The sequence below is a fragment of the Phyllopteryx taeniolatus genome, chromosome 12 (genome assembly GCF_024500385.1).
Source record: "Phyllopteryx taeniolatus isolate TA_2022b chromosome 12, UOR_Ptae_1.2, whole genome shotgun sequence".
In the NCBI taxonomy this organism is placed as follows: Eukaryota; Metazoa; Chordata; class Actinopteri; order Syngnathiformes; family Syngnathidae; genus Phyllopteryx; species Phyllopteryx taeniolatus.
In genome coordinates this window covers 13,603,060-13,673,194 of record NC_084513.1, presented here as the reverse complement: position 1 = coordinate 13,673,194, position 70,135 = coordinate 13,603,060, and the positions used below count along the sequence as shown (strand labels likewise).

The window sequence follows — 70,135 nt, the reverse complement described above, 5'->3', positions numbered from 1 at the left end:
GCAACAAAGGGCCTGGAAGCTAAGACGGCGTGTTTGGAACATTACACCAAAGTTTTGCCTCGGCTTTATCTGCAAAACCAGGCCTGATTAACTGTGAGCAAACGGCGGTGGCATTTACCCCACCCGTAACCTTTAAATAGGGCTTCGGAAAACCTCTGCTCCAGAAAAGAGGAGCTTTTGGCTGGAGAAATGCACGGTGTCACGCTGCAGTGCTGGAACAGAAGGGGATGTGTGTTTGTGGCCGAGCCGAGAGCAGTCGCGAAAAGGCGGATTGCACATTTGCGGATCAGAACTGAAGACATGAAAAGCTAGAGGATAATCAGCGGAAATGTACTGTCCGAGACAAATACGTGTGACTAATTTATTACAGCAGCAAGGGTGGTCATTCTTTTCACAGCTTTGGCCATAGAATATTTACTTACTAACTAACCCCTTTCACACGGTTTCGCAAATATGACAAACACTGAAATATAGTATTCCCTGGCTACTGTTCACTCATTTTGACCAAAATTAATTTCACAACTACCCTCACGTGTTGCATCAGCTACAGTGTATGCGGAAGATCACATGACCAAACCCGGAAAACAATTTAGTGGACTCCCCGTGGATGACCTACAGTTGAGGACATGATGGGTTGAACAAGTTTTAGTTCAAACCATCATGTGTTCAACCCTTAGTCATTACCGAAAAGCACGTTCCAGCAGCGCTCTGAGTTTCCGAACAGTCTGGAGTGTAGCAGAGCGTGCCCTGAGTTCATTTCCGAACGCACCCATAGCTGAAGCAACGCGCGAGGGTAGCTGTGACGTTAATTGCGGTCCACAACAGGGGGATATGGCCCAACGTGGCGGCTCTGTTAGATGGATGAAAATTGATGAATTAATCTGTTTTAATGCTTATGTCACGAATACAATATTAATCAGAATACTGTGTTTACACTAGTGGGAGCACATACAACGTTATGATTGTCAAAAAATAAATGTAGCTTTAGTTCGCCTATAAACAGAAATGAAAGTGGTGTCGTTTTTCCAAATCATCCACTTTGAAACTTCCTGTCCAACATTTGCATTTTCAGGCTGTCAAAGGTTCATGTAGAGAAATGGGCTAAGCGTTTTCTTTTCTTTTCTCCCCCCCCCCCCCCCCCCCCCCAAAAAAAAATCGCTCCGTGTAAATGACCCCTGAGGTTTGCAAGGATAACAATTGGTGCAACTCTTTCAGGGGACCAAAAATGCATTCAGATTGTGCCTGGTGGCTAGAGTGCATCCCAAAAATGTTCAAGTTTGATTGTTAGCCCATTTATCATTATTCTCTTTGGCAATCACAGTAGCAGTGCTTCCCAGAGGAATTAGGGCAGAACTGCAGAAGACAAATAATTTACTAGCACTTTGCCTCACTGAGCAGCCTTGTCAGCCTGCCAGGAAGCATCCATTGTAAAACCATACATCTTTGCTTCTCCAGGCACCACAATAACTCACTACATTCAATAAATACATGGAAATGATGTACTTATTGTTGTTATTACTTTTCACACACTGAAATTTATATTCGGTGTATTACCATTAGTTATGTCAGGTTCTGTCGTGATTGCTGCGGACAATATAGCAAGCATGATTATGCCAAACCATCGTCACCATTCAATTTTCATGCAGATCCGGGTAACGATGCAGTTCGGCGGATGCATTTTCATTTTTTGCAGTTTGATTATGGCGAATGAATGGGATAGCCCATCCCAGAATATAAATGTAACCACCCGTCCATTTGGAAATTTTAACTCATCCTTCATGAACCTGGATGAGCAAATGTTTAAATCAACAAAAATAGTGTTGCCTGTTATATCATGTTATAAACCTATATCTTTTTTATGGGTAAATTACTGAAATGTCCTTGTATGTGGGAAAGGAGAGCCACAATCGCTGATGCCCTTTTCAGCTGTTGGAGCACCCTCGCCACATCTGTCACCCGGACACTCGCATGCAGACTTGCCCACGTTACGTACCAGCTCACCAGGCCTTGCCGCTTAATGACACATCCATGTATATAGACACTTTTAATTGCTTTAAATGTCTTTTGATAAGTTGAAATGTGTTTTAAGTTTCAATGTTTAAAGTGTGTCTGAGGGCTAAAACTATCAAAAATGATGTTTTTGTATGGTTGCCTATCGTGGATTCTTCCTTCGGGGTGTTCAATACCACTTTTATTTAAACTGATACCAGTGCAAGTATTCACTCTTGCGTACTCACCGAACCGATTACTGATACCGCCCGTGCATTTGATACAGAACATTTCAATTAACACGATGACAGATAATTGAAAAGATGGACCGCCTCAGTGTAGCGCCAACTACTGGTGAGAAGGACTTATGCAATGTCAGATTTGTTTTTGTCTCGTATCGGCAAGCTTCACGAGTACCCGATACCTTGAAATAAGGCCCCGGAATCGGCCTGAAAACGATACCTGGTATCGGTACTTGCCCATCCCTATTTTTCCTATTGGGGTTGGTTCTGGAGCATCTCCTGCCATCAGCAGAAGTTCACTGTGCTGCATCGCACAAATCAGTCTTTTCACCTTTTCTGACAGTTTGCCCTGGTCGAGGTTTTTGCTTTCCTGAGTAGCCATTGGAGTTTCAAATATATTTAGATGAAATAATAACTGAGAGAGTATCAGCAGTAATGATGTGTCGTGCAAACTAGCACCAGCCCCCTTCACATATCGAAATTGTGCTCTTTAACTGGCTCCATTTTTTTAAAGCGAGTCAGTCGATAATATCCCAAGTTGGCAGCCTTTCCTGCAACGACACCCTCTCCGAGCAGAAAGTAAATTAAATGGGGAGCGAGAGCAGCGTGCCGCGGCAGGATTGCGGGGCCCGAGGCGGCCCCTGATGCTCCAGGGGAGCCGGCGTCCACATTGCCCTGCGACGTGGGCCACAGTGGCTACGGCGGCTGACAGCCGCACGCCCTCGGCGGACGCTCTCGGACCGCTGCCACCATATTCTCGGGGCATCTACATTATTCAAAGATGAATGCATTGTCAATTTTCTGTCTCTAAACACTAGATATGTGCGCCGCTTCACTCTTTCGGCAGCCAAAGGTGAACTCGCCTCCGCCCGCTGCAAGACACTCTCCAAATGAAATCAAATGTTTTCCTCTGTGGTGCAGAATTATTTAACCCTGCAAGATGCTGCTGTGCTCTCAGCTTTTATGCTGTAAAGACAAAAGCTTCGTGGAGGAACAATACAGATAGTTGAATGTGACTATTTTTATTCGAAGGGGGTGGTTTGGAGCACCAAAATGGCCACATGGTGGGTGCGGACTCAGAGAGTGGACTTGGACGATTCTGATACAATGGAAAAAATCGTGAAACGTGGTTCCAATAGGAATGGGACCTTTGACTGCATTTCAGATTGACTGGAGAAAATTGAATAATGAATTACATTTTATATTTTTGTTATATTTGACGCGCCACGGTGGGCAACTGCTTACCCCATACATTTCACAGTGCTTAGGTTGGGGGTTCAAATTCAGGTTCCGGCCTTCCTGTGTGGAGTTTGCATGTTCTGTTTACGCGGGTTTTCTCTGGGTACTCTGGTTTAGATTTGAATTAAACAACTGTAGTATTCTGTGTGTGCGTTTAAGAGGCGTGGCCTAGTGATTGATATTGGAAGATGGACTAGGGTTTGCCCCAACAAAAATCACTGTGCAGCGCCTTAGCCTTTCCGTATACTCTTGCCTCGCTCTGGCCATCACCAGCAAGCACTGTTTTTTTGTTTTGTTTTGTTTTTTCTTCCTCTTCTGTAATTTGAGATCTTTGACAAAAACGTCACTCCTTTAGCCACACCTGCTACCTTTATTACCTCTTTCTTCTTAACAATAGTATAGACGATAGATTTTCCAAACAATCTGTGCAGCGCTATCAAAAACACGAGCATCATTCTCATGTTTAGCTATTTCTCTCTCTCTCTCTCTCTCTCTCTCTCTCAATGTTCTAAACTCCTGTTTTGATGCCAGCATTGTATTGACCCAACGCCTCTGCAGTTTGCAACCAAATACTGCAGTCCATTTTTCCTCATTCGCTCCAACACGTTTACCCACAAAATTGACCAAATTAGTAACAATTGCTTCAGTGATTGATTGATTTATTCTCCACATCCCGTAATACTGTGTCTATAGCCATCGAAAAGTAGTCTCCTCTTGAAAGTTTGTTTGGCTGGCGCTATCCACCTTTTCCCACTGTAATGAGCTATCAGATTAACATGCATTTGCGGGCCATGAGGTACAAATGCACAATCTGATGAGATCTAAGACTACATTCACACTGCAGGTCAATTCCGATTTTTTTATTTTTCCCCCCATATGTCACATGCATGGTTTTTTTTGTTCGGTTTTTTTTTCATGTCAATGTGAACAGTACAGTTCAGATTTTTGTCGAATCCGACCCAGGCCTCTTTCGTATGTGGATATAAATCTGATCTGATGCAACTGCAGTCTGGATCCCCAGGTCGCGCTCATCCGCCCTACATGTCATCGAAAGCCGACAAACATCACAATTGTTCCACAAAGCAGACGCGCACAAAAACCAACGGCGCACAAAGGATCAGAAAACAGTCGGTGGTGAAAAGATTATTTCCAACTGATAAATATATGGGGCCACTAGTCAGTTCAAGCACAAAATCCTTGAAATGGCCACAAAAATGTGTCAGCAATGAGACCTACACAAGGGGACGTGTTTACTTCCGTAAACACACTGCGCCATGTGACATTGCATTTTGTGTGCATGCGTGTCACTTCATTAAAAGTCGCGTTTGTTTAGGTAATGTGAACAACTACTTGAAAAGCTCTGAATTGGGCATCATACCCTGCAGAGTGAACGTTGCTTAATAGCCATATCATAATAAATTTCAATTAAAAATACACAACTCAAAAATGTAAAGAAAAACCAAAACGCATCCAGAATTAATCCTTAATTAGTGATGTTTACTGATCTGAATTTTGGTTGGATTCTGAATCACATAGCCAAGACGTTTACCTAAAGAGAAATATGAATCAAGTTGAAATATGATTTTTTTTATTTTGTATTTTGTGTGCGTGTCTTTTATAGGACATATATTGTTTTTCCCCTAGATATCCCATAAAGTAAGATGCAGTGTTTACATTAACTGAAAAAGTTCCCTCAACTTCCTTCCTTGGATGAATTGTGAACTTTTAGATTGAAGTGTGAAAATATTGTTATTCATTCAGCAATCGTCCTCGTATCGTAAAGTTGCAGCCTACTTTATTGAAATAATGTGTCTGGGATTACAAATGAAAACGGCCCGGGATCATTCTTTATCCAGGAGACAGATTAAATTCCAAAGCCTGTTACTGTAATAGGCACACTTGTAGCTTGCCATGAATTAGAGCTCTAATTATATTAGGTACTATTTTAAACAAAATAACACATTTCTTATGATCCATAGGTGTAATTTATAGCAAAGCCAAATTCATTTTCCTGGGCAATCAATTTTGCGGTGTAGCAGAAGACTAATGTCATTATGGAAAGCGCTGAGAGCCGAGTATTGCACTGAGCACAGGAGGGGTTTTCCAAAGATAAATGAAGATGCAATTTATTCACTTATAATTTCACACAGAAGATGCCGTGAAGGAAATCTGTATGAGCATCACAAGAAGAGTGGAGGTGCTAATCTTCGGCAATGGCATCCAGCGGAGATTTTGTAGTGCGGGCGTAGATAATGTTAGGAGTGAGTTCATGCTTCCTCCCATCACTGAGTTATCTTTCACGAGGGAGGAGCGGAGGAACATCCTGCTCGGGCCCTCCTAAATCACAGCCGCAGGAGTGAGTCATTTATTTCACTTACAATTATATCTATCAGCCGCACGTAAGAGCTGCCGTCAATCCTCACACATCAGGTTCGCGGACAGCGGGCGCCGTCACTTCAAGTTTCTCAGCAAGTTACTCTTTAGCTGCTCACGATTTACTCTGTGGGGGTATGATACAGCAAGCCTCTGTGTTTTACGTTTTCAAGATTTGAAAAGAGATCAAACTAGAGTGAATGCTGGAATGTTTTTTTTGTTTGTTTGTTTTTTTTTTTTTAAATATAAAATCAGGCACAAACGTGTGTTATGAGACGATCGAAAGGAAAAGAGAAAACAATGTAATGATGACGAAAGTAACACACTTCTCTGTCCGGGCTGCTCAGTACAAAACGGCTGAAGCGGCGATGAGAAAGTGAGTCAATTTCACTACAGGGTGATTGAAAAGTACGCAACTCCCTAATTTAAAATACTTTTAATTTATTCATATGTTGTCATATTTTCTGATTTTATTTTATTTATTTATTTATTTTGTGTGTGTATCAATGGGCAGCCAGAAGTCCTGACTTAACACCCTGTGACTTTTTTTCTGTGGGGTTGGTTAAAGGAGCAAGTCTATTCTACCAAACCAACGACTTTGGAAAACTTAAAGGGCGAATACGAGAAGTTATGTCTTCCATCCCACAAGTCTTCCTTGTGAAATCACGTAATGCGGTTCCCAGGCGGCTTGAGAAACTGGTGGCTAATGCTGGTGCCCATGTTGAATTTTAAATAAAACTCCACGCAATACACTTTCTTCTCATGTTAATTTCTTGTAAGAATTATAGTTCAGAAATAAATTACAAGTACTTAAAAATAGAGAGTTACTTTTCAATCACCCTGTATATCGACTATAAAAATTGAACTTCATATTAGTTCTATTAATGTTATGCTGTTAGAAATGCATATTGGTCAAGCTCCCATACTTTTTAAATGTACTTATTTTGATATATCAACTGTAAGCAAACAATGTACATGCAAATATCAAAATATGAGAGCTTGCTGACAGGGTGGACATTTTTGGCTAATGTTAGCATTTAATGAACACCTGGTGAACCTTCACTGACCAACATGATTGAGCCATCAAGCTGACCATGTACTGTTTAACAAAAAGATTTCACATTTCTGAAAGGTTTTTAGATGAATTGATATTTCACCGTGACGGAGTGGACGGGTTAAGCTTGACCAAATCCAACTAAGAGAATTTTGGCTCATAAGTGTAAGTATTTGTTCTGCAGAAATCCACTGTTTCAGCCTCCATTGAAGATGTAACGTCACTGGATACCTCCGACGGTTTCTTAAAGGACCAGTGACCATATAATGACAGGGTGGACAGCAATTTCAGACACATGCAAAAATGCTATATTTTAATGTAACGAGAATATACTTGATAAAAAGGACTTTTTATGAAATTAAATTGCTTGTTGTGGACAAGAAAACTATATGGAACAAAAACCTTTAGTGTCAGTCGATCACTTATTCCAAACACTGTATTAGTATATCAGTGGGTGGGACATGCCAAAATCATGTCGATCCATTGGGAAAACAAATTGCTCAAAACGAAGGCAACACATTTTAAGAAACTTGTCATTGTACTGGCAGATGTTGGCCACTCATAAAAAGACCCATGAGTTTTACTTTTCTACTACGTTTTCATAATGACTCAATGATTCTGATGAGGACACCAAAGGCACTTCATACATGTACACTGTAAGTTCAGGTCCTTCAGCTGTGTTTTTCGTAATGGGAAGAGACACGCCTCCCATGCTGAAGCAGTAATCTCCCTCAGCATGTTGGTAAACTCTAAAAATTGTTCACTTATAATTTTATGAGTCATTTACTTTTTTTTTTTTTTTTTTATGGGTTTCTGCTGTGGCAATGTGCTTAAATGTATAATTACGACAACCTTCGCCTTTGTACGTAGTTTTTTTTTTTTTTTTTTAAACATAACATAAAAACAAAATTGTGTCAGTGGAGTTGCTTTCACAAGTGCTACATGGTGTTCCCAAAAGCAACCTTTTTAAGACATACATCTGTCATTGTGACATTTTCTTCAATAAAAAATCAATGCATTTACCAGCAGTAAGTTGTAAATGAAAGTAACACGTACTTTAGTCATAAAAAGCTGTTTTTGTTAAAAGAATGGCTTTGTTGAGTGAAATACAATAACAATTTATGCATTATATACAACGTTATTGTGCTATTTTAATCTTTATATTTCTAACCCTCTATATGTATTACCCACATGGGAATAGTTTTTGTTTTATGACATCTATATTGTAATATAGAGAATATTGAATTGATCTCGCTGCTGTTGTAGTCAAGTGTCTTCACCTTGCCTTCTTTTTATTGCATGCATTTTTCCAGTCTGACAGCAGTTATGTTTTTTTCAAACCAAAATCTCACATCAGTGTATTTTAGTGAGCCTAACAGCAGTAGATTTAATTTTAGTACTGACAAAACCACAAGTACTCCAAGTCTTTTATTGTGAACGGGTATACAATACATCTTACAAGCCTTTTTTTTTTTAGTATCACATTAAAAAATCCACTGTGGTCCATAGTGTATTTTGCATTTAAATATAATCAATTGAAGTCATCTTCGATTAATCAGAGTATTAAATTGCCTTTGGGGGGGGGAAGGGGGTCACGTCTCGAAGAAAATGAAAATATTCACCATTTCAGCACCTTTACATTAAAAATGAACCGTAATAAATAGGTCACAAGAATATTTTGTCCATCCTTCAGTTCTTGCAGAATTGACTTGTCTTCTTTAAATCTCATGTTGCAGCATCAGTCCTAAGCAAAGTGGACCTCCAGACCACTTCTCGGTTTTGTTGATTAGGGTGGTGGGGGAATCCTTCCATGCGTCCATTTGCAGTCGTAAATGAATTCTTGAGCCACTGCATCCGCACGAATCCCGTTGTGGTTAAGTAGTAGCAGCAAAATCAAAGTCAACACAAAGTCCGTTGAAGATGGGTGGGGGGGAGGGGGGGGGGGGGGGTATTTGTTTTTAAAGTAAGTGCTCCCGCGGCGTGTCCATATTCCACTGAGAGTGCGTTCGGGGGGCGGGGGGGGGGGGGGTGTTACATTCCTCCTCACCTCACAGGATGGAGATGGATGCAGCCGGAAGTATCGCGAGATCTTCCTGCAGACGCCACCCGGATTGAGCGCTCGTCTCACATTCGAATTGTATCTTCTTCTCCTTTTTCTTCTTTTCATTTCACCTTGAGACCATTGCAGTCGATAGAAGAGCAACACAAACGTTAGCCGTCGGTGGTCCTGCACGTGTAGACGCCGGAACAACACTGAGGACCCCTTGTTGGCGTCGAGGCACTGCGCATGCGCGATTTGAGCTCCAATCAGGGTCACAGCACGAGCGCGAGGGCTGAGAAACTAGATCTCAGATAGACAAATATTTATAGGTTTATTCATTTATAGAGGGCGCATTTATACCGTTTTTTTAAAATCATATTTTAATCACAATCTTGGTTTATTGGCGCATTTTACTGCATGCAATACAAATACAACCGTGACAGATCTTCCTTCTTTTTATATAAAAAAAACCCCCAAACAAACAAACAAAGGTTTAAAATGACCTATTGTATCGATACAATACAAATAGAATAGTTCATTTTAAACCTTTGATGGTATAAAACAAATCATATTGGGACTTTCCAAATATATTTCTCAAATGGAAATAATGTGCTTTGCTCGCACATAATGTTAACCAATTATTATGCTGCAGGTTCCCCCCATCGTCTTCATTTTTAGGCTGTTTAAGGAACTATTAAGATGAGCCAATATATTATTCGTGCCTTGCACAAAGCAGAGGAACGATGTACAAAAAATGGACTGCGCTATAAACTAACCTGGTTAAATAATGCACACTGTCAATTTTTAAAATTGCATTTGAAGGATAGGACTATAGTACAGACTTGATTGGCCAAATATTTTATACAGATTTGGAGATGAATTGAATCCCAAATTTGGGGGGGTGGTCAATGTACACGCTGCGTGTTTCTGCACCCCCCCCATTAAAGATTAGCCTGCTCGGTTTGAAGTGTGTTCCTTGGATTCGGAATGCAGATGCTTTGTTGGCGAGGAGGAGGAATCAGCGAGGAGTCTGAAAGCGACGAGTTTATGATTAATGAGCTTTGAAATGGCTCTCCAGGAGCAATAAAGGATGAACTGCTCTCTCTCTCTCTCTCGCATACACACACACGCACATCAGAACACGCACGCGCACGCACTTTCCCTTTCTTGCCCGTCAATACATTGCATATATGTTTTAAAATGCGCCCGTTGCAGCGCGCCGATCAATATGGATGTTGCTCATTCTCCTCTTCGCAATAATCAGGCGGTCAGTGTCGTAGAAATAAAACCCAAATGAAGATGATGCAGTAAGTCCTTCGTACCAATAAAACGTCAATCATCTCCGGGGCCTTTTATGTTTCGCTGAAATGCACTTTACATTGGATACGCTTGTGTCCCATTTATCGATCCGCTTCTCCTTTTTTCGCAAAGTCCAGTGGCGTTCAATTGGCCTCCTGGTAGCCGGCAAACGAAACAATGCATGGGCATTAGATTCATATTCGCAATGAAAACAGACGCTGCGTCGTGTAAATAAAACGGTAAAGTTTGAGCACTTTATTTACAAAATGTCCAACACAATAAAATATAACATTTCAATATCATCGGGGTCTGGTAATTTCATGAGTAACGACGGCAGACAAATGAATAAATACAAAAACCAAAATGACATGCTGGTGTGTACAATATTTGATACTTCGATAGTCTACGATTTGCTTAAGATTCCACACAAGATTAACCATGGACACATAGTGATGCTTATACACTATAAAATGTCCCATTTGTCCCCGATATACAATTAGATTTTTTTTTAATTATTTTTTTTTTGTTCAACAACCCTGTTTTGCCATCAAGTGCACTGATCTGTCCAACCTTACAAAAAAACAAAAAAAAAATACACGTATAAATACTCGCGTATAAACGATAAATAATGTGCAATCGTTAAATAATAAATAGATAAGGGCCCAAAAAACGATTATTCTATAATCATAAGAATAAATAAATACGTTGAGGAGGATGAGATCCTGACCAAAAACAAAACAAACAAAAAAAAGACAAAAACGGGACTAAAAAGTCCTTCTCACTACTGATGAGTTTCTACGTTCATCATCTACAAGTCTTACTTCAAGTCAAATATTCAGTCCCAAATGCGCATTGCACTGGATATATTTATATATTTATAAAAGAAGGAAAAAAAGAAGAAACAATAATTCTCAGACATTCCCCACTTGTTCAATAAACTGAGAGAGAGGGGGGAAAAAATACACAATAATAGGCATATCAATACTGCGATGATAATAATAATAATAATAATAATAATGCACATGACTCGCTCGGAGTTCTGAGGACGGTGAGGTAATAAAACGAGCGCGACGTAATATTGGCACACGCGGACACACACTTGTCCACTTCTATTACAAGTGCGTGAGTTTAGGCGCTTCCTGAATCCTTCCCTGAGTGGCTTGGTGCGAGGTGAGGTCCGTGTAGGTGGGGTGGGGGTCACAGGGTCCGTGGTGGTGGTTCCCCGGGATCTGGGCGGCGCAGCTGTAGTCCACGCTGGTGGACGACGGGTGGGGAAGGTGGCCCAGGTTGAAGACGGGCCCCGACGCTGGCATGGAATCCACAAAGTTCCCTCCCACGTACACGGGGCTGCCCTGCAAGTTGGCGCCGGCGAAGGTGGCGCCGCTCTGCATGCCGTGGTGCTCGTACTCGGCGTTCTGGTAGCGCTTCTGCTGGGGCATGCAGCCGCCCAGCGGGGCCGTGTAGGCGGCCAGGCCGTACATGTTCTGCTGGGGCTTGGAGAAGGGCGGAGGCGAGGGCGCGTCGTAGGCCAGCGAGTTGCCGAGCTGGCCCGAGTAGCCGATGTGATTGGGGCCGCTGAGCGGCGGGCTTCTGTCGGGGGAGTGCCCCAGGGGGGAGTGCGCGATCCCTTTGGACTTTTGGTCCTTTTTGTACTTCATCCTCCTGTTCTGGAACCAGATCTTGATCTGGCGCTCGGTCAGGTTCAGTAGATTGGCCATCTCCACTCTGCGTGGGCGGCAGAGGTAGCGGTTGAAGTGGAACTCCTTCTCCAGCTCCACCAGCTGCGCGCTGGTGTACGCGGTTCGGACCCGCTTGGACGCCGGCCCGGTCGGGCTCTTTTCGTCGCTCACCTCGCCTGCGAACAAAAACCAAGGTCGCGGACTGTGAATTTATGGATGTGTTATCACGTCAGCTCATCATGTATAGCGCACCCCTGGATCCCGAACGCACCGTTGTACACCACTGGGGTTCTTAAGGGCTGGTAGATGGTAGTTCTATATGGCATGCATGAGTAGTATATACCCTACATACCGTATAGCACCGACGACCTCTTATGGTTAATACACAGAAGCAGATGTCGCTCATATATATATATATATATATATATATATATATACAAACAATACATCACATAAAATATATCCCCGAATTTGGATAGTTTAATTATGAGGCACTTCCAAGTATCCTTTGGTTCTCATTTGGTGCTGCATAGAACTGTTGAATCATGGTTGAACCACCAAGAATGTGTGCTAAACGTGTACAAGCAAAAACATCCACATTATGATTGGAGCCTCTATTTTTTTTGTGCGTGCGCGCGCCCAATCCTAATGAGTCGTGGATTATGCAATTAGGAGTCAATGAAAATAAACTCAACTATTGTTCAATTCATTAATAAAAAAAAAAAAAAAAATTGGTGACAGAAAATACTTTCAATAATCTCAACCTTATTAAAAGTGGAGACAATTTGCAAATCTGGCACGGATTTTTTTTTTTTTTTTTTTTTTTTACAGAAACATGAATTAGCCGAACATCATTTGCATGACTGACCACACAAAATGATGCAGCGGGCCGTATCTGGCCCCCGGGCCATGAGTTTGACACATTGAAGTCTCGCCATTATGGTGTAGCATGAGTGTGACAACATGCACAAGCACCTCCATCATACCTGCAGCAGCGGGGCAGTTGTTATTTGTCTTCTGCTTGGCATTCTGCCGGGTCTCCTTCATCCACGGGAAGATCTGCTTGGTCAGGGCGGGCGACGGGTTGCTGCTCCCCGGCGGAGGCTTCTTCTTCTGGGGCGCGGAGCCGTTGGAGCCGGGCGAGGGTGGCTGCTGCTGCTGCTGCTGCTGCTGCTCCCCGACACTCGACACTTGGCTGCTGCTGCTGCTGCTGTTGCTGTTAGCGTTGTTGTTGTTGTTGTTGTTGTTGTTGTTGCTTTGGCTGCTGATTTGGCCCATGCAGTCCCCATTTAAGTCACTCTCTTTGAGGGTCAGTGGCCGGACAGCGGGGGTCTGGATGGGGCACACGGAGCCCTGGTAGTCTGCGTCGATGTTGGCCGCCGGGTAGGACTGGTGGGCGTAGTTGTACGAGTCAGTCTTGGGGTAACCGTAGCCCCCGAAGAGTCCAGAGTTGTCGTAGTATGTTGCTTTCTGCATTTTTGTTTGCTCACTCAAAGACAATCAAGCAGGGAACGTCTCTCCAATGGCATGGGTGGTGTGCTTGTGGATTATTTTATTTTTTTTCTCACGTGATTGGCCTCCCCCACTTTGGCTCCAGTCTGTCACCTATACACCCCAAAATATTTATAAACATAGATTTAGTCATATAAAGTTTTGAAAAACAAATACTTGGCAGTCAATGTGCTGATTTCCTATGATGCAAAGCCAGTTGGGCTCTTTTTTTGTTTTGTTCTGTTGGCCTCACAAAATAGTTAAAGTTTAACTCGGCCTGAAAAAAAAAAGAGCTCTGTGGGGCTCAGAAAGAAGCTGAATCAGCATTTGACACACCAACACACAATGGCCTTTTCACTAATCACAAGCTCTGACAAAGCGCGTCTTGCATTGTTCAACATGGAGAGACGCGCACACTCTCAGCCGCCTTTGGATCACGTGGTCACCGAAATAAGATGCGCTATTACTGTTAATACCAATAAATATAATGTATGTGTGTGTGAGGAGAGGGGGGGGGGTGGGGGGCACAGTTGTGTGTCGTCGGTGTGGGCGTGGTTGGCGCAATTGTATGATCATTTGTCTTGTCTCAACACACCTTGCATAATCGAATACAATTCAACACAAGAAGCCTGTCATTTGCAGCAGTGTCAAATATTGTTGCTCATATTTTGCCCGAATACATTTCAAACCCAGCAGTGCACTTTGACACCACTCATCAGAAAATAACGTTAAATCCGTCATTTGAACGAACATTGTCATTTTAGTGCTATTTGGAAATATGCAGGTGTATCCAATCAAGTCTTTTTCTTCTGCATTTATTAATTTCCTGACTTGCACACAAATGAGTAGGAGTATAAACAGTGTATGCAAATATTGAAATCGACTATTAAAGAGCAAATATTGTGGCGAATTTAGGAGCGTTTGGCGGCTCGTAATCGCCGCACTAAAGTTGCCTCGTAAATATCAAAAGCTGACTGTGGTGTATGTTGGTGGTGGTCCTCGTCGCGCTGCATAACAATTGCACCTGTCACTGTGGACCGCCGAGGCAGAATTTATGAGCGCAAATGTGCGCGTCGGACACGCAAAGCAAAAGCACACACACACACACACACACACACTGACACTCCACTCACAAGTGCAAAACAACTAAGCGTAGGTGGAAGGCAAGGGAAGGAATTTCATAATGGAGCCGAGCTGCTCTTATAAAGCGGGCCCGCTGCGGGCTGTGCAGCACAATTCGTCGGCTGCACACCACCGAGAGGATTTGCGCGCACAAAACCAAACAACCCCCAACCCCCACAAAAAAAAAAAAAAAAAAACAACAACAAACGGGCTCACGCTGAAAATTCGTCGTTTGAGTTGTACATTTTGAAGGCACGTATCTCACTGCGTTTTGTGTGTTACAGCTCCTCGAATTTTGGAGGTCAGTAATTACATTTCCATGCTTCGTGTCTGTTTAGGTCACTGCGGGTTCACTTGAACCCCAAAACAACAGCAACAAAAGGCCGTGTTTGTTGTTGTGTGTGTTACTCACCAAAATCTGCGCAAGTGTCTGCTGTGTCCTTTAAACATTCATCACCGGCCCCAGCTCGACCTGCAAAACACATCATAATATATTTTCTTACTGCAGGAATTACGATTGAATTTAAATAACACATTGTATGTGTATGAATTAATAATAATCAATCGTCTGCGTCTCATAAAACACGTGAATGCAATCAATATTTCAAACAAAAATACAAGATTTCCCCCCCCCCCCCTCTTCTTAATAGAATTTATTTTCCCTATTTAAAAGCCCAGTCTGTCACGTGATGCCTGAAAGACTCGGGGGGGAAAAAGTCCCGCGTGTGCACTTTTAATACAAAGAAGATATTTAGCAGTCATAAGCTGTTTTTTTTTTTTTTTTTTTTTTTTTTTTTTTTAAGTCGACGTTTAATGAACAACGAGGAGCGCTTTTAAAAGCTTGACGTCGAAGCCGAAAGCTGCTCCGTGCACACACGTCGCATCGGCTCCAAGAAAGTCCACGTTTAACCTTATGGGGCTTGAGCATCCAAACGCGGCTCGGACGTGGAATTACTTGTAAAGGCTGGTCGATCTCGGGCTGTTCAAGTGCTTTTGGGCCCCCTGGGCGACTAGTAGCAGACATGCTCGCCTTTTCAAGGCGCAGTGTTCCTCGCCTACGCGCTGCTACGGTAAGTTTGCTGCGCACAATGGGCCCCGACTCCCGTGTAGACACTTATTATCTCGATCAGGACACGATGGAGTCGCAAATTATTTGAAGCCCCCCCAAAAAAATTTGTAATTGTTGTGGTAAAATTGGATATTTGCTTTTAATCTGTGAAATCTAGAGCTACTGTTTTGTAAATTCCAGCCATTAAAGAAACTGAATTGTGTTTGTTTGATTTTTATTTTTTATTTTTATTTTTTTTTAAACGTGATTGAGCTTTGAATTAGGCAAAAACGCTGCGGAGAAGCAATAATGTAATAATGAAAATAAACAAATCGTAATTTTAACTTGTTTTAATTAAAGGCTAAAAATGCTGCAAAAAAATGTTAAAGGTTTCCCTTTGTCCGCGAATCCCAACCAATGACTTGAGGTTTTTTTTTTTTTTTTTTTTTTTTTTTTTTAAACAAAGCCAAGCAGCTCAAACCACATAAATCACGGCAAACGCCATTGTGACGATAAGACAACAAATTAATGTGATTTACGATCCGGGAGTCAAAAAGAAGAAAAGTGCCTTCTACTTTTTCCTTCGCCCTGGCTCGCGTGGAAATGAGCTGAAAAGTGCACCGAGTTCCGTCTCCATCATATTTGGCTTTTCCCTTCCAGAATTAAGAATCTGCCTCCCTTTTTTTTTTTTTGGGGGGGTCGGTCTGCATCCTCCATTGCACGACGACCACTTTAACGAGCGTCCTCCGCCTCCGAGTGGAATAAATCACGCGCTTGCATCAAATTAACCTGCTTAAAGGTTGCTTTTGCGCCATGCAGCTGCTTACCTGGGCGTCAATTCATCATTTACAGTAAAAAGAAAAAAGCGGATAGCGAGCTCACTCTCCGACTCCTTCCCGAATAAATCCTTCAGCTCGCCTTTTGTGTGCAGACAATGCTGTCCTAAACCTGATCTTGCTCTTTTGCAGACATTTCCATACACCAGTGGAGACAGTATTCCCGAAAGAGTGCAAGGACTCGGCTACCAATAAAAAGCCAACATTGGGTATCCTTATTTCTGCACAGCAAGGAGAGGAAAGAGGGGGAGGAAAAAAAAAAAAAAGAAAACCTCGCTGGCAATCAATCACCAAATGAAAAAGCAGGAATTCAAGTGTAAGGCCCCGTGTAGATTTGGGAACTAAACAGTAGAATATTTCGTTTTGGGGAGGAGGGGGGAGCTTTATGATGACAAATAAAGGCACTGCCCTGCGAGATGCAAGCATATTTGTTCACGTGATTGTTCTTCCTCCATCTCACCAATCCATTTGGACAGAAAGGCTGCCGTTTATTTCCTGCGCCCGAATTATTTTGGGCAGGATGAATTTCTTTCACTCCTGCAACGAAGCCAGTCGCAAAACGTGCAAGATTTAAAAAAAAAATAAAAAACAACCTTATTTTACACCCAAAAAAAAAAAAGCACGAATGTGTTATTTATGGCACACAAAATAAATCACATTATCATAGGAAGGCAACACGAAAGGTAAGGCCATTGTTCTCAAGAATGACAGGGAGAAAACAAGTGTGTCTTTCAATAACACAACGAAGGGAGGACAGCGTTTGGGATGCAGGCGAAGGTTTGGAGCGTCGGGCTTTTGTGCTCGCTGTGAAGAAAAAGATTCAGGACTGCTACTGTCGTAGCATATGTTCGCACAGGGTAATAAAAGTGAAAGATTTACAGTTTTCGCCCCCCCCCCCCCTTGCCCCCACACCTTCCTCCCCCCCTCTTTCGCCCTCCCTCACACCCTTTCAGGAATTACTGGGAATGATTTACAAGGATCCAGAAGTGTCAGCCCCGGCCAAGCTTGCACCTCTAAACAAATTTAAAAAAAAAAAACAAAAAAAACATTGCAAATACGTAGTCGATAAAAACAAAACAAATAGTAAAAAAAACATTTGGGGGGGGGGGGGGCATTTTCCAAGTGAATTTTTAAAGGCGCATCCACACTGAGCAGGCATACTGTATCGTACACACCAAACACCGCTATGCATCAAATCATAGTGGGCACACAAGGAAGATGCAGTGAATAATCGGACCTACCCGAGCATCCGCACGTTCGGATGTGTCGCTCCGGACGCTGCTGTGCTGCTTAGAGGCTATTATTGTTTTGTTTTTTTTGCCCTCTCCTTAGGAGGATCTTTTCAGTTTTTCAAGTCTAGATAGAGTCCTCGCGATTAATGACGACGCCGAGCTTCGAGGGGGGCGTTGGGGACCTGCATTAATTATCGGGCCGGTCACGTGATCTCAGAGAGAGGGGGGTGGTGGTGGTAGTGCGGGGGGGGGGGGGGGAATCTTATAGCGAGATGGTGTCAGCGTGGCTTTTTCTGCTAATGCGCCCCAAAAAGACGACGCACTGTGTTGTTGTCAAGAGAAGGAAGGCGGAGGGAAAGAAGCGGAGCGTGAGGCAGCGTCAAAAATGGCCGGATGGTGATCAGCAGCAGCAGCAGCAGCAGCAGCAGCGGCAGCCTTGGCGCATGCTTGTTCTTCCCGGCAGCGGTTGCGGCTGTCATTGGAAGTGGCACGGCGCCTATGGCTGCCATTTATTGGTGCGCGCACATGTAGGTCAGCGCGGCTGCTCACCCCAACATGTGCAGTCCAATCACACCCTTTGCTATTCAATCATATGCGAATATTAATGGGGCGCGCGGCATCCATCCGTCCTCAGCATCCATCGTGATGCGTTCAAGGACATCACTTTGATTTTATTTGAAGGCAGACGAACGCACAAGAGAGCCTGAATTGCATGGTGGATGTGTGTGTATGTTCTTGTTCGAGGCCTTTTGTGTGATATTGATAGGAGCTGCAAGATCTTTTCCGACAAATAATAATAATTGGTGTCATATGAAATCATCTTGAATATGGCATAGTTTATTCATAGATGCATGTTCAATTTGGAGCATTTTCACTGCAGTTTGGGCAGTATTACAAAATGAATGAGTCATCTCCCCGTTTACACTGTTGTGATTTTACAGCAAATAATCACATCCCAATTGAAATAAAATGCATTTTATCAAGCCATATTTAAAAATAAATAAATAAATAAAAAACAGAAAAGTACTGTGTCCTTTACCATGTGGCAGAATTATTGAATAGTCCTCATCGTGAATTATTATTGCTATTTTTGAGGCATTTAGTTTCATTAATATATATATATATATATATATATATATACAATTGTTTTGGGGAGTACAACAAATAGCCTCGCTTCGTGCACTACACTTGGAGGAGGGGGGGGGGGGGGGGGGGGGGAGTGAAATGACGTTCATGCGAATGTCGTTCATCTAAAGTGCATGAGTTTAATTGTAAACTAGTGCTTCCCAGTTCACTTTGACTGGAAGCAAACTTCACTCCTCTCAAACCAAATCAAAATATAATTTGACTTAAAAAACATTTTCACTTCAAGCCAAAGGGTTTTTGTGTCATGTGGCACTTTCTGTCCCCCCCCCCACCCACACACACCCTCCCACCCCCTCAAACAAAAAAATCTTGTTTTAGGTGAGTGAATGTGTTGTTTTGACTGCTTTTGTATTTCGGAAGGAAGCATAAAAGAAGCAAGGGCAAAAATGAAAGGAGGAAGAAAAGAATGAAATAAGGACAATAAGTCCGGATCAGCGTTGAAGTTAAGACTGCGCATAAGAGATGAAACGGGTTCTCATTGTGTAAAATTTGATCTTGCAGCAATTGAGTGGGTTTTATCGTATCTTCTCCAAATGTATGCAATTCGGAATGAATTAACTCGCTTCCTTGTTATGATTTTTTTTTTTGTCCACGTTTAGACGTTTATGCTTGAAAGCAGCCAAAAGGCGCACATTTGTGGAATGTTTTCTAAAAGCGCCCGTGCATGTGGCACCGTGGCGTCAAAATCAAATCCAAATACAAATAATGAATGGTAAATATTGTTTTGTAAGTGAAGCTTACAAACATTTTTAAAAAATTACAAATCATCCATCCATTGCATACTTATTTATTTTCTTTTGGAATGGTTGAATTGATTGAATGAAATCAGACACTTTTCCCTTTCCGACATCATTTAAATGCATAATCAGTAGAAATCTTTATTTGTTTCCAATATACTTCTCACATCCCGATGCACAAATACAAGGTAGAAAGCATGTACAAAAATAAGACCGGTAAAAGACATTGCATGTCGACAATGACGCCTATATCGGAACATCAGATATATATGCTGTGCCTTTTTTTTTGGGTGGGGGGGGATAGAAAGAAGTCCGCTGGAGAAGTCACGCACCGACTCGCTTTGAATGCTTCGAATGCTTGTTTGTGAGGGCGAAAAAGGAGAAAATGCAGCTTGTCCGGCCGGGTCAGGGGTGTCGGGGGTCAGCCCTTGCGGCTGCAGCGTGTCCCCTGAATGAACCTGCCACCAACCTTCGCCCAAAAAACGATCATCTCCACGGGCTGGGAGAGCTTCTGGGCCTTCGCTTGTCTTCAGACAATGGCGGTTAAAAAATGAAATCAAATCTCTCTTTTTTTTTTAAATTATTATTATTATTATTATTATTATTTTAAATAAAACCTGAAACGACACCCCCACTGCTTTTGTGTAACTAAAGAACGCAAAATACATTCTCACATTAAACTAAGACGAAACTTGAGATAAAGCCATGCGCAAACGTATAATTCCAAAAGGTTACTGAAGCAATAGCATTCATGTCATCGTGCGCGCGCCAGCGGTACACGAAAATGTACACTTTTTAAGCAAATAAATAAAATTAAACATTCACCTAAATATCCGCAATATTTCAAACAAATTCGATGTCATGCAGGAAGAATTAAAAAAATAAATTGGCATGCCAGAAAAGGGAAAATATCAACAAAGAAGAATGGCTATTCGTATAAGGAATGCTTGGGAGGAAATACTTAAAAGGAAAAATGCTTCTTATCGTACAAAATAAGTTAAAACAAACGTAACGAAGTAAGAACGAAATGTATGAGTTGCTTTCCTGCTTGCAATTTTTTTTTTCCTTCAAGTGAATTGTGCATTACTGAGAGAGGAGCTTTTTCTTTTTTTTATTTTTTTTTTTATTTTTTGCATGTGTGTCATTTGAACGAATGGCATCCCTGTGCTAAATAAAGCTACTTAAGCCTATAAGACCGCGTGAATCCGCGACAGACGACACTGTTAAATCCACAAAAAGTGGATGTCCTCACAGAGCCCCCCGCCCCCCAATCAAAAAAATAAAATCAAAATCAAAACAAAAAAATGTTTGCTTGAATTGGTGGTGCCTGTTTGCCGGAAGTATGTCGGACCTCTGCGGTAAAATACTGATTTATTTATGTATTTATTATTATTTTAATATCTTAGGCTAAGGTCAATACTGATTTGTTGTTTTTTTTTTGTTAAATAAAAAATAGTAAAAAAAAACCAAAACAAAAAAACGAGTTCACTCCATGCAAAAAGTCCGATGCAAGTGAATTTCTTCTTTGTTTATAAGGAGGTGATGTCAATGTGGTTGTCCTTGTGGAGGCTTTGCAGGTGGCCGGGGCTCGGCACCGACCTGCCCTTAGTGTTCGGCAGTTTGTGGTCCTTCTTCCACTTCATCCTCCTGTTCTGGAACCAAATTTTAATCTGCCTCTCGGACAGGCAAAGCGTGTGTGCGATCTCGATGCGGCGCCTTCTGGTCAGGTAGCGGTTAAAGTGGAACTCCTTCTCCAGCTCCAGAACTTGCTGCCGCGTGTAAGCGGTTCTCGAGCGTTTGGGCTCGGAACCTGTGTAATCCGGGTTCACTGCAAGGGGGGAAAAAAAACAACAACCCAAAAAAAAAGAGCATTATTATTTAGGAAGCGAAATGTGAAAAGTGTTGTTGTTGTTTTGGTTTATTTTTTTCTCCACGCACAAATAAAAGGCAACGCCAGCCAGCCTTGAGCTTTTTAGACGCTCGCCTGTTTCGCGGCCTGTCCCCCCAGCTATCAAATTTACGACTCGTGTAATTGGCAAGGCCTTTCAAAGGCTCCCATAAACATTACACCGCATGATCTCCGAAGTACGGCGGCGCGTCACGCGCGCGTAAAAGGCGAGCTTACCCGTGGTGACGTGCACTTTCTTCATCCAGGGGTAAACTACCGCGGACTGCTTTCCTTGGATGCCGTTCGGGCTCTTTGTGTTCCGCTGTCCACACGTCCTGGCTGCGGCCACGTGGGCCGAGTCGCCCGGCTCTGTCTGTGCGCCGTAGGGGCTCGACCGGCCGGCTGTGTCGTGGACGTGACCCCGCGGCTGCACCGGAGACTCCTGCACTGAGTTGCAGCCGAACGCTTGCTCGGTGTAGTTCTCGCGTGGGTAGATCGCCGGGTGCTGAAAGTCAGTGTCCTGCGAGGGGTTGAAGTAGTCCGAGCCCTGCTCAGGTATGTAGTTATTCTGCGAATATTCCTCGCAGGGAGGAAATTTGGGGTCCACATATTTGGAGTTCACCATATACGAAGTCATGGCCATTAATTTGTGAAGGTAGAAAATACTAATTTTTCTCCAGTTGTCTTTTTTCCTCCCTCCATAAAGCCCTCCTACTTTGGTGTCAACTGAATAAAGTTAGCGGACCATGTGACCGTGCGGGCCAATGGAGGTGACGCTGCTGCTCGCACGGGTAAACATACAACTAAAGAGCAATTTCATCCTCTCCAAATATGCCCCTAATTAGACTCCTGCAGGAAAAATAAACCTTCAGACATCTGCTTGCTCGCACGTCTGCAAAATTAAGGTCCACACACCCCCCCCCCCCCCCCCCGAGAGAACAAAACCACTTTATTCCTCTCATTTAATGCTAAAAAAGAACGAGAGTAAAGCAACCAACAAGCTCTGCAGCCCTCATGTGAGCTTTTGAAAAGCGACAAAGAAGAAGCCCCCTGCTATAAAAGCAGAGTGAGGACAATTGATGGCGACTGTCTTTGTCAAGGGGGGGGGGGGGGGGGGGGGTCATCCAAAAGTTACACCAAGCTCATCCCTTCATCTTCTGCTGCCATGCCACGCAAACAATTGGCCGCCTCTGGGAATCATTCATTAAGCCGAGAAACAAGAGCAGGGGAGGCGTGTGCGATGTTTGCCTTAATCCGAGGATGTCAATACATCGCAGTCTTTTCATCGACCATATACTCCCCTAGAATCGAATCTGTGACTGGACTTTCATCACACAAATTCGGTTCTACAGGGTATATATAGACGACGGGAGGCGTCACTGGTGTAACAACAATAACAACAAAAGCAACAACAGCTGATCTTGCAAGTCTCGAGAGCCAAGTCATGCAAACGTCTTCATTTGGAAACTTTTTTTTTTTCCCCATAGACTTCCTTCCGGTGTGTGTGTGTGTGTGTGTGTGTTTTCCTGCAATTTGCCTGGTGATAATGACCCAGTTATTCAGGCTTCTTCTTGACATTCCTCTCAATTATAAATGTCAAGGGTGGGTTTGGGGGTGGGGGGGGGGGGGGGGGGGGGGGTTAGAATAGTCTTTTAAATATGTTTGACTTTTCGGATGTCTCTTTTGGAATATGAATGCAACAATTTATGGACCTCTTCTAATTAGGTTTTACTGTCATTTAGATTTTAGACAGCCTTCAAATGGTGTCATATTCCATCTAATGTGGGTTTGATTTCATTTTTTAAAAGCAGAAATCCTACAAATGTTGCCAACTTCAGGTTGAATCAAATTGCTGTCCAACATAATAGTGCAACAACGAGTTAACCTCTTTATATTTAAAGTTGGCATTTGAGTTCATTTCCATAGCTAATTTAGGTTTTATTTAACATTTTTATAATGCAGAAATGCCTCAAATCGTGCCAAATTTCCTTCAGTATTAATCAAATCTATCAGAATTACTCATGCAAAAATCACTTCATCTCTTTACATTCAAATTTAGCATTGGAGCTCATTTCCTGTAGTTGTTTTATTTCATTTTTTTTTAAATCCAGAAGCCAAATTTCCCTCAGCATAAATTAAATCTCTATCCAACTTCATAATGCAACAATATATTCACTTCATTAAAATTCAAAGTTAGCATTTGACTTGTTTTCCTATAGCTAATTTGGGTTCTATTCATTTGTTATAATGCAAAAAAATCCTCCAAATGGTGCCAAATATTTCTCAAGACACACCAAAAAAATCAAAGTAAAACTTCTATATAGTCCTCAAATGTGGTTCTGGGTACTCTTTAGCACCACTTCTTAGTAGTTCTATATAGAACCAATCATAATCCAATGGTAATTATAACCTTTGAGGGACTCCACGATGCTATATAGAAGTTTCAGCTTCCTAAAGAACCAGCCAAGTACCGCTGAAGAACCCCAATGGGGTGTAATGGAACTAGGATTCCAATTGAGATACTCTGAAGCACCTTTATTTTTTGGGATTGTAAATGAAATCTCCAGCCATGTAACTCAACCTTAATGCAGCTTTTTTTTTTTTTTTTTTTTTTTTTTTCTTCCCACAGGCTAAGGAGGTCACACCAAATCATTTCCCAAAGTAACCCCCCCCCCCCAAAAAAAAAAATATATATTTCTCAGCCCCTCTGACAGCTGAAAGGGGGCATAACTTGACCAATTCCCTTTTAGCCATTAACTATAAGCTCAGTGGCAGCTACTTAAACAGCTCTGCATCCAAGCTTTCACTCTTACTGATTAATTATTGTATAGAGCAAATGAACCTTTATATATATATATATATATATATATATATATATATATATTGTCATGTTGATCCAGTGGGTGATCAAAATACAAATTTGAAGTCAACGTGAATGTTGTGCCCACAGAGAATTACATTGCAATTAATGTGACTTTCACTGGAAGGAAAAAAACACCAGCAGGTTATATCTATCCATATACCAAGTAATGATAATAATTTTGCCGCCAAATACTCTTTAAAAAAAATAAAATAAAAAGATGCTAAGTAAAATTTCTTGAATGAACAAATTAAAAGCAGGATCAACGTGATGAAACTTTGCAGGGCGTCACAAACTTCGTTCCCAGTTGTTTTAAGCCTGTGTATAAATGTGAAAAAGATGCACCAGTAATTGCACCAATGTGTGTGCGTGTGTTTGTGAGACAGCCTGACCTGCCTTTCACCTTGGCCGCCAGGCCAGCACTTGAGACGGGTCAAAGCCCAAATGCAGCACAAAAGAATGAAACAGTCAGCGTTTTTCAACTCAACACTCAGAGGAAGTGTTTTGGCCTCTTTTTCACTCGGCACTATTTCAGGGATTTCTACATTTGAAGAGCTCAAAATACCACCGTACAGAGAGCAGAATTATTTTATATCACATTTAGACACTTTGTTCAATTAAGTCAACAAGCTACAATGCTAAATTCGAAACATAGCAGTGCGTATAATGTAATTTAGATGTGTTTTCCGATGTGGTCAAATGTTCATCAGGCCTTTGGAGCTGTAGGCCACATGTGACAAATATTTATGATCATTTAATAATAATGTGATTTTGATTTATTTATTATTCTTTTTTAATTTCTCGGTGCTAAATTCATACCGTTCAAAAGCAGAACGTGCATGTACGGGAGAAGCAACGCATGCATAAGTTTAGTTGATCATCAGAAAAACTCAGCTGTGATTTTTCAACAAGAAATTTACATATTTAAGGCCACGCGTTAAATTTAAATCAAATTCGAAATAGAAAAAAAAAAATCCCCATTAAAAAAAAAAAAAAAAAAAAGTCATGCCGAACGTCATCTCCGGAAGCCCCCACTCCATTCCCCCCACGGCAGCCGCCCCCCATTTTCCACGCAGGAAACGGCGTTAGGTATGTGTGACATCATAAGGCCATACAGCAAAGGATTTAAAAAAAGCCGTCTTACCGCAGTGCCAGCGACACACACACCACCATCACCTCCACAAGCTCCACGGCCGACGCGCAGCCGGCCGAGCTTGCTCCTCTCCGGCCCATCTGGAGCAGCTCGCCGATACACAATGACAATTATATTTTGTCTTGTCAAGCCACGGGCCATAAAGCAAACTTTAATGGCGTCACGTGTTTCCTCTCAGCCACTCAGGAGAGCGCGCGCGCGCGCCCATAAATAACCCTCCAAAGTTGCACTTCCGCAATCATGGCGGTGAGGCTACACGGCAGGCAAGGAAGGAAGGAAGGAAGGAAGGAAGGAGGGAGGGAGGGAGGTCACAATTGTCGTGACACCACTGGCAACACGTGTGCACTGAAATGGACACCTTCCATTTAAGCAACCCTAAAAATCATAGTCATATATTATTATCAATTATCTTATTATTATTATTATTACAATTCTTATTAATTAGTAGGATTCAAAAATGTGTCATGAAATGGACATTTCATTTAAGCACCCCTAAAAAAATAATATAATTTTGTCCATTTTTTTTTTTTTTTTTTTTTTTTGTCTGAGTTTGCTGTCACATTTCTGTCGGGCCAGTGATGCATTACTTGTGCACTCACTGTAGTAGTCTCGCCACGCTGCACTATTTGCACATCTGTTGTTGACCAATACTGGCCACTCATGCCAGAGTAGATTCTGCTCCATTTGCACATTGATTCAGGAGTATCTGCAACATTTGCACAATCAACATTGTCACAGATTATCGCACTACTCGCCGTTTGCACAATGGTCATTGCACCGGACTATTGCAATATTAGTCATTCGAACTGCTCTAGGTGCTAGAGGACTCTGCATCTTTTTGCACAATTGTCCAAAAAAAAATACAAAATTGTACCGGCATTACCAGATAACTACAACTGTCTGTTGTCGTACTAGAGCGACAAATTTCTTGCGTGTTTTTTGGACATACTTGGCAAATAAAGATGATTCTGATTCTAGCATTTAATTTATATGTATTTATTTTGTATTATTACTATTATTATTGTTAAATTAGCATGATTCAAAAATATGTCGTGAAATGGACAATTCATTTAAGCACCCCTAAAAAAAGTAATATAATTTTGTCAATTATATTTATTATTACTACATTTTATTTTTATGGTTATTTTGTATTATTATTATTATAGTAGGATTTTTAAAAAATGCATCATGAAATGGACAATTCATTTAAGCACCCCTAAAATATTATTAGCAGTAGTAGTAGTAGGCATGACTTACAGTATGTCAGTGTTTCACGTTTACTGAGCCAATTTTAGAAAAATCTCACTGCACACCACCAAAGGACAAAATGATAAAATAATGATCATCTCGTCCCAATTGAATCACAAATGTACTTAGCGTGCAATCTGGGCCTGCTTCCGAGGAACCCGTGGCAACAGGTGGATACACGGCTTAACTGTACCTTCTGCCATCTAGTGGAAGAGCTTTTCATCCTTCTGCCTGTCATTATAAGTCGCTACCATAGATAGACGAACAAAGATACATTATTTGGAGTAAATGCATAGTACTTTTCGGAGCGATTAAGTGACATTGGAATGCCAAGAATTGAGCATAATTTCCCGAGGCGCACTGATTTCAGTCATGTTAGTCACCCCAAAACGGTGACGCCATTCATGCTTCAGCCAATTCTCCTGTTCCCTGTGATGCTGCTGGTGGTGATGATGATGATGATATCAGGCGCTATAGTTTGTATATTGCACTATACCTCCCTAATTGCCTTTGCTCTAAATTGCTCTAAACTTCAAAATCTCAACCACAATAATAAACCTCGAGTTAAATAAATACACCGCTGACGACATCAATCCAAAGTGTAACCTGTTTTAAAGCTGCTGTCATGCAACACAAGTCCAACATAAATATGGCCAGTGACCGTCCCCAAACCTCCTTTGAGGAAAAAGGCAAGCGAATGTAGTCATGTGACAGAGCTTCCCAGCCAATCAGAGCGCCGCTCCATTGGAAACCGAGGCTGATTGTTGAGCAACACCGCCTTCTGCTGGTTGCTGCTGGATTGCACCTCCTCTTTTCCTCCCCTCCCTCCCTCTCTCTCTCTCTCTCTCTCTCCTCCCCACATCCAAAAGGTATTGAGTGGGACGTGATGCGAGGAGCATGCTACAGGGGGCACCTGTTCGAAATCGAAATTAACTTCTACTTTATTTCGTTGAGTCTTTCTATGGAGTTTTCTTTCTTGCTGTTTGCAGGGGCTGACTTGAGTCTTGAGATTGCTGCAGTGCAGTGTCTGAAACCTTTACAGGCCTTTGTGGTCAAAAGATGTCTCACTGAGCATTCAACTAAAAACGTCTCATAGATATTTCAACAACAAAAAAACAAACAAAAACCTATTACACTGCAAATATTGTGTTTCAGTCAAACAGTGAATCCACGTTTCCGCATTTACTAAGAGCAAATTGCAATCTCTAAGGATATTTGCAAGTTCTTTGTATGGCATGTGGATGTAATCAAAGACTAATACGAATATAGAAGCAGAATTCATATTTAAGGGCAGAAAGATGGCGTGAATATGTGTGTGTGTGTGTGTCTGCAGGCTACTATAGTGCTGGTGTGTGTGCTGTTCTCGCAGCCTCCATTTTGCCGCATTGCAGTGAGGCTGTAAATACTTTCGCAGCTGCCTGTCAGGCCGCACTGAAATACTGTCTTTGTTCACTCGGGCCCCCATCTCCATGCATGCAGCTGAAGAGCAGCAGCGAGGGGAAAACGTACACTTCCTCCACAGCATAGAGAAGACATGCACGGGTGTGTATTAATATGAAGCAAAACGGGACGACAGTATTTGGGACGTCGCAATTTGCAAGACGGTTCGTCTGTTTGTACACTAAAAGCAAAAAGGTGCTCCTGGATTTACACTGAATGCACACGTGAACTCATTTGGAATGCATGTCTTAACATTTGTCATGACAGGAGAAATCACTTGCAGCCAAAGAAAGCTCTCAGACAGAAGCAATCGATTGCTAAACGCATACACTGTATTGCGTGCGACGTTGTCAGAAATGCTCCTTGTTTCTTCCTTGATTAAAATGACGCTTGCACATTATTTCCCCCAAATATGATGATTATTAGCTCATCCGCAGTGCGTTCAAACGAACTCACATGCTCTGATTGGCATGACTAGTGCAACAGGGAGGTGTCAAACACACAGTCGTGACCCAAAAAAAAAAACAAAAAACAACTTACAAATCGATGGCGGATAATCCATGTTTCGTCGTCGACGTTGGATCTTCAGCGGTGGAAAGTCGCAGAAGTTGACGCTCCTGCACGCGCGCACACTTGCGATCGCACCTCGATCAAGCGAGCAGACCGACTGGCAATTTTTACAGAAAGCTCCACCGCGTCGTATTGGTTTGGAGATCATCGAGACGCAGAATGAGGTGATGGGGAGAGGAGGGGGACATGGGAGGGGGACCGGGGGGGGGGGGGGGGGGGGGCGAGGGGGGGCTTGCTTGCTTGCCTGCCTGTCTGCATGGGAAATGAGCAAAAGAGCCATGAAAACGTTTGCTGCCTCGCGCACATGACCTGTGGCATCCAATGACAGGCCATAGAAGCACATAAAAGCGTCTAGTGCCAAGTTGTAAATTGTCCTCTCACAAAAAAAGGAATTTCCACCGCAGTAACTCTTCCTATTTTTTGGGCGCATAAAGGCGAGGGGCCCCGCCAACCTCCTTTGCTCCTTTCGCTGCGTAAAGAGCTACAAAATCTACCACTTCCCACTAGAAATGCATATCCTGAGCCTAACAGTAAAATGGCCTCAGTCATATTTCAACGTTTTCGGAAAACAAGAAAAAAAAAACAACAGCAGCAAGTAAGAATCCAGTTATACCTCGATTCAGCCTCGACCTGGTTGATTGAGAATCTACACAGATATTGGGGAGAAAAGGAAACAAAAAAAAATATTTTTTTTTTTTTGCAGGCACATTAGTATTTTACACATGTACAGTACAATACATGTATTTTTAATTGATATTGTGATTGTAAGTTAAAATGACTTAAAAGTTTTGTTTGTTTGTTTGTTTGTTTATTTTAATTAATGACGGGAGAGACGGTGCAGTGTTTACCAAACTACAAAAAGACCTCAAATCGTATTTTTGTTCCTCTTTTGTAACCGAGCAAAATCCCACACGAGGATTTACAAAAAAAATAGAAAACTACTTATGTCTAAACATTTTAAACCCGCGCTGTTGCGTATATTTATGGGATCTCTGTAGCTGCATCTTCTTTGTTCGCATTGCGGGCCTGTTGTGTGCGTGTGTGTGTGTGTGTGTGTGTGTGTGTGTGTGTGTGTGTGTGTGTGTGTGTGTGTGTGTGTGTGTGGTAAGGATAAAACTATATTGGGGGTGAGATGATGGACTAGAAGATTATTTCCAAGAGCAATCAGGACGCAGGCTGGGCAGCTGCACTTTATTTCTAGTCTCACTTGGTTATCTTATCACCACGCTTTTGCATTTTATTATCGTTGACTCTTCTCTTTTAGTTAAAAAACCTATATACACGCTTTAAAATGTAATGAATGGTCAAGATAAATAGCATTAATAATGCAACAGTGTTTAAAAAAATAGCACATTCAAAGACTTTTCATACTTTGTAGTCATTTTAATACCTGATTTGGTATTAAAACGATTTCTTTGCTGATTGGCTAATAGGAATCACATGGTTACGGCCTTTCGTGACGGGGCGTCAACGTATGGTTTGTAAGGAATGCTACGTGATCTTTATTCGTGAAAGGATATTTAATAGAAAGAATAGCCATGTTTTGCAGTTCTGCTACATTTGGTGGTTGTATTTCAAGTTAATTTATGATACATTTTCAATCACTTCTGCTTTGGCTTATCATCATATCGAAATCAGACAAAGGAGGAGTCAACCAAAATTATGAGATCGTGTTGGCAAGTAAACTAAAACAAAAAAAAACAACAACTGTAAATTAGCTCGTACTGTTGACAAGCTATATTTAAAAAAAAAAATAAAAAGAAAAAGTTAACACGGCTTATTAATAGTTTACCTTTGCGCCACTCGACCTAACAGTTTATTTTAAATGTGTTTGTCAACACTGTGTCACACATTTGACGTTTAACAAAACAAAAACTAATTACTGGAAGTGGAACGTTTGCCCGGTGATGACGTAGATTTTGTGCGTCTGTTTTATGTGCTTTGTGGGGGGGAAACTTGACAGTGACGTCACAGACAGGCGTGCCAATAAAACTTCGTGAGTGTTCCTTGCATGTAGAAAAAATAATATATGCAGTAATAATATAGCATTGTATCATTATAATAATAGAAAACCATTTTAGTCTCCCATATAGTTAGGCCCCAGCTGACCCAGTGGCCATTTATATTTATTTTCCAGCCGTTTACGAAGTGTTTATGATTCATTATTAAAGTATAACATTTTTGACTTGAGTGTATATTGTAAACTTTAGCATCAAATTTAATTGTTCTACAGAAGGAGTGGGGAACATTTTTTTAGTCTTACGAGGGCAATAATAAATGTATGGGGGGGGGGGAGAAATGCAATTTATTATTTCATCTTTTGAGCTTTGTGGGTGACTTTTTCTTTTCTTTTTTTCTTTTCTTTTTTTATTCCTTCTCTACAAGTTCCTCAGCGAGGTTTGATTTGTTTTTACAATTGCATGGCAGACAAATATCACTAGCCCAGAGGTCTTTATATTTGTTATAGTGTAGCATAATAGCACATGACAACACGAGAGGCATTTGGAGATGAGGCGTGCATGTTCAAATGTGTAAGTTAGCACAGCTCTAAGGCGATGTAGAAGCTGGCAAATGAAAAGTGCATGAATTTTGAGCATTTAGCCTTGTGACATGACCATTCATTATCTTTATACTACTCCATTGGTTTAGATTCCCTGGAACAGCCTAACATTCATCCTCGTTGCAGTCCTCACTTTTATGGCGACGACTGAACGAGTGTTGACCTCAGAACGTGCTCGCACACGCACACTAGAAGCAACTGATTTTATCTTAGCAGATATTTGTAGAAAAAGCATTTGGGCTATATTCAGTCTTGTAATGTAACGGAGTACAAATATGGAGTCAACTCTACTGAACGAGAATATTTCTGTCCATTGTATTCGGTCTACTACTTCGTTATTTATTTTCCTGGCAAATTTCACTGTTACTCAATTACAAGCTTTTAATATAGTTTTACTCGGATACTTTCCCCCCTAATCATCTTCGTTACGTTACATACAAAATGGAATCCGAAGAACTCGTTCTGGGACGTAATGCCTAATCTGCAGGTCTTTAATTTCACCACTGAAGTAAACAAATAAAATTCCATGAAATAAAAATTCTACCCAATCGCTTTTTTAAAAAAACACTTTTACTTCCATACTTAAGTACATTTAATATAAAAATACTGGCAAATCTCAGATACTTTAAGACACTTTAAGACTTTTACTAATATTCTACAAGGTGGCTTTAACTTCTACCAAAGTTATTTTCCGTTAGGATTCTTGTACTTTTACTCAAGTATTGCGTTCAGTATACTTTCTACAATACTGGCTGTATCAGCCTTCCATGCTATATATAGGGTACAGCCAAATATTTGAGCTACCTTTTTGCAAAATACCCAATGCAAAGAATCAACTTCCTGTTTTTGGTAGCTGACCTTATGGGCACGACAAAAATATATTTAAAAATAATGACATCAAAAATATATTTGTATAAAATATCCATTATTTTCATCATCAACGGACCATTTTGAAGTACGTTTTTTCATGTTTAAGTATTACTTGTAACTATTGCCTACTTTATGTTTTACTTTGGTTTGAAAAATGTATGGTACATGGATCATTATTACTATTGGCATTTTTGCATTTTTAACACCTTTTTAATCAACGTATACTGTATTGAAATGCTCCTTTTGTTGCCATTGTGTTTGTGTGGTACTAAAGGAACCACAGCGCCCTCTAGCGGCACACGGCTCCTCATTTTAAAACTCACTGCTCCACGGCGAGTGTATATGCGCAAACGTGAGCCCCAAAAAGTTAGTTTCGTGTCTCTATTCAACATCCAGTCCTGACTATTTGACACAAAACAAAACAAAAGTGCACGTACGCAGTCCAAGTGAAGTTTAGTTTCCCATCAGTGGGAAGCAGTTGATGAATTAATGTGACCATTAAGATGTGGGGGTGATTTCCTGTGCAACAATCCATCGGCCAGACACCCCTGTGTCCACATTTTGATTGTCAGCAACACAAGCACACACAAAAAAAAAAAAAAAAAGGGCCCTGAGAGGAAAAAGGAGCTTTCAAAGGGGCTCGCTTTAATTACTGACTGCGAGGGCCAATAAACTCATTTAGGCCAGACGTCTCGCCATCTCTATAGCTTTTATTTCTTCCTGCTCTAAAGTCATTATAAACCCACAACCTGCACAATGATATCGCCCAATCATAAACGCCCCCACTAAAAAGTCGCCAATGAAAGTTATTTGGGATTAGATGAGAGCCGCTCTATAATCTCTTTAATCTGCCTCGTTTGCAGCACCGGCGACATTCGTATTGAATTATTATTGTCAGATTTTACCCCCCCCCCCCCCAAAAAAAATTAAATATTTTAACTGCGTCAACAACGTTTTTGTATTTATATATCTGCGTAGGTATAACTGTGTTTATATAAATACGTATGTATATATATATGTATATATGTGTATGTATATATATATATATATATATATATATATATATATATATATGTTGATTTATACAAAATGTATTTTTTTCACTATGAAAATACACGCGCGCGCACACGCATAAACACATTGTATGTATATGTCAAATGCACGCATGGCTGTCTCTAATTAAACGTGTTTTCCAACAGAAAGGTCAGACTGCATATGAGCAGTGGAAAACTAAACTAACACACACACGCGCAATGCGCGCACGCCTGCCTTAAAATAAACGTGTGTATTCCAACAAAAAAGTCAAAACAAATACGTGCAAATTATTTTTTATAAAACCATTTTAAGCAACACATACACGCACACGCACACAACACGCGCTTCCCGTTTTGTCACCCGAATCCAGTTGCAAAAGAAAAAGAAAAAAAAATAGGCGAGGAAAATGATGGCTTCACTTGTAACGCGAGCCACACCGTCTCTCGATGTTCGAGTGCTTCAACATAAAATAGAAGAAATAGTGCTTTAAAAACAAACCCCCCCAAAAAACCAACAACGACATTCCTCAGTGCAATCCTATAATTGCTCCTTGCCGCCTCTCTCTCGGTTCATCTTCTTCATTTTCATCCTGCGGTTCTGGAACCAGATCTTGACTTGCCTCTCGCTCAGGCTGAGTATGCGGGCCACCTCGTAGCGGCGGTCCCGGCTCAGGTACATGTTGTACAGGAACTCCTTCTCCAGCTCCAGAGTCTGATATTTGGTGTAGGGACAGCGCTTCTTCCTAGTGGAGCGCGCGTGGATCCAGTTGGCCGCCGGGTTGCCTGCGTGCACAACACGACACATCACATCACATCACAGCCTAGCATGAGCGTACAAGTTTGGGAGCCACGAAGCTTGTGTTCGCCTTTGGAAATATAGTCAATAGAATCCCACATTTCCATCCAGGTGTTTCCTTACGAGCCTCGTGTTGTGCGTGATCCCCCCCCACCCCCCCCCACTCCACCCTCCACCCCCCCCCCCCATCCCATGCACACAAAAAGTGCAGAATCTGGTGTAATAAGTCAAAAAAAAAAAAAAATAGGGAGGGTTCTGTCCGTACTGGGCCGCGGTGTTGTAGTCGGCTGCAGGACACTTTTATGGGTCAGTAAAACATCCCGTTTTACACAGTCAGCTCACAGATGCAGTTATAAATCAGCACTGGGGGCTATTTGCATGCATGCGCTTATACTCACTCGGGTCAACTTGTTTCTCGTCTTTGGGCTCGCTGGGGATGGAAGGCTCGCTTCCACCCTGCGCCCTTTCCGGAGCTTCGGGAAGGTCCCCGGCGATAGCCCGAGTTCCAGCCTCCTGGCCCGGCTGGTTGTCGCTGATCTTCGGCGGGGAAAGCTCCGGCTTCCGGGCGCACGGCGCGCGTCGGCCGGGAGGGAATCCGGCGAAGCGAGGGACGTGGTTGGGGACCGGGTCCATCCAGGGTCGCGCCCCGACGCATCTCGGGTCCGTTTGGTGCGCGAAAGGGTGGTGGTGGTGGTGGTGGTAGATCCCCTGCGGGTGGACCGGCGGCCACGACGCGGAGAAGACGGCGGATTTGGGGGCGAAGTTGCAAGAGGAAAAGTCGGCGTGGTGGTCGCCGGCGCCTGGCGGCCTGCTAGGGGCCGTCGCGTGCGGGGAAGGCTGCATGAAGCGAGCGCCGTACACGTCCTCCGCGTCCGGACCCAGAACCGCGTCCGCATAGCAGCTGGCGACAGACATTATTTTTTGGTTTGTTTTTGTTTTGATGCGCGCTGCACTCAAAACAAAACGACTTGCACTGATAGGGGAAGCTCCACTCTATGAACAATCATAGTATTTTTGCTGGCCTGCGTCTCCACGGATTGGTTACATGGATCACGTGATCATATTTACCAATACTGCCAGTAAATCAAGCCTACCCCTGCTTGTTTTTTTTTTTTTCTTTGATTTTTTTTTTTTTTTTTTTTTTTCTCGGATAGGACGTTAAGGGGTCAACAATTAGTTAAATATGCCACACGCGCAATCTTAAGAGGTCGTTCCGTTACTCATGCACTCAGTAAAAAGCTTTATAGAGTTCGAGAATCCTTGTAAAATAGATGTAATAACATGTTGTAAAAATAAATAAGTATATATTACAGGCGCGCCATTCTTCCTATTCGACCATGGAAACATATTTTCTTTTTTTTTTTAAACTTATTTTATTTCACACCGAGTTGGAAAAAACAGAAGTGAAGTATTAATTGAGAATAATAATAATAATACATGTATTTATGTGTATCAATAAAAGTTTTATGGGGTGCGCGTGATTACACATGCCACCTATTGGAGAAAAGAAAAAGAAAAAAGAATAGACTCCACGAAGGCCATCAGCACGGTGCAATTTAAATACAGCATTGATTTATTGTTTTGTTTTTTTAATGAAACTTTGATACAATACATATGCAAAAACTACACTTTGGACTTTCTCTTGACCGATTTTCAAGATCAGATTTTGTGTTATTAGAACAACAACAACGTGAATGTGCATTAAAATCTCCCCCTTTGTGTTAAATCTATTAGTCCATATACTTGCGTAATTTGATTCCACGTGGCCTCATTTGTCATACTCCTTTTTTGTTTATTTCCATTGTAGTTTTGCAAATAGTTGAATATTTGTGCTAAGCTGTATATTTATTCTTTTTTTTTCCCCCCCCAAATACTAATCATCATTGAATGTGAATCGTACATCACCCATTTTATACATATTTCTATATTTTGGGAAAAAAGACTACTGGCATAAACAAGCAATGTTGATGAGTTTATTGCAAGAGACTGTACATGCCACACACATGCAACACATAACCAGACGTGAACCTTGTTTTTAAGCCCATTCGCGGGCCGGTGGGAACACATTTCTGGTGAGCTAATGCTTCACACTCAAACACTAGGCTGTACAACAATACACTCAAATTCACTGACAACTAAAATAGATTGAACCCTATGCACATTTCTGCAAAAAGTCACATCAAACTGGCCACTTCAGTAGGTACAAGATAGGTTTCATAATGTGACAAGCTGCGTCATAAAGGTGGTATCAATAAAGCCTGTGAAACATTGCATTAGATTGTGCAGGAAGGTGTACCTAATAAAGTGACCAGTGAGTGTCCAATAATTTAATACCCAAAAAGTGTGACAAAAAAAAAGCCAATAAATGTCAAATGCCACAATAAACTGACATAGAAAAGATATGAATGCTAACATTATTGATCAATACTAATACAGGGAATTACAGGTCGTAGTTCAGGAGAAAGCGAGATTACAGTTCAGTTGACGCACTCGACATTCCCGGTTCATTTTCTTGAGCTTCATCCTGCGGTTCTGGAACCAGATCTTGACCTGTCGGTCGCTCAGGTTCACACTCCTGCTGATTTCCAGGCGGCGTTCTCGGGTTAGGTACATGTTGAACAGAAATTCTTTCTCCAGTTCCAAGGTCTGGTGTTTGGTGTAGGGAGAACGCTTCTTCCGGCCGCTCCTGGCCGTCAACCAGCTGCCGGTTTGGGGGTTGTTATTTTGCTCTGCAGGGAAAACAACGATATGCTGGAGCTGAGACGGGATATCACACACGTAGCCACGTATATGTATGCAAGGGACAGCACATGCTCAAAATAGGCCAACGGACTCTACGATGTGTGTCAGAAAGGTTCCAGGACTGGTGTCACAAAAGATTTTCTTCGAACCCAAGTATGAGTCCCCCCCCACCCCACCCCATCGTGCCATTTTGCTTCATTCAGTGTGTGAAAATAGGCAAAAGTTGCTCTGGGCATCTGACAGTCCCTGGCTAAGTGCTTCATTAACATACTCGCCCGACCTGGTTCTGTGTGATTTGTTTTTTTTTCCCTCTCTCTCCTCTTTCCGAAACTCAAGTGGGTCATCATCATGACAACGGAGCTGTGGAGGATCCTGGAAGAATCCTTCAAGGAATGGAATGAAGGCCTGACTTTGAATTGGAAAACTTGCAGTTCTGATTTGAAATCTATCTTTTGTGGCACTGGTCCTAGAACCTTTCTGACACCCCTCGTATTTAAGGCCAAAAAACGTACATATATGTTCCCAAACTGTAAAAGTCAATGTACTATTATACTATCAACCCCATAGGAACAAGCACTTCTAATTATAACCACAATGAAAGTACTCGGACAAAAATAGATGTACAGTATAGCCAGTAAACAAGTCCATTTTGGTGCCTCATGCTAAACTAATGTGAAAACAGGAGTACATTTATTGATTGTCTTTACCTTTTTACGAGGCCCAAAAGTGGTAAAAGTCACATGTTGAGGGGTTAAGAAAAATAAGTAGTACTTTTGAGTGCAAGTTACAATGTAAACTATTGTTTAATAAATAATAATAATCCAAGCCCAAAAAGTGCTCAAAGTCAAATCCATCATCCATCTAGCCATTTTTTGGACTGCTAATCCTCACTTTTAAAAGGGAAACAAAAACAACAACTACATTTTAGGGGGCCAAGCCATATACAAGTAGTCTACACTAATATAGTTTGGGGATTAATTATTTGTTCATTTTCTAAATCCAAAAAGTGTTCAAAGTCAAATGTCAAGGGGGGGGGGGGGGGAAGTATTGTGCCTTAGATGATGCTAAGCCATTGCAAGTTACAATATAAACCAATGATTCAAAAATAGTGCAGGGGTTTGATGATTATTTGTACCTTTTGGTCAGAAAGTGGTAAAAAAAAAAAAGAGTAGTATACCTTTTTTGTATGCCAAGCCAAAACAAATTGTGAACAAAGAAATAAAAAATAACAAAAAGTAGGGCTATTTTAAGGATTGTTTGTATCTTTTCCAAAGTCAAAAAGTGGTAAAAGTCTCGTGTCAAGGGTGAAAAAGTGGTGCCATTGAGGGTGCCAGACCATTTCAAGTTACAATCTAAACTAATTGGGGCTAGTTTGGGGGTTGTTTGTACCTTCTCCAAGGCTAAACAGCAGTAAAAGTCAAGTGTGAAGGCTTAAAGAAAAACAGACCTTTGAGAGTCTACTACCAGTGACATTGCACACGGTCCAATGGGTACATTATGGCCCTTACGTTATAAGTCTCAGCTCATGTTAAAAAAAACAAAAACAGTTGGTTTTTTGCACTCTTATATAACTCGCGGTGCATTTTGGGACCAAAAAGCAGTAAATGTGTCTATACGGCTAAGAAAAAAAAAAAGGTAGGTTTACACCCCAGTGTCTAGCAGTAACCGTAAAATAGTTTCCAATATGTTTAGCCCAAACCCCAAATAACAAATTCGCTTCAGCCTGAAGGTCAAAATTATATAGAGCTCTTTAGGGGGCGGGGGGGAGTCATATTTCTTGGCATGTTACCAAAAAGTGTTTTTTTTTTTTTTTTTTTAAATCTTTTAATTTGTAATAATTTAAAAAAAATATAAAAGGCAAAATTATTCGCCCTCTGACTCGGACTTTTTTGCTTTTTGGCATGATGATCTCACTTCTTGGTAAGATTTTGGAGAAGGGTGTCCGGTCCCTTTTCATCAAACCTTCATGCGACATTAGTCGTGGTCGCGTCATTGTTCCGGATTGGTTTCAAACCTCATTCACTGCTCAGGTGTTGTTTTGTAACCAAGTTGAAGAAAAGAAAAAGAAAAAAATCTGATCTTTCACACATCATCTCGGTTTTTGCTATATTAGATTTTTTTTCATATATTTCAAAATGTGTTTTCATCACTAAGAGTCTACATGGAGCCATGACTGATTTAACAATTTTCACTTTATACTGCACGTACATTGATGACAAAGAAATGCATTTATTTCAACAAACATGAACCCCCTCCGCAAATAAATGTTGTTCCAAAATATTTAAATTGCATTTAAAATAAAAATAAAAAAGAAAAGTTTCAATCTGTATTGCTACAGTATTTGGCAGCAAAATAACCAAACCGAGGCGTCCCCGAGTTTCACATTTGAACAAATGTTCAAATGTTCAATCGGCCCACGAGTGCTGTAGAACGTTTGGTGTACGCGCACGCATGCTGACAATAAGGCTCTCCCGAAACACGATGACCGCGGAGGCTTGCTTGTGTTTTCGTCGCACTTTTACGACGCTGGAGGCCAAACCCACCTTTCCCTGCGTCCCGCGGCCCCAGCAGCTCGGGACTGGACTGCGTCTTCTCCTCCTCTTCCTCCTCCTCCTCCTCCTCCTCTTCCTCCTGCTCTTCATCGTCGTCTTCTTCCTCCACGCTGGACGTGCAGGGATCCGGACTCCCCGCGGCCACGGGGACGCGCGGCGGGGCCTCCTGTGTCGCGGGCTGCTCTTGCGGGGCGATGCGGTCCGGCTGCATCAGCGTGGGGCTCGGCTGCTGGCCGTCGCGCTCGTCCCGCTGCCGCCTCCCGTGGCGCGCGTACGTTTGGCTGAGTCTGAAATAGCCCGGAACTGGAACCTCGGGGGCGTCGGCTCGGTCGGGCGAGTACGCGTGGACGTCTGCCTGCCGCTGGCTGACTTGTTGCACTCTTTTATCGGAGAACATGCAGCAGTCGCCCTCCTCCTTGATGCTCTGCTGTGCGTATGTACACTTTGGACTCACGGGCGCCTCTGCTCTGCACGCTCTGCCCGCTTCGCCCCACCGGTGGGCGAAATACGAGGGGACGCTGGCGGCCGCGCCGTGGTGGCCGAGCGCCCCTCTTTTGGCCAAAGATGGCACGAGTCCGCAGGTTTGCACGGCGTAGTCACGAGACGCGGACGACGCGTACATGTTGTCCGTCCTGCACGCGCCAACGTGTGCGTCCACTAAGAAGGGGTTTGCCGCAGCAGAGTTGCTGGGGAAGGACATTTTTGCTGTCCTCTGGAACCTGACATAGCTGCGCGTACGCGACGACCACATGACAAGCCCACCAATGAGCTTTGAATGTGGCCTTGACACGCAGCCCGCTTGCGCAAAGGCGCAGTCTGCAGCGACACCTAGACCCAGCACTTGAAATTGGTTGCTGAGGGGGGGGGGGGGGGGGGCTTGGGGGTCGCTGGGGCCTGCTTGAAGAGACTGTCTTACATTGTCGTTTTAGACACACCAAAAACCGCAGAGCGTGTGGGAAATTATTGCAAACGCACATTATTCTCGGTTTTCTTTGTTTTCATCCACCGCCTTTTCAGGCCAAAGCCCACAACAAAAAACAATACATTTAGCGTTTTTGCATCGTGATTTCTGCTCAACCCTGTGCGTTGAAACACAGTGGAATACTTTGTGTTGTTTTCTTTGTTTTTCTCCCAAATTCGGCATTGAATTCGGCAGTTTAACACGCTTTGCAGGTAAAGAATTTCGCTACGTTGTCTTGTCTTGACGAGCCGTAACTGAAGGTCAAATGTCAGGAGGGAAAAACTCTTCTTAAATGGTTCTTGGATATTTTTTTTGAGACTCGTGTTTCCAATGACTCGTGTTTCCAATGACATATTAGATGTACGTGGATACAATGAGGGGTTTATTTTATTCCAGGAGAGCAGATTGTTTTGTCTACACATGATGGCGAGCGTATACCGAAAGGCAAGTCGAGCAAATTGTAGGATGGGGGGTCGCTGTATAAAATAGATTAAAAGCCGTCAAAGAACAAAATTTAATTAAATATTGTCCTTATATTAATTAAATCCTTGTTATTTAATCGGAACATTTGAAAAGTATATTTTAAATATACTTGCATTTTTTTTAAATCAATATTTTCTCTCTTTTTGTAGCTCGTAACATTTTCTGAATTAAACAAAAATCGATTATGTTTCAGCCATACTTTTAATTCTGCAAATTCAGAACATTTATGTCAATGATGCGAAATGCCGAACTGTACTGAATAGTTTTTATTTTCCTTTTACATGCGTCACCACACACACACACACACACACACACACACACACACACGCACACACAAAATGAAAATAATAATTAAAAAATAATACGTGTGAGCATAATTGTTGGCTTGGAAGCCACACTTTTTAAATATGTTTTAAAGCAAAATACAATGTCGCATGTTACATTTGCAGTGTGACGTTAAATGAGAGGATTTCTATTCGGAATCCTCTAAAAAAAAAAATAATAATAATAAAATTTAAAAAAATTAAAAAAAATTCCAACATCAGGAACATTTGTGCGTTCAAGTAAAAAAAAGATTGTACATACTGAGAATATTTATTACACTTCTAATATTTGCCTCGGGAAGTACTTCTCTGTACGTTATGTATTATTCACTCCCCAATTGACGTTAAAAAGAAAGTTCAAATGAAATTATTATTATTATTTTTTTTTTTTCTATATCTTTAAACATACGTGGTACAAAGCTGAAATTCCAACCCCAAGGTCAACATGTGTTGAAAGCAGCATTAAGCTGTTTTGTTGTTTGGCTGCCACTCTCCCAAACTACAAGGCTGCCCTCTTGTGGAAGTTTGCAAAACGACTTGCACAGTCGCTCATGTCATTTCACTGCTGGACTTTAATAGCAACGCAATTAACCGCTGCGTCAAACTGATTTCACGCCCCTATCCCATCTTCCTGATAGTGGACGCGGTGGTTAACTCAAATTAAAAATGCATAAACACGGAATTTGTGAAATTTGCACTGGATCATATCTGACCACATCACAATGAGGCACTCACACTCGACGTCCATTGAGAAAACACAGTCCACATCCGCGTTGGTCCATGTTGAATATCCAACATCAATACACAAATGTAAAAAAAAAAAAAGTCTCCAGCTCGTCGGATATTTGCAACTGTACTTTGAGGCAGGAACAGAGAGTCTGCGTGGGGAGAAGTAGGATGGTGGGGGGCTCCAAAGTCCAATAGCCCCTTATTTAGACGTTTACTGCTGCTTTTATGATCGCGTCTAGACGGTTCAAGGTTTAGTAAACAATCCAGTGTTTGTAAGGAGAGGAAATAAAGGCGCGAGGAGCCACATTTCTCCAAACTTTCCCTGTCAGCTGCTTCTTATTTAGTTGAACATTTTTGTTTGGCACATTGACACCACATGACATGCACGCTTTAAATGCACATTACACACAAATAAATACTGTCGGCTAAAATAGTTTGTTCTTGATCGGGTGAGGAGAACTTAATAAATAAATGTAAAGGCAGTAGGCACGACACACTGCCGTTTGAAGTACATGGCGACTGACATGATGCATAAGGGAGCAGTCTTTGGCGTGTATACATACACGTATATATCGTATATGCGTGTTTGTGTTAGAAGAGGGGATTGCCAGTGAAGTACTGTAGACGGTCGCGGTTGAGCTTCTTCTCTTTCATCCTTCTGTTCTGGAACCAGATCTTGACCTGGCGGTCGGACAGGTTGAGCATCCGAGAGAGCTGCAGGCGTTTCTCCTTGTTGATGTACACGTTGAAGAAGAACTCTCGTTCAAGTTCTCGGATCTGGTACTTGGAGTAGGGACACCTTTTCTTCCGTGACTTGCTGGACGAGGCTGGACGAAAACAACAAGATCGTTTTGTTTTGTATTTAAGCAATTCCTTCTTAATTACCAAAATATGTATGGAAACAATTGTTGTTGTTGTTCTCCGCCACTGACAAAGGCATTCAAATACATTCATTTTGCACTCATTCTTATACTGACAGTTGCGCACTTAACACGGCCGAAAACATTATTTTATTCTAGCTCCCTAGTTCCAATATTGTACTACAAAATCATCTTGTATGCTCCCTATTTTTGCAAGTGACGCGTTTTTGGCGCACACAAGCACGCCCCCTCAACAATCAATATGCACTTAAGGCGAGTTCTCATTATATTTCCATCTCCAAGTCACTGTTTTTTTGTTTGTTTGTTTGTTTTTTGTTTTTGTTTTTTTGTTTGCAGAGAAGCATGCATATTTAACAGGGCCGCCGGATGCTATTAAGTGAGGCTGTTTCCCATTGGTTCCCCAGCACAACAATATGAGATTGCCATCAGTAATCCATTTATCTTGCCGCTATTTTTACACAGCTGAAGATGTTTGCAGATATACTTGACAGCACTGTCAGAAATTCATGACTGCACTGCAAATGACACGAGCCCGCACGTATTTGCATTCTTTCAGACGTCTTTGACACTTTGTAGACATATGGACGCCTAAAGTGACCAAAAGGGGCACTTAAAATTTGGAACGAGTTCCAAATAAGTGCATTTGACTATTCCCACGAGTAAAATGCACTTATTTTGCACAAGTTAACCAAAAGGTGCACCATAATAAAAGAATAGCGCTGGTAATTGCAATTCAAAACACGTATTTAGCATTATTTTATACGTGCGTGACACTTTTGTTGTAGACATAAGAATGTACACTGGTCACTTAGATAAAAACATTATTTACAGGAAATGACACCATTCCGCTGGCTCTTGTTTCTACGCACGTGACGCAAGCTCGCAAGCATGCGCAAACAACATGACTAAATCAATCTTCTCCCTCTCCCAGTAATGAGTTGATCTCTTCCAATTCAACTCCATTCCACTTATTTTGTCCCCTGTTGCACGCATATGGCGCTGCTTATTTACGGATGTCCACTTAACATGACCAAAAGGTGCACTTCAATGAGGGCTTTTCACGCTTTATTTCACCAGCTCACTAAGGGAAGATCGCCACAGGAAATGACACGAAAAGACAACAATTGTGCTTCTATAACCACAATTTGTGATCAGGCTAAACACATTTTATTTTGAATGGGATTCATATTATTTTTTAAAGGCAATTCAGGACAGCATATCAGTAAACGGAACCTAGCAAAAAAAGAAAATATTGTCCCTGTCCTGTCCTCAGTCATATTTTGCTCAAATTTGCCAACATTTCGCATGTGAACTTATTAGCACAACCGAAAATGTTTTGTTGTTGTTGTTGTTGTTCCTTTTTATGCGCCCATGCAGTGTATGAGCAAAAAAAAAACAAAAAAAAAGTGCACTTTTATCAAGCTATTCCCATATCAGTAATGAAAACAGCGCTAAAAAGAATTTATCCTCCGCTTACTTGCGGACTAACTCAAATATCAATCCCATTGGTTCCCTATTTTCGGAATGTATATTTCAGGTATAAATTACATTTTATTTGTACGCATTATTCGCAATCAAATGAGTTTAAAAATGTATATGACTTTTACGCACGTACATGACTGCACGTGTAATTTGGTTGTATGCGTGTGGTGTGCAACACAAAATACACAACACTTTGTAAATTGAATTTTCCCTCGAGGAATTATTAATCGGGCGTAAATAAATAAGTAAATTAAAAAAAAATGTGGCTGGTGGTAGAGATGAAGTTAATAGGACCAAAGTTGCATTTCGGTTGTACTTAAGTGCGAATGCGAGCAGCAAAAGATGATGTCACTAAAGCTCAGTTGTGCAGTTGCTAGTTTTGCAGGCTTGGCACCGGAGTGCAGGGCAAGCGTGCGCCCATCGCTTAACAGTTTCCCCGTTGTAAATACCTTTATAGCCGTAAAGAACATCTTATTGGGATATAAAACGCGTTTGCATGCTTATAAAGCCGCACACGGGCGCGCGCGGCCACGGCGAAGGACGCGCCATTGTCCGCGCCGGGCGCTCCCATAATAAAGGGCTCGAGGTATACAACCCACTCTGCTGGCTGCTCTTGTCGCCGCAGTTGGAGGACGAGTCGTCGTCCGCGCTGGCCGCCGCGTCCCCGCCGCGCTCGTCCACTTTGGCGTCTCCGGATGCGTCCTCGCCGCCGTCGCTCGTCATCTTCTGCCGGGGCCTCGGCGGCGGCGGCGGCAGCGGCGGCGGCGCCTCCGCGGTGCTTTTCTCGCCGTCGAAGAACTGGTCGAAGCCCTGCGGCAGGACCCCGTTGCGTCCCACCCCGGGGAAGAGGCTGCACGGCGAGCCGGCGCCGGCGTGGGCGCCGCCGTACAGGGGCTCGCTCTTGAACGACGACTGGATCAAATCCCGGTGCATGAGCTCCTCCGAGGAGTAGTAGGACGCGTAGTTGCCCCGGTAGTGCCATTTGCTGGGGTGCTCCAGTCCGTAATCCCTGAAGGAGACCTCCCGGACAGGTTGCCCGATGTTGGCCGAGTAGGGGAAATTCACCTGGCAGGAGGTGTTTTGCGGCAGAAAGGAGGAGACGGACGTGAAATCGGGCGTGGAGACGTAGTAAGTGCAGCTGGGCAGATACATGTTGGACGCTCGCTCGTCGTAGTCCGTCATGTCTGCAGCCGGACCGCGACGGCGGCGGCGGGGAGGAGGAGGAGGAAGTTTCTGCGCGGCTCCGGCGCCTTCAACTTCGCCCAGCTAAGAGCCGCAAACGGGCTCGCTATACATCTCGATCGATTCTTGAGGCAATTGTGTCATGTGATCCCCCAGCCGAGAAATTACCATACATCAATATCGGCCATTAAAAAAAGAAAAAAAAAAAAAAAAAGAAAAAAAAAGCCTGTCCTGAGAAACTCATGTGAGGCCGTGGGAGAGCCTCCATTGGCTCCCTGGATGCCGGGGGAACTCCTCTCCTGCGCCATCATGGACAAGGAGAAGAAGGAGAGCGAGAGGAACTCTGCAATATTTTCATTCCATCTCGCTCATTGACAACAAGTGGCGCTCCGACGAGCGAGCCGTCACTGCGATCCTAGCTCCGTCCCCCCTCGCTTCCCCCCCCCCCCCCCCACCCCTCTACCCCCCTACCCCACCCCCACGCGCGCGGACGCATTGACGTTGACCTCCAGCCTTATTAATGAAGGGCGTCGGAAAAACGCCAAGGCCACATGCACGTCCACGGCACAAAGAGCCGCATGTGATTATGCACTTGAAGCCTCACAGGCGCCGAGGCGATATGATGCTCGGCGCAGTTAAACAAGCGCGTGATGGCTTCTAATTCGACATTCTTTATTGTCCCGTGCGCAATAAAACAGACAATTGCATAAATACAACGCTACCGCCTTCAACCCCCCACCCCACACCCCAGGAGTGAAGACAGATAAGCAATCATACAAGAAATTCACTCTAGGAATATGCACTCAAAGTGCAATTAAGATGCGTGATCATTGTTCAAATAAGAGTGAAGACGCACACACACACGCGCATGATGCTCGCCTCGTGATTTGTGATTCTCAACTCGATATAGTGGTGGGGGGGGGGGGGGTGGGCGGGGAAGAAATACGTATAATTGATATAGACTACAAATTCTTGTCAATTTGGAGGAAATAAGATGAATGATTTTTAAAAATAGTTTCATCTTAAACTGCGGCACACAACACACACAACTACTTTTACGGCTCAACAAGCGCAGTTTATTTGTATTTATTTTTGTATTTACCAGTATTAGCAGGCCATGTTTCCAAATTAGTAGCATCATAGAGTTCAATGGTAACAGGAAAAACAATAATAGTAATAATACAAAATAAAATCATTTAAGGTAGGAATGGGTTCCAGTATTTTTATAGTCATTTTTTTTTTTACTATGTATCTATATATAACTATTATCCAGTGTGTATGCGCTCATGACGAGTATTGCAATGCGTTGGATGGATGACATTATGGGAACACACTATTGTATAATAGCTGCCAGTATGTGTTCCCAAGACAAGAACTGTAATACACGTAGGATGACGACATAAGCAGGAAAAGCACTTTTAAATGGGTTAAAACGGAGGGAATAGTGGCAAGTTGTTTTGTTCGGGTCTGAGGCCCTTTTATTGTTATTGAGGGGACATCGGCTTTTGCGTTCGCCCTTCACCGCACCACCCGCACGCTGTGACGCGCACACACACACACACACACACACCTTTAAGTCGGAGTCTTAAAATAGAATTGCAAAGACTAAAAAAAGCTCAGTGGAGGGGTGGAATTGTTAGCAAGAAGTGTTGCATTTTGATTCCATTGGATGATTGAATTTAGCCCCTTAAAGCTAATTTAGCTCCCGTCTTTTCTTAATTCAGACCGATTGACGGACAAAGAGAAAAGACAATTTGCAAATAAGTTGCAGGAAATATGCTCTGTAGTGCATGAATTCAAATACAAAATTTTAAAAGGACTTTTCGGTTTTTCTAGAACACTGTAATTATTTGTTGTATAATTATTTTCAACACATTGAAATATTTAAGTTTCATGATTTGATATTGCGATTGCCATGCGGATTGTTTATTCTGATTGTTCTTTAAATAATGTTATTTTTGCTCATATTTACTTTCAACTATCCTGTCGTTGTTTGTATAGATAGATAATTGTTAAATTAATAGTAATAATAAATCATAACAATTATTATTGAACCTTTTTTTAGGCAAGTAAAATTATATATATTGAGAGCTATATATAGAACAGTTGAAATAGTCGAAAATCTCCTTGCCTTCTCAAAAAATGATCTCTAAAATAAACTCATTCTATAGAGAATGGAGTAATTGTTTCCCACAGTGTCGTTTTTATTGTTTACTTTACTGCTAGCCATTGTCTGCTCCTAATTTTAGTTGTTTGTTATTTGTAATAAACCTCCACAATGAAGTAGTGAGAAATATAGAGTAAATGCTTAGTGTGTCTAAAAAGCTATACTTCACCCATCCAGTTATGACCTGCCAATGCCGACATTCGGTTACAATGGAAACTAGTCCAATGCTCCATTTAGGGAAAATAGATACTATGTGGATCAATAGTTGTTTACCGGTCATAGTCTGACGGAAATGAAGCCAGTTATTTATCAGTGTCTGGTTAAAGAAACAATAAAAAGAGGATGTATCGTCCGAAGAAAAAAAGGAGGAAAAAAAAAGACACTGACTCATACTCCCACCGAGGTGCTTCAGAATTCAGCATTTTGCTTCATTTTTCAGCCCAATTTTGTAAATTAGACCCCTTGGCCCAAATGCCAAAATGTTAAGACACGACAATCATCTGAATGCGTGGGAAGCAGCAATGCACAGTCCACTAACTTGACCTTAACTTTGTTTTGGCACCCCCACTGCCTTTAGGGCCCTGAGCTTAAATGACGCTGTCTGGCGGCGTTTTGCCGCAATAAAGCAATAAAGTCACAAAATGGGGGGCGGAAACGTCGCGCAGAGGAAGCGAGCCTTTGCCGCAGCAGTAAAAAGTCACCCCCCCCCACCCCCCCCCCCCCCCCAAAAAAAAAAAAAAAAAAACTACTGCTCTAAGGTCTTCTTTAGCATCCCGAGGTCAACACCTCTAAGACAACATTGCACATGCAGACAAATGAATAGCGTGCATTTTAGTCAGCTAACTCTTTTATAAGAATGGAAGAATTTTTTGGGGGTTATTTGAATTGTTTTTTTTCTAGCACATCTAAAATGCAGTCCCCCCCCCCTCCCGAGTATCAGCTTTTCAATTTCAAATGCGTTGATTGTATATGTTATACGTGAAGCACGTTGTGGATCCTCTCTGTAGAAAAGTGCTGTATAAAAAACAATGACTTACTAACTTGCATGCAGCTGCAGTCACCTTCAAGCGACTTTGCAACAGTGCAGCTGCAACTATAGTGGTGGTGTTGGGGGGGGGGGGGCGTGGGGTGTACAAAAAAAAACAAAAGGTCTCATTTTGCAGCGTTTTGTCCTTGAAAGTGACACTAGTTGTGCTCTAGCTCGTTGTGTTTTGTGGCGTGAGGGTTGTGTAAAAGAAGTCGTTTACTAACACTGAAAAGCTCACTGCCATTTAATTTACTCCCCCCCCCCCCAAAAAAAAGGAAAAATGAAGAAATACATTTAGTTATCAGAAGTGCACTCAAAAGGGAATATTTGGTGATCACTACTATTTATTATAAACATGACGTCATCCGGCTCAATACAAATGTATTTCATTTAAACATGTAGGTTAACGTTGGATTAACGTTAAAAAAAAAAAAGCCATTTCCTAAAATAATATTGCGTGAATATAATATTCCATTTTAATTCTGCAAATGTCATGGACAAATACAGAGAATGCATTTCCCTTCGAAATCACCGTTTATTTACACATTTAAAAATGTGCTCAATTATATATATATTTTTTAATCGTCAGCATTTTCCATACAGATGTTTTCCTGTTTCTATATAGAATTTCGTGAGTAAATCATTATCTTTAGCATAATAGCATAAGTCATTTTGAACTTACTGCCACAATATGTTAGCTGAGTAGCATGTAGTTGCCGAAGTCATATTTGAGTGTTTTCAGAAAACGAGAACACCATTTTTAGCAAACACACATTTTTCTTGATATCGTTAGCATGATAGCATAATTACCCAAGTCATTTTTAACGTACTGCCACAATATCATTAAACTAATACCATGTTGCATATTTGAGCGTTTTCGGAAAAAAGAGAAAAAATAAACTCACAATTTTTAGGAGACATTTTTGGCTTTTTTTTTTTTTTTTGGTTATTGTTAAACTGATAGCATAATTGTCTGTCACTTTGGTGTCACGAAAAAATACCAATTAAAAAAATACTAACGTGCTAGCTTAAAATTACGAAAATGTTCAAATATGACGTATAGGGAACTATGCTATTCTGGCAACAATAAAAACAGCAATATGTTTGATAAATTGTGGTGTGTTTTTTGTGTGTGTACATTCTCAGTCTTTTAAGCAACTGGAATGTTATTTGTTGCATTTTTTTAAAATAAAAAATAAATAAAATTCAAAATCCCGAAAACGTTCAAAAATGACTTAGGCAAATATGCTATAACGTTATATGTTCTTCACACTGGAAAATAATTCACATTTGAGCAGCGATTCTAATGTGATCATCAGTACTTTTAACATCCACGAACCGCGTTTGGGGGAAGAAAAAAAAAAAAACAAATAAAAAAACAACAACAACACTTATTTACAATAAAATGTGAAAAATCAAATAGTAAACAAGCATGCATATTTGTAATATACAATCGAAATGGCCTAAACGTGAACTTGAGCATATAGACACACAAGACAGAATTGGGAAAGACGCACAACATGAAATCTAGTCACTGTGGAGCATTTGGGTCGCCTCCAAAGAATCCACCGCCAATTGCGAAATGTCTCCCGTGACGGACTGCAGGGATTGCAAGCATTTCACACGCGTTTATAAATAAAAGCCCAGCCCAGCCCAGTCCAGCCAGCACAGTCGTCGTGACGTGCCGTGACGTGACGCGGCGCTGCTGTGCTGGTCCATGACACATGAGCTGGCTGCTTTTTTTTTTTTTTTTAATTGATTTTTTTAAGATGATGATTATTATTATTTTTTATTTATTTCGTCCATCAGTAAGTAGCGAAGACTTGCTCTCGCATCATGAGTCGCTTCTTCTTCATCCTGCGGTTCTGGAACCAGATTTTCACCTGCTGGTCGCTCAGCTCCAGCCTGTCCGAAAGCTCTTTGCGCTTCTGCCTGTTGATGAACTCGTTGAGCAGGAATTCGCTCTCCAGCTCGGCTAGCTGAGGTTTGGAGTAAGGCTTCCTCTTCTTCCTGCTCCTCACCTGCTGCGACGAGCGCCACGCACCACCTGCGCACACGCGCACACAATTCACGCCGAATTGAAAGACGCTCATGCGTTCTGGATTATTACAGCATGGACTGTGTTTGTATTTATTATTTTATTATTTTCAATGTCAGGCTAGAGCTATCATCAAATATTGCACATGGGTATGGCAAGAAAGGAGCTAAAAGTTTGAAATAGTCAGGCTTTTTAGTAACTGAATCATTATTTATTTAGCATGTGTAGTTTGGTATGTTTATCTATCTGGCTGAATGAAATAAATCCAGGGACTATCTCTCTGTGTTGTGTATGTTTCTATTTGTCTATATGGCGATGGCAAAAAACAGGAGCTATATCATCTAGTTTCTTTACCTCCCAAAAACAGTAACTTCTTGAGATTAAATTGTGTATGAATATACAGGGAAATAATTGTAATAAATGAAATAATAACGTCATTAGATTAGAACGATCATTTAATATATATATATATATATATTTAAAAAAGTTTAAAAACAAGATGTTCTACTGTTTGAGTATATAGCTAATTAGTGCAACCTGCTTTAGTACAGATAACTTACAACCTTCTTAGAGAAGTCATATTACCTATCTAGATCTACGCTTCTAGAGCAATGACAAAGACATGATGACTTGTTGGATGGCTGATATAGCAGTAGAATAGAACATCCAGCTATATATATATATAAAAAAAAGTGATATAGTTTAGAGCGAATATAATGGCACTTGGGTGACGAAAAACAAAGAATTTATGAAATAACTTTTAACTATTCTGTTGAAACAGCATTTAAGAAATGGTGTATATCTATGGTAATCTATGCAGTGTACATCTAATCAAAGGCATGGTGACTTTTATTCTAATTTACCAGGCAGCTCCACTGTATATCCATCTTTAATAAAAATAATAATTTCAAAAAGCAACAATGACGTGATACAGTTGAGCATGAATACAGTGGCACATGGATGGCTAAAAGGAGCTTAAAAATAGAAGAGAATGATTTAATACCATTTGTTGGAGCTACTATAAATATTGAATTTACGAGATTAATTTTTTTGGGTCTATAATAACAAGGCATTCTATTGTTTGACTAATTCGTCCAACCTTTATCTTTTGTATTGGATTTCTTGCAACTTTCTCTCAGAAACTTCTCATCTGTCTATCTATCCATCCATCCATCCATCTATCCATCTATCCATCTATCCATCCGCTTTACTATAGCAGTTATACATATATCTATGATGGAAAAGACATTATACAGTTCGAGACAATGTATTGGCACATGGGTGGCTAAAATGAGCCGAATACAAGATTTGAAACCAAAAAAATCGAATCCCATTGGTGGGAAATGAGTACACTATTTCATAAAAGAATGTTTTGTCCATAAAAATAAGATTATCTATAATTTGAATGACTACAGATTTCTAACAGCCTATTTGCAGAAGTATAAGATATCTGTGTAGCTGCAGTAAAAGAGAAAATGACTTTAAGGAGCCGAAATGATCCATCACTAGTCTATGTATCTGTCCATGACCTTGAAAGTGCTTGAAAAGTGCTTGAATTTGATCTTGAAAATGGTCCTGCAGAGAATGAGTGGTCCACTATAGTTACACATGAGTTATTTACATCCGTCAAGAGAAAGCAGTCATAAAAGGTTGTAAATAGACGTAATTGCAGCAACTAATTCTAAAAGGAGAGTTGAGCGTAGTTGCTGGAACAATAACATAGAAATACAAAATGGAAAAAAAAGTGCTACTTGACCTTCAGCAAAGCACGTGAGAGTGGACGGAGGCCGAGCTGTTTGGTGCTGCTTGTTGTTTACATGAAGTCGTCGCGCGCACTCGTGCAGGTCTAGATGGCCGGCATGGGCAGAAGCGTGCCCCCCGTCCGAGTAACCCCGCTGGCCCCCGCCGTGGCCTTGCAGCTCCTCGGCGTAAACGTCGTGAGCCGCGCCCGACTGTGGCGCCTTGCGGTCTGGGCCCTGGGGGCACCGAGGTGCCGGCTCTGCCCCGGGAGACTTGGCCGGGTTGCCGGTGGTGGTGGTGGTGGTGGTGGTGTTGTTGTTGGAGCGAAACGTCGGGCAGTAGGTTCCGAAGGCGCGGCTCTGCGCGGGCGTCCCGGACGCGCACGGACTTGACGCGGGCCACGGGAGCGTGCACAGCTCTGGCCTCCTGTTGTAAGGGATGTGGTGGTGGTGGTGGTGGTGGTGGTGGTGGGGGTGGTGAGGATGGTGAGGGTGGTGGTGGGGGTGCAGCGGGGGCATGTGCGCCCCGGCGTTGCCGCCCCGCAAGTTGGACAAGTAGAGCGTCTCGGGAGTCGGGGCCAAATTCAACAGAGGTCCGACGTAGCCCGGCGGGCTCAGAGGGTTCCGTTCGCACATTGCCATGGAGCTCGCCTCGCCTCGCCTCGCCGCGCCGCACGCTGCTCCCGAAGCTCCTTAGCAACTTCTCAAGACGAACGGCTAGCTAATTGGTGATTTGTCAACCCGCGCCCACGTGATATGCAAAGTGCACATGCACGGCAGCCCCACCCTGCGCGGAGCCCCAAATAGAGCGCGACCGATGATGCGCACCGTGTGCCCGCATGCATTCTTCCATGTTCACCTTTTTTTTTTTTTTTTTTTTGGGGTCTGATTTATGGACATTAAGCGCCGTAAAGCCTCAATGAGAGGAGCAAGAGCATTTTGACTTGGGAGACGCATGAGAGCACGACCTTGCTTACAAATACTCAAAGTAGTAGACCGACTGAAACATTCATGCTAATACTGTCAAAACACAAGACATTTTGAGTCACACCCACATTTTATTTCATGATATTTCTTTTATATATATATATATATATATATATATATATATATATATATATATATATATATATATATATATATATATATATATATATAATGAAATAGTGAAAGCAATGCACTTGTTTTGGCTTTGGGGATTTGCTTGATTTGGATGTGACTTGATTAATTTTTCTTTTTCTTTCTTGCATTAGATCTAAAACGCACCCCACCCTTAATACTACGTATGTGTAGCACTTTGAGAGTTCTCTCAATGAAAAGTGTCAGATAAATAAAATGTAATTATACTCGTATTGGTAGTTCCCACAATAATAATAACATATGCAAATGTTCCTTAAAACCACATACGACGCACTTTGTGAGTCCTCTCTGTGAAAAGCAAAATGCGCTTCCACTTATTGACTTCTAAAGTTATAGTTACCTTAAATAATAGTCATTTCGGTAGTTTGGATTAAAAACGACACCCCACAAGAATGGCAATAACTCCAACTCCGCTGTCCACCATTTTCCTTCAAAGCGCGCATGTGGAGCACTTTGTGAAAACAGCCATATCAATAAAATGTACTTATACTTACTTACGTCTGATGTCAAAGTTAGGAAATAATACTCATTTTGGTAGTTTTTAATGTCAAAGTATACCCCGCAATAATGGTAATAACTTAAGCATTGTTTCTTAAGAGCATGTACTGTATGTGAAGCACTTTGTGAGTCCGCTCTGCTATTATACTGACTTTCTTCTAATGTTAAAGATGAAAGCAAATAATCCTAATTTGTCAGATTTGATTTCATACGATACTCCACAGTCACGGTAACAACTCCAAATCTCCGTACCCAATTTCCCCTCAAAACCACGTATACGAAAGACGCTTTGTTCTAAATAAATAAAATGTATACTATTACTTTTTGATTTGTTTTAAAGTAACAAGGAAATGATGGTCGTTTTGATCGTTTTTATTGAAAAGTGCACCCCACAAAAATGTGAAGAGCGCCCAATCCCCCCATTCACCACTTTTCCTGAAAACCACGTAATTGGCTTCTGCAAATATGTCAATGTTAAGATAATTATTCGGCATTTATCTCAACTATAAATCGCCAGGCTACTTATATATACGTGCATCTGAATCAAGTTTCATTTAAGTGCAAAAAGTCACCTAAAACATAACAATTATACCCCCCCAACCCCCTTTTGAAGAAAAGCACATTAAAGAAGACATTTTGTCCACTAATTCGATTGTGGCCAATTGAAAATGGACCGGATAATACTCCAAACTAAATGGAAAACACCCGAGCAACTGGAACATTTCAGGAAGGCTTTTCTCATTCAGTGGTCGACCTCGTTATTTGCATTTTTCTGGTGGCATTTTGAGGACATCGTTTATTGAGAATTCTTCTTACGTTGCGCCTTGCGGCATCTGAAAGTCACCAACAATGAAGTCATTCAGCACAAATCTTCCGCTTCCGGCCTTGAGATTGTCACGCACCCTTTTTATTGGTCACTTGCCTAACCCACAACCAGAAAAACAAACCGAATCATTTACTTTTATTTTTATTTTTTTATTTTTTTTTTATAAACTTCCATCCACGAACACTTGCACAGTATGCCCTGTATTTTTTTTTTATTTAAAATTTTTAATTCCGACACACTGGACTTTGTTGTTCTTCAGCCACTGGAACGAAGTCGAGAACATGTGCGTAATTTTCACCATCACTGTTTTCAACTCTACAATAAAAATACAGAAACAAGACGTGCAGAGACGCCGAGCGTTGCATTCATTGTCTCCAAACCGAAAACATAATATCATTTTAATAAATGTAACATTATTGCTAATGTATTTGTTTTCCTTTTCTTTTGCAAAAGCTCAAAAGATGCTTCATTCAACATCCCGGTTGAACCCATAAAAGCCTTTATAGGGGCAAGGAAGGCAGGAAAAAAAAAAAGAGAGGTCAATAAGAAAAACAGATGCACTCGTTGTTTTTCTTTTAAGCTAATGCAAATAAATGAATGCCTCGTGCGACCACAGCGCCGTTGTACCCTGGCCTATCTCAACCATGACACGAAAAAAAAAATAAACCCGACTTTTTCTTGCAAAGACAAAAATGCTGTTTGCTGTTTTGACAAAAGGGAAACTCATAATGGAAGCATTGAAGGACACTTATGTGAAGTTCAATCGTGTCACGGAGCGTATTTCCCAAGGATGTCACATATAATAAACTTGGCATTTCAGGTATTTATTCGCACAAATTGGGAAAACAACTAAGGTCCTTTTTTTTTTTTTTTTTTTTTTTTTTTTGGGAGAAAAAAATGTCATAAACAAATTGGTTTTCATCTAAAAGTAGCTGGTGAAGAAGTGTTGTGTTGTTTTAGGGCTCTTTGTGTGAGGAGCTTCACTGCACTGTCGTTTCCTGTCAAGGAAACTATCCCCTTGCACTATTGTCCTTGGTAATAAACTTGCTGCCTGTGCTTGCATGCATGCTGCTTCTCTCGTTCAAGTTCTCTGCTGCTCTGCACGTCTGTCTGCAACTCGCGAGCACGCACGCACGCACGCACGCGCCCCCACACACACACACACACACACCTAATGTCCTCAAATGTCTTGATTGGCGCCTATAATAAGATAAATTCACGTTGAACTTCTGTTCTGTTTATGAAGATGTAACACTAACATTTAATTAATTTTAGACCCCGAAAACAAACGACTTTTGCGTTAACGCTTTTTTAATAGGATTTTTTTAAGGGTTTAAATAGACTTTTTACAGACTTGTTTGTTGGGCTTTAAAGTTTTACAAAAAGGCAACTTGAGACTTGTTTAAAGGTCTCATCTAACAAGGCTGACACATTTAAATGTGAATCACGCTGTTAACAGATTTTAAAGCCCAAAGTAGATGAAATACACGTTTTCCCCCCGTCGTTTTTACATTCTTTGTCCGTCCTAAAACGAGCAGACAGTTATAATGGGCAACGTTCACATATCCTTAGCCGAATTTTTTTTTTTTTTTAAACGTTTTTGGAAAACAAGACAACAACAAATTCAACAAAGAAGAAGAGTCGAGTTGCCTCGATGATACCATGACCTGGATTACTGAGAATCGACACAGACATAAATAAAATAAAAATAAAAAAGTTTTTTTTTTTTTTTCTTCTAAGCAAGCCCATTGACATGTTTGTTTTTATCCCTGAACGAAGGGATGTGCTGCTTAATTGTTACGGTATTTATTTATTGCCCGCGCAAGATGGCGTCACATAAGTTAAAATTGTAGAACTTGAGATATGCACTTTATAATTTATATTTGTACACGCACCCAACAAATTGTGCAATTGTTAAGTCGCCTTTTCGGCCTCGTCTGTAAATAGTTTAAATAAAAGAAAGGTAAAGTCAGTATAAACAAAGCACCATATAGTAGTCTCTGCTATTTAATTTTTTTTCAGCTCTAGAAATTTGCGTATCGCTTTTTTTTTTTTTAATAAACTCTTAAGTTGACTTGTTTTTTCTCCCGCCACATTTTCTTTACCAGCTCTTGAATTGGTTCGAATCAGATGGCTCTCTAACTCGGTTCAGTTGTTTATTTCCAACTCAAGGCTCTTAGAAAGATGCACAGTTACCATTAAGGAAAACAAGTTACATTCTAAAAAAAAAAAAAAAATGATAACCCTAAAAGGATCTCTAGTGCACTCCAGCACCATTCTACACCGCAGTGGGGTTGTTCAGGGGTTCACTATTTGTTCTTTAGAAAGTGATGGTTCTATATAGCATCCATGATTCTATATAGCAGCATGGAGCTCGATAATTCCCAAAAGTGCTTCCCCTATGCGTCCAGCCAAAGAACAGTATATTGTTTAAATGTAGAAGTTGTATTAATTGTTTTGTGTGTGTGTGTGCGTGCAGTGCAATATACCTCTTCAAGAACTATAAAACAACTTGTCTTATAGATGAGTCACGTTCATGTGAACACGCTAATATTATGGCCGATGAATGAGTGCGTATAACAAGTCGGATGTTTTACGTTTCTAAAGGAACGTCAGGGAGTCAACTAAATCATAAGACGAAGAAAAAACAAAAACAAGCAAAACAAAAAACAAAACAATAATTGTGTTGGGAAAATGGTGTAAACAAAAATAGTATAGCATGAAAATGAACTCTGTAAATATAGAAGCAATACACTGTAGAATATGTATAGGTATATAAATATAGAAAAGCAGTTGTGCCAGATAGTAAGAGATTTTCCAAAGACAAAAGTTACAATCAAGCATAGTGTTATTCATATGTTGTCAATTGTCTTTTAGCATCGTTGTGCGTAATGTGGAGTGAGACAAGTATAGTCCGGTGCAGTGTAGTGAACACCTCGCGTCAGTGTGCAGCCGCCGTTAACACAATTACTAATTGGCTCCTAAACGGACCTGTCAGCACATTATTAGGCCCAATAGGCAGCCGTCAATTCTCCTGCCGCCATTCATTTGTATTCCGCACAGTGCAGTGGTATACGTGCAGAAGTAGCTGCGGCATATTAATAACACTTTAGTATCCCCCGAACTATATTCCATACAAAGTGCTACTAATTCACACATTTAATAGTCAATCAGGAAGAAAGCTGCGTAATGGGCAATGGTCACCATAATGTCTGTCTGTCTATCCATCCATCCATCCATCCATCCATCCATCCATCTATCCATCCTAAAAATGTCCCTCGTGTATCCGGTGATGTATTTTCAACACCCAGTCAAGCATGTTTTAAAAAATGTTTTTTTTTTTATAAGTCTTAATAGGGAAAAACAACAACAGTGTTCCAGTTGGGTGTTCTAATTGTAGCTTGGGACCATTTGTTGAAACAATCAAGGCACTTAAAAGGCTGCTGGTTTGTTTTACGTTATATAGGTGGTGGCTGTAATAACAAGAAATGTACACTAGATGGTGAGCTAACGTAAGCAAACAGGGCTACAGACGCCCTACCAGAAAACAATAATACATTGTAATCATCTGTTGGCTCAAGCCACTTGTACGTGCATCTGAATCTGTAATGTATTTGTTAGGAGTTTACATATATATTCTTCAATGGACAGATGGGCCAGGTAAAGCTAGAAAAAAAGGGTAAAATGTGGATGCAGTAAAATAATTTATTGTAATGATAAAATGATATTTGATTCTAATTTTTAAATGAATATTTTTAAGGATAGATGGGTCAGGTAAAGCTACAAAAAAAGGTAAAATGTCGATGCCAAATTAATGTTCATGATAATGTTATATTTAATTATAATTTTTAAATGAATATTTACAATTTAATAATTAAAAAACAATAGAATGTTAAATGCATCCATGTAATGGTTTATTTTACTAATATTTTTAATATTAATTACAATCTATTAACCTATATAATAAGATACATTAAAATATTAATTTATCCTTCTTTTTTTAGAAATATTACAATTACTACTAATTTTAATGAACCAATTTTAAGGATAAAAATGACTAAATTAATGCAACAAATGTGGATCGTACTTTGCCCACTACTGCATTTGAGCTACAACAATAAACCGATTGGGTAGTGACAATCTTTTATTTATTTAAAAAAAATTGTTTTTTTTTTTTACCCCATCTTTGTAATGGTAACTAAGTCAAATTTTTGTAGTCTTTCTCAAAATTTGTGCAGGTGGCACCTCCTGTTCTGGTTGCTGAGTGTTGAACCAGTCCAACAGTAACTTTATTGAATGTTTTCAGCAGAGATGGCAGAAGTACGAACACTTGATATTTCAGAGTACAGATATCTGTGTAAAGACTGGTAAATGTTGAAATAATGATTAAACTCCTGCACTTAAGTAAAAAAATAAAAATAAAAATACAGACTCTGAAATCTACTGAAGTTAATAGTACAAATAAATTGTTACTGTCATACCATTGGTTTTTAGTACAAAAATGATTGAGTCTTTTCAAAGTCAATGTTTTCAAGTGAAAGCACTTAATGACATGATTTTAAAGCGGTTACAATGTGAATGCAGACACCACAGGAAGAACTTAACTGCCAAGTGGCCTCAAATTCCAACTTGAACACGTGAGTGAAGATGGCGAAGGCATAACAGGTTGCAGTTTTTTCTAATGGCCACTAGATGGGGATGAGTCCAAAGATGTTCAAGCTTGGTTGGCCTGCTGCTTCCGCTCACAGCATTCAACATAAATGCACATTACACTATACTAATAATAAGGAACTCACTACACTTTGACTCAATACCATTGTTTTATTAGTTAAGCAATTTAAATTGACACAGTGAACTCTTGGTTTAAACGTCTGCCTCACAGTTCTGGGGTAGAGGGTTTGAATTTGGAATACTGTGCAAGAATTGGGACGGTGCCAACAGCATTTAGGACCATGAGACCACTTCGGAATTGACACACTGCGCATCCTTACAAACACAATTTTGCATTTTCAACACAAATATAAGAGAATATCTGCGAGACATAGCACACCACTAGAGCAGCTCTCAAAAGATTTCACACGGTCATTAAAAATGTGCCTGCGTCAGACAAATCCTCCACATCCCAGTACCAATACAAATACAGAACTTTGGAAGAAAACACAACAGCCTGTTTTTAAAATGAAAGTGGAATCACTTAAAGGGCCCTCTAATAATCCTGACACCAATTAAACCATGGATATAAACATTAACAATTAACACACTCCTGTTCAAATTCCATTTTTGGTCATTTCAATATTTTTTTTCAAGAGGGGAAGTACTGAGATAATGTGGTCGCACAAGTGCACACCCTCTAATCGCTGGGTTGAGGCTCTGTTCAAAATTAACTAATCACATTCAAACTTGCGTTAAATGGTAATCAGCACACACCTGCCACCATTTAAAGTGCCTCGGATGAACCCCCAAAACAGTTCAGATGGTCTAGTAGGCTTTTCCTGATATTTTGTTCTTTCTAACAGACGCTTTAAGCTTTTATGCCAACAGCCTTCTATTTTGGACTCTTCACAATTCCCTCCACCTTGACTAAGGCCCTAGTGGGCCAATTCCAACTAATAAGGAAAAGGCCCAAAGCATGATGCGGCCACCACCATGCTTCATTGCGGGTACGGTTGTTTACATACACTATCTAAAAAGAAACACGCTTTTTTTCTCCTCACTGTCTGACATGAAATCACACTAAACTTTCACTTTTTGAAGGTCAATTAGGATTTGTTGACTGCTGAAATTTTAATGACAGAATAAAAAAAGTCATAATTTTACATATTTCATTAGTATTTGGTACCATTGCCATTAAACTGTATAACTTGGATCAAACGTTTTTGATATCCTACAAGCTTCTCACAATAGTTGGCAGGAATTTTGTCCCATTCCTCCTGAGAGAACTCGTGTAACTGAACCAAATTTGTAGGCCGCCTTGCTCACACGCCTTTTCAGGTCTGCCCATAATTTTTCAATAGGATTGAGATCAGGGCTTAGTGATCCGTCCATCCATTTGCCGTACCGCTTATCCTCACTAGGGTTGCCGGTGTGCTGGAGCCTATCCCAGCTGACTCTGGGCGAGAGGCGGCGTACACCCTGAACTGGTCGCCAGCCAACATATAGATAATACAACCTTTCACACTCACATTCACACCTACGGGCAATATAGAGTCTCCAATTAACCTACCATGCATGTTTTTGTGATGTGGGCGGAGAAAAGCCAGGCAGGCACGGGGAGAACTTCCCAACTCCACACAGGTGAGGCCAGATTTGAACTCGGGTCCTCAGAACTGTGAAGCAGATGTGCTAACCAGTCGCCCACTGTGCCGCAGGCTTAGTAATGTCCACTTCAAAACATTGATTTTGTCATCCTTAAACCACTATGGCAGTATGGTCATTGTCCATTTGGAAGACCCAGTTGTACCCAAGCTTTAACGTCCTGGCTGATGTCTTGAGATGTTGCTTCAGTATTTCCACGTAATGTTCTTTCCTCACGATGCCATCTATTTTGTGAAGTGTACCAGTCCCTCTTGAAGAAAAACAACCGCAAAACATGATTCTGCCACTCATATTTCACAGTTGGGATGGTGTTCTCAGGGTTGCAAGTTTCCCTCTTTTTCCTCCAAATGTAATGATGGTCAATGAGCAGTATGATGCCTGGACATTCTCAAGGTGCCTATAATTTTTGGAACAGATGAACACATTCAGGCATCTAGAAATTGCACCCATAGAGGAACCAGACTTGTGCAAGTCCACAATACTCTTCCTGATATCTTGACAGATTTCCTTTGAGTTTCCCATGATGTCACACAAAGAAGCAATGTGTTTCAGGTGTGCCTTCAAAAACACCCACGTGTCTCTAACTCAAATGTTGTCAATCCGAAGCTTCCAAAGACATGACATCAACATCTGGGTTTTCCCAAATTGTTTAAAGGCATCGTAATCTTACTGTATGTAAACTTCTGACTTTAAAGAAAGTCGATGAAAATTTGTAAAAAAACAACAACCCTTCTCTAATTATTCTGGCATTTCTCAAAAACAAATAATTTTGGTAATCCTAATTGACCGAAAACAGGAGAAGTTTAGTCTCATTTCATGTCATACAGTGAGCATTTATTTTTTATAGTGTATGTAAACATCAGGTTTTCAACTGTATTTGTTCTTTTAGTGATGATCATATCTTTTGGAAGTTTGGCCAAAAGGTTTAAGTTTAATTTAAAAAATTTCCACACTCGTACGTGAAATCTCTCAAACACATGGGAAAATGTGTTACGGTCTTTTGAAACCAAGGTTGAACTTTTTGTTTGAACAGGGGTGTTTAGACCTTTTATGCCCATTGTTGCTACCATGTGCACCCCTAAATGCCATATATATATATTTTTTTTTTTCAACCTAAATACTCATGACCTGTTTAATGGAAAGGAACTTCCATTCAATTGAATTGAATTAAATGCAAAACGTATCCGTTCTCACTAGCTGACATGCGCTACTTCTACTAACAACATGGATGGAAACAGAGATGCTAATTTACAAAAGCACAGCGTTGTCAACTTAGCCCTTTGGTCATTATATTTAGGGACTTTTCCAACCCTCTGAGTGACTATTTGAAAGAAAAAAACAACAACAACAACAATGTTTAATTCCTGCTAAAACACAGGCAACATGAGCGGAACCATTTTCACGTTGTTTTCCTCATGACAAGAAAGAAGTATGGCGGCAGACAATTGCAGTATCACTCGCAAAAGTAGTGATGTATAGAAAAGTACAAAACCTTTGACCTGTGGTATGAGCTTCCAAGGCAGAAATATTTTGCCGAGGTCGCCTTTCCTCAACTTTTCAACAATATCAGCATACCACAGTATCACAACTTCCTTGGCTCAAAGATAAAGTCGGGAGGTGTAATTGGTTTAGTATGTTTCTGTTGTTGGCGTCGGTTAGGTGTGCACTTTTAAAAAATTATACAAAATACATTGGTGAATTATTTTGCAAACACCCAATTTATGGCTCGCTGGCCCCTGGGGTTCCGGGGACCCCCGTTTGAGGTCCACTGCCATAGATGACAAGCAGCAATAACCAGTGGGCCTTAAATTCTTAAATCCAGACATTGTGATCCTCGCACAAGTAGAATGTCAATCCAGAACTCTGTTTTGCAGTTTTGAGTGACATTTTAATTATTGTTATTGTTTTGCCTTTGTGGTTTCAGAATTTTGACACTAAGCTGCATTCCAGTTAGATCTATGATATTTATCGTGTGACGTAAATTAAGAGTAATCTGCTGTCTCGCGACATGCTTACATTTACAGTATATACATTTATGAACATTATCATGACTATCTTCGATTGCAATGGCACAAAATATAAGATATATTGTTGTGCTATAACCCATGGGCTGCACGGTGAGTTAGTGTGTTAGCGCCTCTGCCTCACACTACTGAGGTTTGTGGTTTGAATCCCTTTGTTTTCTCCCACATACCAAACGCATGCCTGTTAGGTTCGTTGAAGACTTTAAATTGTCAATTTGTGTGAATGTGAGTGTGAATGGTTGTTTGTCATGTACCCTGTGATTGGCTGGCAATCAAGTCAAAATGACTCGATGCATGGAAAAAATACAGTAAAATAAACGAATTAGGTGACCTAGTGATTGCATTGCAGTGAACTTCACAACAAGCAGCAGTTTGGCAGATAGTTTTGCCTCAAGCTGTTTATTCTCCAACTAAAAATAAAACAAATAGAACTACACTTTGTATTTAACCAAACCACATAACTTTGTCTGACCTTCCACTAGCTTAATGGTAACACACAATGCAAAATGCCATAGACAGGGTAATGAAACTAGCATTGATGTCACGGTAGTTATAGGATATTTGAACACACTATGCAGCAGCACATGTAGACAGACAATACTCCCAGGCATATATTGTTTATCCTAATACTAGTTGTAACGGTTGTCTTCCCGTTGCACAATCAAAGTATAATATCTATGTCAGTGTTCTATTGTCCCTTGGTAGCCAAGGTATGCACACCAGAAGGAGGCCCATTGAACTTACGCATGAAATCATAATGCAAAATGGTTTATTTACACTTTAATTATCTATATTATTTTTATGAAGCAAAATAGCGTAGAGTGCTATTTCTCTTATTAAAACACATTACAGGATTTTTTTTAGGTGGCTGGAGTGAATTAATGGAATTTCCATTCGTTTCAAAGGGGAAAGATGATTTGAGTGATTGCCGTTACAAGCGTGGTCACGGAACGAATTAAACTCGTAAGTTAAGGCACCACAACAGTCAGGCAAATTTAGGCCCTTCTATTATATGTCAATGTAAAAAGCTTGCAAGCTGCGTTAAAACCTTCAGGGGGCGCCAGAGGACGCCGATGGGATAATGTAATGATGCCTTCAAAGTCTTTTGGAGAAAAGAGTGCTTTGCAAGGCTGTTAGGATGCATGCATTTCACACTTTTATGACGCAACTGCATTGTGCAAACAATGCAAAAGGGGACAGTAAGATTATGATAAATATTCAATAACAGTTTATCTAAAGTGTATTGAGGATTGGAATATTTTAGAATGCTTTGTTGTAAAAATGTGAAATAAGTAACTCACATTGTGAACTTAGACGAATGTCATAAAAGGGTGGGAGAGTATGCAGGTTAAAAACGAAATTAGCATTCAAATTCAGATGCAAGAAATTGGCACAGCCCCCAAACTAATGGTAAATAAACTAAGGGGGGGGGGGGGCAATAAATGCTCGCATGCAGAGGAGGGCAGGGCCAACAAAGCTGCGAGGGGAGGGAAACAATAGAGAATCAAAGCGTAATAATATTCCTAAATGAAGAGGGAAATGTTGCAGCGCTCATTTTATTAATCAGACTGTCAATGTGCGCCAGCAGCAGCCAGGAGGCCAAAGAGCTGCGAGGGGCACCCTCACCCCTCACTCCTCACTCACTCCTCTTCAATCCTCTTCTCTTCTCCTCTCCTCTTGGATATTATTCGTCTGACCGAAGGCCGCCTCCATCATCAACTGACAGCCATCTCCTATTTATTTGCGTATAAACCTGTTACAATAAATGATCATTGGAGCCGCGTCGGCCTGCAGAGAACATTTTTTTTTATTTTTTATTATTTTTTTTTTTTTATATATGAATGAGATATTGGCGGCGTGCAGGAGAGGATGCGTGGCACGTTTTGAGCACGCTCTCCTCCATTTCTTCCATTTATTGCGTCTTGCTTATAAAAAGCTTTAGAGACATCGCAGAGACACTTGCATGCGGATTGAGCTCCCGCAATCCAAGCGACTTTTCTTCTTCTACTTCCTCCTCCTCGTCCCCTTCATCCCCGCTTGCCTGGATGATGGAGAGGATAAGAAAGGAGATGATACTGATGGAGAGGGGGCTGCACAGTCCGGTGTCCGCCAAAAGGCTCGCGGATTCGGCCGGGAATTCCGTGCTGGAGGCCTTGGAGAACTCCCAGCACGGAGGACGCCTGAGCCCGAGAATAACCTCCGCTTCCCTGCACGGAAGCCTCGGGGACATGCCGAGTAAAGGCAAGTTCGAGATCGACAGCCTCTTCGGGTCACACCAGGGCAGCGAGCACAGCCCTTCGGCGGACATTTCGTCGTCAGAGAGCCGGAAGAAAATGAGCCTTTACTCGGAAGTTTCCCAGGAATCTGACATCAACAGTGATGTGGAAGTGGGCTGCCCCACGCATCGCTCCCCCAGCCAGCACAAGGAAAACAACAAAGGTAGCATTTCATTCTACTCACATTTTGGAATTTGTGCAACTAAAATGCAATATTAGCCCTGTTATTACTATTGTGAAAAGTGTCACTAATGAACTTAAATCTTCTCACTTCATGAATCATCTAATAGTACAAATAAAATAATTGTGAAATAGGCCCAACAATATTTTAGTCAGATTTCCCCCCCCCCCCCCCCCCCCACTCTTTAAAAAGAATACAACCCCAGAATTTACATTTTCTTATTCACACAAATATTATTATTTCTAGGTTATTCAGACTCTGGCTCGTCCAACACAAGTTCGAGCTCTCTGTCCGGTATGAACGGAAACTCCACGGGGGCGTCGAACAACAACTCCAACGCGGATCAAGTCAGGAGGTACCGCACAGCCTTCACCAGGGAGCAAATTGGCCGCCTGGAGAAAGAGTTTTATCGGGAAAATTACGTCTCCAGGCCGAGAAGATGTGAACTGGCTGCTGCTCTCAATCTGCCTGAAACCACCATCAAGGTAACAATCAAAAGAAAAGAACAATCATGCAGAAGCTCCTAGAATTGTTTTATTATTATTATTATTATTTTAGGATAAATTTGTCGATTCTTTGATGATTGTTTTGTGTGTAATTTATTATTGCACTAATACGTTTTGACGTAGTCTCTGCAGTTTGCCAATACTTATTTTTTTATTTTTGTGTTTTGGTAAATTCGGAATGATTTAATTCATAAATAGAATCAAAAGTAAAGCTTTTGGTTGTTCCTGTGGTGGCAGCTTTTGTCAGCATTTGTTTGTTTTTTGTCACACGACTAGTCAACTAAAATGAAGTGAAAAGTAATGGTTTTGGTTGCAGGTGTGGCATTCCCTGCAGCTCGACAGTATTTTAATTTTTTTAATTATTATTTTTGGATGAATAGTGAAATCATGGTGAATTTAAAAATATAATGAAAAATAATGGTTTTGGTTCTTCCCGGTTGCACGTGTGCTATTGCTGTAGATTGCCATCATTATTTTTTGTGTGCATGAATTCAGTACAATCAATCAATAATGAATTTGAAAATAAAAAAGAATGGATTTGGACTTACCTGCAGTTTGCCGGTATTTCCCCCCAATGAATAGCCATCGTGAAAAATAAAAAGTAATGTGTTGGTTGTTCCTCTTTGTACGTGTGGTATTCCTGCAGTTTGGCAGTATTTTTTTTATTGCTGCAAAAGGGTGAATTTAAAAGTAAAAGTAAATATTCTGACATTTCCTCCAGTTTGCACAATTGTTTTTTCCAGGAAAATGAATGCATCCTGATTTAAAAAAAAAAAAAAAAAAAAAAAAAAAGGTTTAAGTTGCTCCTGCTTGCATGTTTTATTACCACCCGTTTTAATTTAATTTCTTTTATTTTCATTTTTTCATGAATACACAGTTCGGGCTGAATTTAAAACAAAAAGAAACAAGTAACGGTTTCGGTCGTTGGTGGACGCAGGTGTGGTTCCAGAACAGGCGCATGAAGGACAAGCGGCAGAGGTTGGCCATGTCGTGGCCTCACCCGGCGGACCCCAGCTTCTACACCTACATGATGACCCACGCGGCGGCCACGGGGAGCCTTCCGTACCCGTTCCACTCCCACATGCCCCTGCACTACTACCCGCACGTTGGCGTGACGGCGGCCGCGGCTGCCGCAGCCGCCTCGGGGGCTGCGTCGTCGCCCTTCGCCACCTCCATCCGGCCCCTCGACACCTTCCGCGCGCTCTCGCACCCCTACTCCCGGCCGGAGCTCCTGTGCAGCTTCCGCCACCCGGGACTCTACCAGTCACCGGCGGGCCTCAACAGCCCCGCCGCCGCGGCGTCAGCGGCAGCCGCCGCCGCCGCCGCTGCGGCCGCGGCGGCCGGCGCTCAGTCCGCGGGGGCTCCGTGCTCGTGTCTCAGCTGCCACAGCAGCCAGGCGGCCGGCGCGCTCAGCTCCAGGGCCACCGGCGCCGACTTCACCTGCACGGCTTCGGGACAGAGGTCCGAGAGTGGATTTTTGCCCTACTCGGCGGCTGTGCTCAGCAAGACATCCGTGCCGTCACCGGACCAGCGAGAGGAGACGTCACTCAACAGATAACTGTAAACAACCATCACGTGGCCCTCTTTTCTCCATTATTATCGCTCACGTCGGCCTACGCAGCTTTATTTTCCACACACAAACACACACCGGCCCCCTTTTTTTTTTTTTTTTTTTATTGTTGTTTTGAAAGTCTGATTGATTGAGCCTGGAAGTCGTTAAAAATGGACCAATGTCAGCCAATTACAACAATTGTACATTCGCTTTTCTAAAACACAAAAGTTAAAAAAAAATAAAATAAAAAAAACACTTTCTAATTTTCCACATCTCCCCCGAAGCAAGTGACGTGCCATTATGTATCATTTGATTTTTTGAAGAAGAGCCTTAAAACAAACACAATAGATTGTGTCAGCATGCCTCAGTTATTATCAACAAATGTCAGTATCTTAACGATTCGCTCTCTAAAACAAAAAATCCAATATTATTAGTTTAAGTAAAAATAAATAACTAAAAAAAAAAACTTGTCATGACTAATATCTGCATTTTCTTCAACACAGGCATTTTTTTTTAGTCATTGTTTTGAAAGTCTCGTTGATTGAGACTGGAACTCGTTAAAAAGCATTTACTAATGGACCACTGTCAGTCAATTATCATAGACACAAAATACAAACCTTCTCAAAATATTAATTACATTCAAGCCAACCCTAAAAAAAACAAAGCTCACATTGTGTCAGTTGCTGAACTTACAGTTAGGTTTATTCTCCACAACACAAACACACACCGGTTCTACAAGTCGTTAAAAAGCCTTTTCTATTGGAACAATGTCAGCCAATACCATTTACTTCTGGATTCAACCCCCCCCCCCCTCCCCCCCCAAATAAAATATAACACACACAGATTGTCTGAAATACCCCCCCCAAAAACACACACACAAGTTGTGTCCGTTGTCAACAAATGTCTGCATCTGAACAATTCACTCCAAAAATCTGCTATATTTTTGAGTTGAACCTAAAAAAACAACTCACATCATCTTTGACCAAATTCCGCAATTTTAAATTTTTTATATTTTGCAGTTGACAAAATCTTCCCAAAATCGAGTTACTTTTATCACAATGTTACATTTTCTATTTGTTTTTAAGCAGAAACACACACCTTTGTTATGAAGCCTCAATCACTGTTGAGCATTTGTTTGCATTTCTAAAGTTCTCTCAATATTCATGTAAGCTTGTATATTTTAAGTTACACTTTAGTTGGTGTTATATTTTAAATGACTCCTTAAAAAACAAATTGTCTTCAAGCCTCAATCACTGTTGACCAATTTGTAGAATTTTCATGTATTGTTAGTCACCTTGCATATTTTTAAGATTCATTTTGGTGAATTATTTGATATATTTAAAACAACCAAACAAAAAAGAAAACAAAAACAAAAACATGTGTTGTTGAGCTAATTTCATTAACGATTTTTATTATTATTCTCTAAATGCCACCAATTGTGTGCCACCTTGCACATTTGAAGGTCAATTTTAGTTCATAGTTTAGTTTAAGAAAGACATCCAAATTGTGTCTTTACGCCACCGTCATTTAAAAAAAACTTTTTTGGGGGGGGATTTCCATAATTGTCAGAATGACACCAACAATGAATTAATTTGCATATATTGAGGCCAATTTTAATTCTTCATTTATTTTAAGTTAAATCTAAAAAAGACCGTCTTTAAGCCACCATAATTGTTGCCATTTTGTTTTCCATTTATAGGCTTCAATCATTGTCCGTATTTTATTTTTTTTATATTTCGAAAATTGTGAGTCACCTTGCATATTCCAACCTGCATTTCTATATATTACTTCTTTTTTTTTTTAACTCACCGATTGTGTATATGAGCCTAAATGATTGTTGCCCAATTGTTCAGAAGTGAATCCCTTTTTGCTTTACTGCACTCAGACAATTCAGCATTTCTACAACTGTGTAAAATCCCCCTAGTTATTCGGTCATATTCTCTACATTTTTTTTACACATGCGCCTGTTCTGCATTTTGTGCATGCGCGCCTACAGGCTGCAGCACATCTTTCTTCACTATACACAAAAGCCAGCAGAGATGTTTGGCAGCAGACAGCATCTTTGCAGCAGCACCTCTGCTGTGTGGGGACTCTTCTAATCAGCTTGCAGGCGCGCATCATTTTGCATCGCCTCTTCCTTGTCAATTCCTCTCTTAATAATGCGAGCATGATGACAAAAATTGCCAATCATGCACCCCAGATTGAGCTCCTTTTGAATAGGCGGCTGCGAGGCAACTGGCTCGTTTTGAGACCCGCTGTCAAGTCCTAACAACCCGCGCAGGGAAGTCATTAGACATACAAAAGAGCCAAGGTGAAGACAAAGAAAATTCTGTATATATGGTTAATAAGTCACCGGTGAAGGCTTGCAAATATGAGGCCCAAAATACGACGAGGTGGAAGCTCACGAATGTGTTTTTCTGGATGAAAGTACCTCGATAAAACCCCCTGTTTTTTTGTTTTGTTTTGTTTTGTTTTTACAGTCAAGGCCACACTAGACACACACAGGAGATCCTCACCACACATACACAAGGCGACACATTCTGATGAATTCGTCAGTGCCATTT

The 70,135-nt window shown here is 41.2% G+C and overlaps 7 protein-coding genes and 1 long non-coding RNA gene across 9 annotated transcripts; 2 read left to right on the top strand and 6 right to left on the bottom strand.

Annotated features, from left to right (window-relative positions):
- Positions 1-11,214: 11,214 nt before the first annotated feature.
- hoxd3a (homeobox D3a) lies at positions 11,215-28,831 on the bottom strand. The gene is made up of 4 exons (XM_061792825.1): positions 28,658-28,831; positions 14,942-15,001; positions 12,903-13,521; positions 11,215-12,092 (listed from the first exon to the last, which is right to left on the bottom strand). Exons 3-4 carry the CDS (start codon positions 13,390-13,392, stop codon positions 11,350-11,352), a joined length of 1,233 nt encoding a protein of 410 aa, XP_061648809.1. The 5' UTR covers positions 13,393-13,521; positions 14,942-15,001; positions 28,658-28,831; the 3' UTR covers positions 11,215-11,349.
- On the top strand, positions 14,944-16,786 carry LOC133486952 (uncharacterized). Its single transcript, XR_009791166.1, has 2 exons — positions 14,944-15,599; positions 16,546-16,786. It is a non-coding gene; the product is annotated as an uncharacterized LOC133486952 (long non-coding RNA).
- hoxd4a (homeobox D4a) lies at positions 20,489-25,601 on the bottom strand. Of its 2 annotated transcripts, XM_061792826.1 has the most exons (3): positions 25,421-25,601; positions 21,654-21,936; positions 20,489-21,356 (listed from the first exon to the last, which is right to left on the bottom strand). In XM_061792826.1, the coding sequence occupies exons 1-3, from the start codon at positions 25,568-25,570 to the stop codon at positions 21,058-21,060; spliced, it is 732 nt and encodes a 243-aa protein (XP_061648810.1). In that variant the 5' UTR covers positions 25,571-25,601; the 3' UTR covers positions 20,489-21,057. The 2 variants fall into 2 exon arrangements, with proteins under 2 accessions (XP_061648810.1, XP_061648811.1); XM_061792827.1 differs by lacking the exon at positions 25,421-25,601 and having other exon boundaries at positions 21,654-22,719.
- Positions 28,832-33,429: 4,598 nt separating the features above from the next.
- On the bottom strand, positions 33,430-35,003 carry hoxd9a (homeobox D9a). The gene is made up of 2 exons (XM_061792199.1): positions 34,346-35,003; positions 33,430-33,934 (listed from the first exon to the last, which is right to left on the bottom strand). Exons 1-2 carry the CDS (start codon positions 34,860-34,862, stop codon positions 33,690-33,692), a joined length of 762 nt encoding a protein of 253 aa, XP_061648183.1. The 5' UTR covers positions 34,863-35,003; the 3' UTR covers positions 33,430-33,689.
- Positions 35,004-35,906: 903 nt separating this feature from the next.
- On the bottom strand, positions 35,907-40,062 carry hoxd10a (homeobox D10a). Its single transcript, XM_061792072.1, has 2 exons — positions 39,233-40,062; positions 35,907-36,676 (listed from the first exon to the last, which is right to left on the bottom strand). The coding sequence occupies exons 1-2, from the start codon at positions 39,990-39,992 to the stop codon at positions 36,402-36,404; spliced, it is 1,035 nt and encodes a 344-aa protein (XP_061648056.1). The 5' UTR covers positions 39,993-40,062; the 3' UTR covers positions 35,907-36,401.
- A 900-nt stretch (positions 40,063-40,962) lies between these two features.
- On the bottom strand, positions 40,963-45,717 carry hoxd11a (homeobox D11a). The gene is made up of 2 exons (XM_061793136.1): positions 44,700-45,717; positions 40,963-42,564 (listed from the first exon to the last, which is right to left on the bottom strand). The coding sequence occupies exons 1-2, from the start codon at positions 45,280-45,282 to the stop codon at positions 42,329-42,331; spliced, it is 819 nt and encodes a 272-aa protein (XP_061649120.1). The 5' UTR covers positions 45,283-45,717; the 3' UTR covers positions 40,963-42,328.
- Positions 45,718-48,745: 3,028 nt separating this feature from the next.
- Positions 48,746-52,948, bottom strand: hoxd12a (homeobox D12a). The gene is made up of 2 exons (XM_061793202.1): positions 52,271-52,948; positions 48,746-50,523 (listed from the first exon to the last, which is right to left on the bottom strand). Exons 1-2 carry the CDS (start codon positions 52,893-52,895, stop codon positions 50,282-50,284), a joined length of 867 nt encoding a protein of 288 aa, XP_061649186.1. The 5' UTR covers positions 52,896-52,948; the 3' UTR covers positions 48,746-50,281.
- An 11,992-nt stretch (positions 52,949-64,940) lies between these two features.
- evx2 (even-skipped homeobox 2) lies at positions 64,941-67,632 on the top strand. The gene is made up of 3 exons (XM_061792385.1): positions 64,941-65,495; positions 65,760-65,998; positions 66,957-67,632. Exons 1-3 carry the CDS (start codon positions 65,102-65,104, stop codon positions 67,575-67,577), a joined length of 1,254 nt encoding a protein of 417 aa, XP_061648369.1. The 5' UTR covers positions 64,941-65,101; the 3' UTR covers positions 67,578-67,632.
- Positions 67,633-70,135: the final 2,503 nt, after the last annotated feature.

Excerpts from the sequence above, each read along its gene's own strand:
- evx2 (XM_061792385.1), top strand. The coding sequence starts at position 65,102 with ATGATGGAGAGGATAAGAAAGGAGATGATACTGATGGAGAGGGGGCTG. Across the intron at positions 65,496-65,759 it reads GCACAAGGAAAACAACAAAG|GTTATTCAGACTCTGGCTCG; the intron begins GTAGCATTTCAT and ends TATTATTTCTAG. Across the intron at positions 65,999-66,956 it reads TGCCTGAAACCACCATCAAG|GTGTGGTTCCAGAACAGGCG; the intron begins GTAACAATCAAA and ends TGGTGGACGCAG.
- hoxd11a (XM_061793136.1), bottom strand. The coding sequence starts at position 45,282 with ATGACGGACTACGACGAGCGAGCGTCCAACATGTATCTGCCCAGCTGC. Across the intron at positions 42,565-44,699 it reads CGACAAGAGCAGCCAGCAGA|CCTCGTCCAGCAAGTCACGG; the intron begins GTGGGTTGTATA and ends GTTTTCGTCCAG.
- hoxd3a (XM_061792825.1), bottom strand. The coding sequence starts at position 13,392 with ATGCAGAAAGCAACATACTACGACAACTCTGGACTCTTCGGGGGCTAC. Across the intron at positions 12,093-12,902 it reads CAACTGCCCCGCTGCTGCAG|GCGAGGTGAGCGACGAAAAG; the intron begins GTATGATGGAGG and ends TTTTGTTCGCAG.
- hoxd4a (XM_061792826.1), bottom strand. The coding sequence starts at position 25,570 with ATGGCCCGTGGCTTGACAAGACAAAATATAATTGTCATTGTGTATCGG. Across the intron at positions 21,937-25,420 it reads TGTGTGTCGCTGGCACTGCG|GACACTGACTTTCAGCACCC; the intron begins GTAAGACGGCTT and ends AACCCCTCGCAG. Across the intron at positions 21,357-21,653 it reads GAAAGTGCACGTCACCACGG|TGAACCCGGATTACACAGGT; the intron begins GTAAGCTCGCCT and ends CCCCCCTTGCAG.
- hoxd10a (XM_061792072.1), bottom strand. The coding sequence starts at position 39,992 with ATGTGGTCGTCGCGTACGCGCAGCTATGTCAGGTTCCAGAGGACAGCA. Across the intron at positions 36,677-39,232 it reads GCCGCGGGACGCAGGGAAAG|AGCAAAATAACAACCCCCAA; the intron begins GTGGGTTTGGCC and ends TTTTCCCTGCAG.
- hoxd12a (XM_061793202.1), bottom strand. The coding sequence starts at position 52,895 with ATGGCAATGTGCGAACGGAACCCTCTGAGCCCGCCGGGCTACGTCGGA. Across the intron at positions 50,524-52,270 it reads TCTCACGTGCTTTGCTGAAG|GTGGTGCGTGGCGCTCGTCG; the intron begins GTCAAGTAGCAC and ends GCGTGTGCGCAG.
- hoxd9a (XM_061792199.1), bottom strand. The coding sequence starts at position 34,862 with ATGTCTGTCGCCAGCTGCTATGCGGACGCGGTTCTGGGTCCGGACGCG. Across the intron at positions 33,935-34,345 it reads CGAGAAACAAGTTGACCCGA|GCAACCCGGCGGCCAACTGG; the intron begins GTGAGTATAAGC and ends TTGTGCACGCAG.